The following is a 72,089-nucleotide window of genomic DNA, read 5'->3' on the forward strand; positions in this document are numbered from 1 at the left end:
TTACATTTCACCCTCATTGGACTGGAAGGCGTTTTGTCCATCTCTCAGCCGTTATTATAATACTAATACTACACAATTCTCTGAAATGTTTGCTTTATTAACTGGTTGAATGCTCTTTTATTTAAAGCAGACGTTTAGTGTCGGTGCCAGCCATCGCCTGTTTGCTATTCAGCTCTGATTTACAATTCATTGTGGCTGCCTAAGTCCTGGTACTAGTCTTCCTCAGGCTATTAATTACATGTGAGGGCTGCGGAAAAACCAGGGCCAAAGCCCATCTCTGGCTTAAGTAATGAGATTCTATTTACATATGGGCATAAAACAGCACCTCAGTCCAGCGCGCTGCCTGGTGTATGTTATAAGGTAGTGGTTAGCTGGAGTAATTTATCACTGCCATAAATAAGATTGGTATGTTCACACCTCACCCCGTTATCCTTTTCAACAAAACCAGGCAAGTTACTGCACAGAGCCAAGTTTACTTGCCAAATGACTTTATAGGGAATTTCTGTGCAGAGCTTTGTGCATTGTTGTGGTACAGGATAAAAATTATAGCTCTGAAGAATCCACATTCTCTTAGCCTTTCTATTGTTCTCGTGTCTGCTTTTAGCTGGCATAAACTCAGTAATAAGTCAGCTCCAGAACTTTTGGCACCTTTGTCAAAAATGGGTAAAAACAAGTAAAAAATGTCTTTCTTTTTTTTAGCTTGATCACTATAACAATATAATAAACCAACACTGTATTAGTATGCCTAGTCTAATTTCAACCAAATATGATAGCTCTAAATGAAACCACATGTTATAATTATTTGCACCCCTGTGTAGTATTTGATCCTGTTCTGCTGCACAGAATCTTTTCTTCTAATCTCTGCTGGGACTTGAGAACACAGAGCAAGAAATCTGAGAGCATTCCTCAATGCAGAATCTGTCTTGACTTCTTGAGCCTCTCTTGTAGGCTCTATGTATGGATTCACTTCTATTCATCTGAAGGATTACTAGAGGTCAGGCACTTATGGTAGGCGATGAGGCCTGCTAACCTTTGGCATTTCAATTTACATTGGTAGTGTTGAGGTCAAGCCTCTGTGGAGTGAAATTCTCACCAACCTTTTTTTAAAGCATTGTGATGCTAAAACATAAAACTGCCTTCTAAATTGTTCCCTGGTGATCTTTGGTTCAGGTGTGCTTGCTTAGCTGTAGGTTCTATTCTGTGAGCTGTGTAACCTCCTGCTTCATGGCTAAGCTGTTGTAGCTCCTAAATGTGCTCTCAGATTTCTTGCTTTGTTTTCTTAAAGCAGTTGTAGTCTAGCGGTTGAGGTACTAGTTATCCTTGCTAATATCCTTACGGAACGTTGCTGGTTCAAACTCTGAGAGCAGCCCTGGCCAGACAGTACGTCTCGGGTGCCCCGAAAGCAGCCCTGCGCCACACAGTACGCCTTGGCTGCCCTGAGAGCAGCCCTGCGCTAGACACAGTACTCCTCGGCTGCCCTCAGAGCAGCTCCGCGCCAGACAGTCCGCCTCGGCTGCCCTGAGAGCAACCCTGCGCTAGACAGAACACTGCTCCTGCCCTGAGAGCAGCCCTGCACTAGACAGTACGCCTCGGCTGCCCTGAGAGCAGCCCTGCGCTAGACAGTATGCCTCGGGTGCCCCGAAAGCAGCCCTGCGCCACACAAGTACGCCTTGGCTGCTCTGAGGGCAGCCCTGTGCCACACAGTATGCCTCGGCTGCCCTGAGAGCAGCCCTGTGCTAGACAGTACACTGCTCCTGCCCTGAGAGCAGCCCTGTGCCACACAGTACGCCTCGGCTGCCCTGATAGCAGCCCTGCGCTAGACAAGCAACCTGGCATTTTAAAAATGTAAATGTAAATTTCACAACAAGAAAACAAGAGGGAGGTCCTATGATATATACATTTAAGTATCTAACATGTTATTGTGGTGGCTTCTTTTGACAGTGCTATGTTTAGTCACTAGTTAAACGTGATGTCTACATACATTTGAGTACATGGTTCAATATCAGTACAGGACCGTAAGTTTTAAAGAAAGCATTAAATTCATGCCAGCAATCTGTCTGCTCAGTAAAGGGCGAGTAAGCTGGTTCAAATTTCACAGAATGTAAGAGCTTGCCAACGTTAAGCAGGCTTCTGTTCAAGAATCTGTATCAAAAGCGAGTGGCCTTGATGGGTACTGGCATTATTTTAGACAAACAGGCCTTTCAAATAAAGAATTTTCAGAAAGACGAGCAGGATTGTGTGCTCAGGAAATAAACGCTAATTTAGAGCATGATCATATCATGGTGCGCTATTAATAAATGCCGGTTAGAATTGAAAGATATGTTGATCAGTGAATAAAACTTGTTCTAGATTTATTTCGTTTTTGGCCTTTTTTGATAGGGCATTGTGCCACGGTGGCTTGGTGGGTAGCACTGTTACTTTACAGCAAGAGGGTCCAGGGTTGGATTCCCAGGTTGAACAGTCCAGGTCCCTTATGTGTTAGGTTTGCATGTTTCCCTGTGTTTTCGTGGGTTTCCTCCAGGTGCTCAGTTTTCCTTCCATAATCCAAAAACAGTAAACCAGTAAACTTACATACCCTGCAGCTTAATAAGATTTTAACAACAAACATCTTAAAGGAAGCACATACTAAGCACAACGTCTAATTTACAGCTAATATGATAGGGTAGACTTAGTATTATGCATCATAAATAATCAAGTAACCTATAATATTTGAGAAAAAACTTTTTCAAAATACAATTAGCCCTGTACAGCACTGAAACGTGTGAATCTATGCTCATCGGCTCTCCAGAACCCAGCCACATATACACAGTTGAGTCACATTATCATGACCACCAGCTAATATCCAGAGTAACCACTGTGGGCAACATGGACAGATGCTAGACAGGCTGGGAGTGTCTCAATAGGTTGTCACAGGTGACTGCAGTGCATCCCACAGCTGCTGGAGGGTGCCTGGGGGAGGATCCATAGACCGAACGCGACCATTGAGGTGGTTCCACAGATGCTCTATTGGGTTCAAGTCTGGGGGAATTAGGCGGCCAGGATAGTGCTTGAAAGTCTTGGTCATGCTCTTCCAACCAGTGTCGGACATTTCTAGCCATGTGTCATGTCGCATTGTTTTGCTGGAAGATCCCATCCGCCTCAGGGAAGACAATTTTATCCATGACGGCAACGACAGCCTATTACACACCTTATATACCCACCAAGCCAGCTCACAAACCAAGACTTTCTTCATTAGCTACACACTGCCGCTTAAAGTAGGAAGTGGTCATAATGTGACTTGACTGTGTAAATGAAAGAGGAGTTTGATTCATAACATAAACAACACATCACTCTTTAATAAACAAGTCTTAAAAATGAAAATCTCAGAAATAGGCTCTTCTGTGCTTCTTCTATACACATAAGCTTAGGCTTAAGCTTAGGCTTCCTCCAAAACATGCTGTCTCTGAGGCTTGAGTGCGTCAATGGATAGATGTGTTTAATTTACTGGATGACACCCTGTCCATTGTTTTTCTGCTATGACCAGAAACAGGATGAACCAGTTAGTGATGTATTTTTACTTCTTTACTCAGAAAATGAAAGTTATTAATCAGAAAAGAGTACAAAACTGAGGTCACTATGTGGCTGTAGTACATTTGTCAGGACCTCATCGCTGTTAACACCTACATTGGAAGTCGTGTTTGCGGCAGGGAATTTGCGTAAATGTGCCTGTGCAGCTGCTGTGACGGCTATAATGTAGACATCCTAATACTACTGGCACTCAGCTGCTGTTCAAACACCTTATTAGTGAAGTCGCTGACTGAATAATGAATAAAGCTTTAGGAACAGTGGCTTACCTCGGATAAAAATGGAACATGTGCTGTTGGTTTTGACGTCATTGTTTGCCTTGACTTTTGATTTCTAGGTGAGAACTGACCAGACAGTTGTTTCTTTGAACTAGACGATGACTTCCTGTTTAGGAAACGTTGAGCGTGGTTGAAGAGCAAGCCAGTCACTTTCTTGCTACAAATCAAGTAAGAACAAATATGTGACAAAGGGGGATTTACTGTACTGAAGAAAATCCTTCCGTTGCAGATGGCGCATGCAATCAATCAGATTCGCTTCAATCAATTGCTCAACATCACCGCACCAGATGCAGGGACTGAAGTCTGTAAAACTCTGTAAACTGTAGCATTTTTCTTATGAACTGAATGGAAAAAAATAAACATCATTGTTTTGTTTCTTATCAGCCTTAAGGATAGAATGAAAGTCGAGGTCACAGGTAAAAAGTTTAAACTAGATCCTAGAAAATCCTTTCACCAATAACAACTTTTTACCATAAAAGTGAAAATAATACAGACCGACAGACACTTATAGGAAATTATAGGTCTTATCTGGGAATTACATAAAGGGTTATCAGGTTAGAATCTTAGACTGATATGAAAGAGCCTCTGATCTGGTCATTTTTCTGAATGCTGATTTCTGATCACTATACAAATCACACAAAAAAACTCTCTAAGGTGAATAAAACATTAAAATATGTTTTACAAAATATACTTTATATGAAGATTTCTAACATGTTTCTTAACTGATCTGTTAAGCACATCTTTGGTAATCTGGTTTATCTAACAAAACACAGCTGGGCCTAATTTCTCATTTAGAACCTAATCATTCGATTTTAGATAGTCTGCTTTCTACTGAAACAGACAGATGACACAAACTACAGAAGTTAAAAATGTTGATGAATAGTAGTTGTTGGAATATATCAGTTGGAACAGTTTTTATTATTTAATTATTTTTATGGTTCTAGACTCCACTGAGTCTCCACTGAGTTATTTTCAAGGTTTTAGACTCCACTTCGAAATTTCACTGTACCTGTGTATAGTGACAATAAAGATTCTATTCTATTCTATTCTGAGCCACTTTAAAGATTGGAACAGTGATGAAGCCTCTTAAAACCTCTGTTCTCTTAGTGAAAACTCAACTAAAAGGTCACAAAAGATCCTAGAAAAAGATGCAAAGAACTACATTTGCCTCTGTCCTAAAGTCATTGTTTAACATAGGATTGTACTATTAATATGTTTATATTTATACTTACTGATTTTTATTCCAAAATAGTTAATACAATGCCCAGGTGGTGCAGCGGGATATAGGATTCTGTACTCCTCGAGTTCGAATCTCAGCTCTGCTACCGGTCGGCTGGGCAGTTCCTACAACATACAAAATTGGCCGCTAGTCTGCTGTGTGGAAAAAAAAGACCAAACTAAAAAATGGGGCGGGGTCTTCGACACTGTGTAAGTACCCTGGTTAGTAGACCAAGGCACCTTTACAGAATATGCAGAAATGTGAAGATCAGTGTGTGACTCTCCATGTAAGAGACTGACCTCATATGTGAATCCACCGGAGTATGGGCGAATCAGAAGAGGTTGTGGACTGTGAGTGAATATACCCTCCTTGGATGCCATAGGGGTCCCCAGCTGCGGAAGACTGATTTGCTATGCTAAATTGGGAGAAAATGTGTTACAAAAAAATTTAATAATAAAAGTTAATACTATAATATAACAATACTAAACTATTTATACTGTGAATAAAATATAAATGTTTGAGTATAAACTGGTGGCAGGTACATTGAATTAACTGCATTTATTCTGATTTGTTACAATACAGCTCTTTTTAAACAGAATGGTTAATGATCCAAGGCTCCATCCAAGCAAAATGACATGACAGAAGTTGAACATCTGACTACCCATCTGGCCTAGGTTATGTTTTATTAATTTTATAGTTAAATACATAACTTGAATTGGTTAGTGCTTCATTTAACCTCAATACTCATCAAGCTTAAAGCAAGTCTTCTGCACAACGTTTCATTTAAGCAAGAGCAGAGTGTATGGACCATCTCAGATTTTTTAACCCTTCAACCATCTTTGAAAAGGGAGATGTCAGTGGACGCGTCCTCCATCTGGGATGTGGTCGTAATGTACTGTACATCAGAGTCCAGTGTTCATTTACAACAGCATTTTTGCAAATCCTAGTTACATTTAGGAACTCTACACCACCCCTTTGAACTGATGTATTCAGCCATTTTAGGAACACACATCAAACATATAGATGGGCGATTTGCATAGATAAGTAGTGTGGGGGCAGTAGAATAGGCCATAATGAAGAGCCCAGTAAACTACAGCCAATTTATCAGTTTAAGTGCTGTTATTGTGAAGTGGAAGCTTTTACTATAGAGTTTAAACCTCTGAAAGCACAATAACTGTTTGTGGAAAGTTTAATGGATGGGCAAGCAGATGGACAAAAGCCTTAGATCACCAAGTATATTAGGAACCAAGCTGGGTGGTATAAAGCACAGTGTTATTTATTGACCTCTGGAGCATAAGAAAATTGGAGAGACAAATCACATTTTACCATCTGGCAGTCTGATGGATGAAATGATCAGGAAAACACAAACACATTTGTAAACTATAAACATGGTAGAAAAAAATAGTGGTCTGGTGTTTTTGATGGTTTAGGCTTGGTCTTTTGACATCTTCAGACAGACATCTTCAGATTTTGTGGCCGGATCCAATTAGAAATGGTTTGCTTGATTTGGCAGTTAGGGTACTGGAATACTGATGGATGAATGGATGGATGGATGTTGATGGGTGGATGGATGGATGTGGATGTAGATGATATGGATGTGGATGGATAGATGGATATGAATGTGGATGGATGGAGATGGATGGATGGATGTAGGTGAATATGGATATGGATGGATGGATGTGGATATGGATGGATGGATGTGGATATGGATGGATGTGGATGTGGATATGGATGGATGGATGTGGATATGGATGGATGTGGATGTGGATGTGGATGGGGATGTGGATGGATGGATGGATGTGAGTGGGTGGATGGATGTGGATGGATGCTTTATTAATACTGAAGGAAATTAAGGAGAAAAGAAGAATGAAGCCTGAAGGTTGCTGGTTCAGGCCCCACCACTGTGTAGTTGGTAGTGTTGGGCCCTGACCAAGGCCTTAACCTTCATTTGCTTGCACTGTATTTAGTAACTGGACGTCACTTTAGTTAAATGCATCTGTTATATACCATAAATCTAAATGAAAAATCATTCTGCAGAAGTGCAAACTTAGACTTGTGTGCCTCTTTTCTAAGCCGGCCCGAATGATCCATCAGTGTGTGTTATTCATTTAGACAGAACGTGTTGTCTACTGTTATGACTTGTACAAATGTTAACCCACATTTTGAACTAATTATTGCAGAAATATGGGCAGTTCCCAAACATCACCCACATTCAGAGATGTTAACACGCGGATTAGAAGTTCAGACTTTCACAGCTTTTTGAACTTTGTTTGTTGTTTTATGTGAGAATATAATGTGTCCCAGGTGATGACAGTGATACAGTGAGGTCATGCAGTGTCCAATCAATGAGCCAATACTATTTAATGTGTTCCATATAGCATGACGAATCCTTCTGGAACAAGTTCCCAGAAGAAAAAAGACGTATAGTATTACATGAAACACCTGCACAGTTGGCATGGCAACCGATCTTATATGATACAACACAGTAAAACACTTAGATCAAGACCAAGTGTCATCGGTGGACACGTTACACGGTTGAACGCTCCCACAGTCCCAACAAAATCACTCTACTTCATGAGGGTATAACAACTTAGCACATGATCAAATAAAATCGCTGAATTAGGTAGGACTAGTAAGCCATAATAACATAATGATGAAGCTTATGCGAATAAAATAACAGTGAGTTCAGCTCTTGTTTGACGTGTCCAACAGGCTCGTGTGTGATTTAGCATCGCAATGCAGCAGCTTTCCATAGCTTGAGTCCAGGCTTGTTGTCTTTAGAGATTGTTTCCACATTACTCTTCATAATTCTCTGATTTTCTCATCCCAGGTTTATGTCCCACTCCGCTTCCTTCTGGACATCACACATGTTAAACATCAGATCGTTTTCCATTCAGAACTACTCTTGCATCATTATAATTTAAGGAGGAAGTCTAAAACCTGTCCATAAATCTTTAAACCTGTTTTAAGGTCCAAAAACGTATAGAATTCTGTTCTGAGACAAAACATCACTCATTCTTCTTCTTATTATTATTTTCTTGTACGCTGTTCCAAATGATTAAGTTCAGGTTCAGCTACATCCATTGTGCTTAGAGCCACAGTTACATCCAAATAATTTATATAAAATTAAATATAAGTTTAGGCTTAACTTCTAAGTTTATGGCAACAATTTAGGCAAGGCCCTTTCCTGTACCCCTGTGCACAAAAAATATTAAACTGCAACTGTAGCATCTGCAAGCCAGTCTGTCATTAAATATTAGTGCCCAATGTGACCAATGTTTTGTATAATTTTAATGTGGGGGGATAGGGTCGTGCTGGAACCTAGCCCAGCTTTTCAATGGGCGCAAGGCACACAGTAACACCTTGGACGGGGCATACACACATACACACACATACACACACCCATTCACCTATAGGGCAATTCAGCGTCTCCAATTAACCTGGCTGCATGTTTTTGGACTGTAGGAGGAAACCGGAGCACCCGGCATAAACCCACGCAGACACGGGGAGAACATGCAAACTCCGCACAGGGATCGAACCCAGGACCTTCTTGCTGTGAGGAGGCAGTGCTACCCACCGAGACACCATGCCGCCCCGACCTCAAATTATTACTAAGTAATTGCAGTGGATTCTGTTCTGGTAGGTTCATAAATGTGATTAGTCACTAACTTGCCATCAGAGCTATAGTGACTTGGTGGTGGTGGTGGTGGGGCTTGTACCAGCAACATTCAGATTACAAGGCCAGAACTTCAACCACTGAGCTACCACTGCCCTACGTAATACCTGTCATTACATGTCAAACACATAAATGATCCCACATGACTGTGGGTTCCCTGGAAAGCAGTGAACATTCCATCTGATACAGATTTTTCTTCTGGTTGCCTCATGGAAATAAGATCTGAGGATGACCAAAGCCCATACGTCAAATCCACTATTGGGTGTTATTTAAAACCAGAGCTCTGCTTTGTCTTTTTGAATTTAGAGCTTCTGGTATACCATACAAGTCATAAAAAAGAAAGCATTACAAAGCACAGAGCTGTTTTAAAAGTACCCACTTAAATTTGTTGTCCATGACTTTTGCTTAAATCATTTAAATTACCAATGATACCTGTGTATGAAAGGGTTGTTAAGTCTGCAGAACATTTATGAGGACTCTTGAGGTTAATAGAATTTGTGACTTGATTGAATGTCACTGTGACTCCTTATTATTACAGGTGTGAGGGGAACTCGTTTTTATGGACTTGTTATCTGAAGGTCTTTGTTTAACTCGGGTTTTGCAGCATTATTCAGTCTAAAGTCCTAACTTAAAAAGCTGACTCATTTGTAGGCAACACATAACTAAATTCCATAAAGTTAAAGTTGAAAATAAAAATGGAAATACAGTATTAAAAATAATATGATTATTAGGTTAAAATCCAGCTGGAAATATCAGAACTCTCAAAATGTGAGGATAGCAATAGTCTTATTTCAGTTTTCTGACTACACTGTTTATACACTGCTCAAAATAATTAAGGGAACACCCAATCATCACAATATAACAGTTAGTTAAACTTCAGGGAATTCAATCTGCCCAGTTAAGAAGCATAAGCGATTGTGAATCAAGTTCACCTGCTTTGGTGCGCATCAAACAGCCAACAGCAAGACAACCACCAAAAAGGGTTCTCCAGGTGGCCACAGACAAATACTCTCTCCTTATCCCTCCTGACTGATTCTTCTTTATTTTTGCATTTTGCTAGTGTCCTTGTCAATACTGGTAGCATGAGGTGGTACCTTTCAGGTTGCACAGGTAGTCCAGCTCCCCCAGGATGGCACATCCCTACGTGGTGTCGCAATAAGGTTTGCTGTGTCTCCCAGCACAGTCTCCAAAGCATGGAGGAGATATCAGGACACAGGAGAGAAGGACAGGGCTGTAGAAGGGCATCAGTAGGAACAGGAGGAGCACCTCCAGCGAGCTACTGGTGTGCATGTTCTGAACAAACTGACTCCATGAGGGTGGCATGAGAGCCCGATGTCCTCTAATGAGACCTATACTCACAGCCCAACACCGCGGTTGACCTCGTGCAGCTCGATTGGCATTTTACATTAGTAAAGATTTTCAACTTGAATCTTTCGTTCATCGAGATTCGTGTGATTTAAGTGTTCCCTTAATTTGTTTGAGCAGTGTATAAGCACATAAATCAGATAAATGCAAATAAATGCACTTGTTATAACTCACCATTGATCTATATTTATGTGTCTGTGTGTAGACAGTAAGTGTGTTCAACGCTCTAGGTGACTTAGTTTATCACTTAGCGTTAGATGTGCTGCTGCAGGTGTTTTTGTTTCTTTGGTGTACCATTACACAGCAAACCTGATAATTATTATGTGTTAAAGATTTAACTTGACTTTACTTTCTCAGTTTTAATGTTGAGTCCTGCTAACTACAGAGTCGAGGTGCAGTAAGTACTGGATGTTGCTTTGTGTTTGGAGAAGGCTGTGAAATGTGAGAACTTTGTGGTTACAGTAAACTGGCTCGGGTTTAAAAACAGTTTGAAAATCAGAGAAAGGCTTTAAAAGGTTAACCCGAATTGGGTGGGGTCTTGTTCTCCTCAATTGAGCTTTCTATTAAGATCCAGACGTGTTGCTGATTTACAGTTTTTGGTTGTTTTGCTCTGTTGTTTAAATGAGCACATGTGGGCTACATGGTCCATTTAATACTCATAGTTTATGTGAGATTTTGCAGATGTTTGCTGTAATAAACTAGCAAATCTGTCAAATGTTTAAAATTTGTCTTGTTTTTTTGGCTCAGCTAATCACATGTAATAATTATTCATTCTGCCAGGACAATAGACAATAAATAATAATAAATAATACATATTTTTGGCAATGTAGTGTTGGTATTAGGGTTTTGGCGTGGACGATAAGATCACAAATACTGTAAAGCTTGTGTGTGTGCTGATGTGTTTTGATATTAACTATATGCTGTCCCACACTTTTACACTCCTCCCCCGGGTTTCCCCTCACCCCGTGTCTTGCGTTCTCATTGACCGTAGTTCCACATAGCACTCGCTGCCACTCACAACCTGCTCGCAACGCCTTTCACACTACACGATTTTGACTCTCTTCTTAGTCTGCGAGCGCTCGGATCAAGTCGTTGAGCAGTTCACACACAGCGATCGAGAGCCAAGTTTCGATCCCCGAGTGAACGCCTCCAAGCCGGCACATCTAGCGGTGACCTGTCGGGGAGCAAAAATCATGTAGTGTGAACTAGGCATAAGGTAATTCAGGATGGAGAAGCAGCTTAGAAACAGCTTGTGTTTGTTTGATGTAAAAAATATATATACAGCATGCAGTAACATGGCTGGTTAAAGTCATCTGAAGTACCAGTTTTGGTTGTTATAGTCCACTGTGCTTTTTACTAATCTAAAAGTTCAAATGTTTCCCCGCACCAAAGTAAGTCAAATAAAATTATTTACATTAATTGTTATCTGGTGGTAATAAATTCTGGAGCTGAGAAAATTATATGCACTTTTTCTTTGGCTCAACATGAGAAACTCATGAGTGTCATCACAAATGATGGATCACTTTATTAAGCAATCCTTTTGTTCATTTTAAAATCAAAACTCCAAATGAAGAATTTCCTGTTGGTTTTGTTGGTTTTCAGTAATTATATTGAAAGAGTATATAGAAGAAGCTTATTTGTTTTTTTTCTCTTAGCAGAAACACCCATGTAATAAATGGACTGTCTTTAACTATTGTTCTGTTCCATCACTCACTCTCCTGCTTTTCCTCAGTGGTTTCTTGTTTTGTGGTCTATTCAAAAGTCATAAAGTGAGCAGAGCATTACATTATTAAAACCATGTTTAGATGAGGAACTATCTGCAGACGAGATGATGTGTGGTTTGGCACAGTTGCAGGCTTTATGGTTCCAGTTTGGACCAATCCAGTGTGTGTTTAATTAATGAGGTTATTTTTTCAAAACAATCTGGGTGTATTTACTGTATCTGTTAGTGTTTTATACCCTTAATAAAGAAAACATTCAAATTAGCTAGTGCAAACCAAGGGCAAAATATTTTCAAAATATTGGCATTAATAAACAGAATTTGGGGTTTGGGGACCTTTCTGAAATATATTTGTAATTGCGAGAAACTTAAAATACTATTTTTTACCCTGACGAACTGCATTTGACAGCCGTCAACAAGCTACTGGATTGATTTTTCAGTTGTTGTTCAACCAAATTTGTTGGTTTTCTGATGCAAACTCAACATTTAAATATAGTACTATTTTAAATAGAGGTGCAAGCAAGGCTTGACTATCTTGTTTTGGTCTTGGATCATTTGACTGATAAAATCCTCAAATGTTTGGGTGTTCTGTGATGATTTATTCATTGTTCTGTTTTCTTCTGCGATGCATGAGTTCAATTTGCAGAAAAACAGCCCCAGAAATACTATGACCTCCATTGCAATGTCTCACTATAGCCAGAACTATGTGGACACGTGATCATAAGATTCACCTGATGTCTTATTTAAAAATTATAGACATAAATGCTTTTATTTGTCTCATATACATATACAGGTGTACAGAACAACGAAATTCTTCAAACTTTCTTCAAATATCCCAACTTGTTTGGAAGCTGGGGTCAGAGCACAGTTTTAGCCATTGTACGGCGCCCCTGGAGCAGAGAGGGTTTGCTCAAGGGCCCAACAGTGGCAGCATGGCAGAGCCAGGATTCGAAACTTGCAACCTTTTGATTGATAGCCCAAAGCTCTACCCACTAGGCTCTTACTGTCCCAGCATTAATTTGGAGTTTTTCACCCTTTTTCACCCTCTTTATTTTTTGGAAAGTCTTTAAAGTGTGAAGACATTCAAGTCTGGATCTAAAACTGTACAAGTAAATACAGTACAGTACTTTGTCAAATGTTTGTGGACACCTGGTTCTAATCTGTGCATGAACATGATTATGGAGTTGATCCCTCATTTGCTGATAGGAAGGCTTGCTGCTATGGCACTGATGTACCTGTGGTAACAGTTCCAATTCATCCCGAAGGTGTTAAATGGAGTTGACTTTAGGGAATTTTACAGGCCAGTCATCTTCTTCAACATTATATGCCTTATGGACCATACTTTTTGTGAGTATTGGCATTGCCATGTTGAAAAAAAGAAACGTTCTTCCCCCAGTGGTTTATACAGCATTCCTTTAACACTTTAACCCCTTTAAAGTATATACTGTGGTATTAACTTTAGCATTTTATTCATACATTTCTCCATTATTCAAAGATATCTCCAAGTATTAGCTAAATTAACATCTGTCCATCAGATGGAGAATTCTGCTTCTTCAGAAACCATGTTCCCACTTATTAAGAGTCAAGTAGCAGTGTGATTTAAACCACTCCAGCTGCTGCCTGGCTGTTCACAAATCCATTCAGCTTCTATTAAATAGTTCTCACACATCCATTTTAAACCTGAATCTTTCATCAAAAAAAATCCAATCCAGATGTATTAAATCATTAATTATAATATAAAATGTACATATACATGTTGAAATGCCTTTTATATAGGTTTGTGATATCATTTGGCAGTGGTACACCATAGTTTGGTGGTTAAACACATACTTTGATCCTTCTGACTGTAGGTATTACGTCGGTAATGCTTTGTTCATGACTGATGATGAGCAATGTATTTTCCACGATGTTTTTTATGCATGCAGGGTGGTAAAGCGCTCCAGACTTACATTAACTCAGTCCTCATCTTGATTGATGATGTTCTTAAAAAATCAAACCTCAAAGGCGCTTTTTGGACCACCTAGTGTTAAGTCTTATAATTAGATCATTGCTTTGAGTAAGAATTTCCATAAGTGGTGAAGATTATTGTTTTTCATTGTAAATTATGTACTATTGTCTACAGCTAATCAGTCTTATTCAGTATGTGGAAGCTTATACATTCATCTGTCAGCCTTTTACATCTTCACTTTCTTCTTTAGTTTGTTCTGTTACAACTGAGTTGGCAGACAACTGTAGAGATTATTAATAAGACTGACAAATCTGTTTGTGATGTATTTAAGTGGATTAAGGAGGATGCAGACAGAATAACTGGTGTATTTCTCTATTATACTGAATTATTTTCTATAAGTCTTGTAACTTATTATTATTTTTTTACCTCAAAAATCTCAAATATACACTTTTCAGTGTTATTAGAGTACCAGTGTTTTTACTCAAGTAAAAGTTGAACTGACCAATTGGAAAATTTTAAATCATCTTTTCCTTTTTTGCACTGTTCCAATTTGGACTTACTTTATAGTCAAGTACACTATACAATAGTGTAAAGTCACCGGCCACATCATTACACTGACCAGCAGTTACATCCGTACAAAAGGCTCAGTATGTACAAAGACCAATGCTTCTCTCTCAATATTCTTTCAAACTTAACCAGACAATAAGAGTTGATGTCGTGGCAGCAAAGATGTTTCCATCCAGTGTTCTGCTTGGTCCTGTTAAGCGCCCAGCCTGGCCAGTGCTGGACAAAGCAGCTGCACTTCATGTTTTGGATTAATAATAGTCACAATCGCCCCTCAATACATGAAATTATTTATTTATTAGGATTTTAACGTCATGTTTTACACACTTCCGTTCCGTTCCGTTCCGTTCATGACAGAAACGGTAGTTACTGTTTACACAAGATTTATCAGATCAAGTCTTTTAATGTCAAACACAGTCATGGACAATTTTGTTTTTCCAATTCACCTCACTTGCATGTCTTTAATCTGTGGGAGGAAACCGGAGCTCCCAGAGGACACCCACACAGACAAGGGGAGAACATGCAAACTCCACACAGAAAGGACCCGGACCGGTTCACCTGGGAATCAAAGCCAGGACCTTCTTCTACTCATGCCATCATGCCGTCAACATGAAGTGATCAATGGATTTGTAAACATTGCACAAAATGTATAATGAATATGAAGTAAGAATAACTCTTTCTGATAATAGCACGTGCAGTTTAGCAGCCATGACATAAATAACTTTTTACAAAATAAACCTTAATTAAAAATAATTGCCAAAAAAGGAAATCAAAATTGAGCAAATCGGTAAGCCGCTGCTCATCTGGCAGCAGTAATATCTAGAGTATTAAAATAATGCTATAATTTCTGCAGAGGCACAGTTCTGCTGGAATACATGACTTAACTGTGTTACAGTTGGGGAATACCTATCCCCCTGTTTTTATTCCTCATCAAGATGTCCAGTGAGTAATGAAGGGCTCACCACCCCTAAGCTGCAAAGAAATGATGTAGTTCAGGGGAAAACCCCAAAAACACACGCTTGCAAACTGCCCCAGCTGCAGAATTAGCATATATTCCTCAAGAAGTAACCCTGACTCTGTTACTTTAAACCATGAAACGTTATACAGAATAACTTATTATATAACTTCTAAGACTCGAGAAAGTGTTACTGTCAAGGAACATCCTAATCAATCAAGAATGACCTGATTTATGAGCATGCATTTTGGAAAAATTCCATATCCTTCTACCATACCTGACTCCTACAAGGGTAGTTTATATTTCTTACAGGTGGACATGAGTTAGATTTTTAGTAAAAGACATGTACAGTAGTTTGCATTGTCAAACACCTAGTAAAGCACTTGTAGCCTAGCAGTTAAGGCATTAGACTAATAATGGAAAGGTTGTGGGTTCAAGCCCCACCACTGCCAGGTTGCTTCTGTTGGGCCCTTGAACAAGGCCCTTAACCTTCAGTTTTTTAGACACTATACTGTCACAGTACTGTAAGTCGCTTTGTATAAAAGTGTTTGCTAAATGTCAAATGTAAATGCACATTTTAGATATAAAAGTACTAAAACATACCCCAAGCAAAATTTATTTGTAATATATATATATAGTTTTACTGAAGCCTGGAGTGGGTTAGAAGGTCAAAACCTCAGCCCCTTTCTATTTGTTTTATTTCCTCAATTTTGTTCACGAGTTCAGTGCCAGTTTTTCAAACCTTTTTATTTACATGCACTCTCATCCCCTGAATATTTAAAGCTTTATTTTAAAAATGCAAGATTATCAGTTCCATCTGCTCTGAGATTAACATCAGGTGTCATATATTCATCCATCCTCCTGATTCTCAACAGGTCTGAAATATTGACAGAGCTGACATTATTTTACCTGACATACTGTATGTTCCCTAGTCATGATATAATGTGAGATTTTTGTAATGTAAGTATTTGTTTAGTATATATAAAATTTGTTTCAAAAGGCATACGTTTCATAACTGTGTTTTTAATAAAGTGAATGGCTTTATGACTGAGATCACTGAGAACAGCAAATCTCTGATTAAGTCCTGGTATTATGCTGGATGAACTAAACCGCTCTATGTGATTGTGTGGTCTTTCATTTGTGGTTTTCTCTTTACTAAACACTGTAAAAGTCTACTAGTAAAGTAGTCTTAGTCTCTTCTTTTCTTAAACCCTTTGCTGTTTCAGAAGACGTGGTACAGCAGGTCTTCTTAATGCTGCACAGCTCCAGTCTATGTGGAGTGTGCACATGTCCACGTGGGCTTCCTTAGGGTGCCCTATTTTTCATTCAATTTTTGGTAGGTTAAGTAAGCAAATTATTAAGTCTGTGATTAAATAAAATTCCAATGTAAATACAATTGTTTGCACTACATACAGTCATAATTGTAAGTCATTTTGAATAAAAATCCCTGCCAAATGCCATAAATGTAAATGTAAAGAGGACGGTCTGGTCAGTGGGTTAAGCATCTAAACCTCAAACCTCCTAATAACATCCTAATAAACAAACAACAAAGCTCCTGGTACCATTAGCTAGTCAGCATATCCAACAGTGTGATTTGCATGGCTCAGGTCACTGGTTTAAATTATGTTACCATGCCCCATGAACAGTATATGGCAGGTCCTATAACAAAGACTTTCTGTTAAAACATTTAATTCAATTTACTGTTAAAATCAATAATGCTCATTACAACCATTCTCTCCATTTACAGAGCAGATGTCTGTAAATGTACATTTCTGTTACATATGAAACAGGTTTGAAGTAAAAGCTGTGTAAAAAGCATGTACGAGTACACACGTTCATTAAGTATGACTGTAAAACATGATGTAATGGTTGTACTTATGGATACCCCACACCGCAGATTAAACAGAAGTCAGACAGGACAGAACATGCTGTTGTTCATGAAAAGGAACAGTGTGCAGTGAAACATGGCATTTAATATAATGTTTCACAGACTGTTCTGTTATAATTTGTTCTTAAAAGAGCGCCGTTGGGTTTTGTTGATCCTCTCTCTGTTGATTTATACTTACATTATTTATTCAGTTGACAATGCTACTGTTGTTTTGTGTCTGGTCTGAAAAAAAGCGGACCCTGCGCTCTGACCCCAGCTTCCAAACAAGCTGGGATATGTGAAGAAAGAATTTCGATGTACTGTACATGTGTATATGTATATATGACAAATAAAGACATTCTATTCTATATTCATAAGACAGATCTGTCCATAAGCTGTGAGGTGTTATAAGGTAAAAATACAAAAGTAAGTCAACATCTGACTGACTAAACTGAACCAAGGAGACTAGAAATCTAAAAGATACAGTTGCAGGACCAGAACCTAATAGTTTACACCTAAAATCTTGCAGTGCGTCTGATTTCAATCATTTAATCTAATTATTCTGTCACAGCAAAAGAGTTGCATTATTTAAATCCCCCAGCTGACATCCTGAGTTCTTTTCTTTGTTCATTAATTGTCTGTTTCTACCACCGTGTTATCCTATTTAGGGTTGTGCTGGGTACAAGTCACAAGGTAAAAGATAGAAAACCCCCCCGACAGGTCTATCACAGGGCAAACACACACCTAGGGCAATGTCTAGGTGCCCACTTGGACACTGGGAGAAAAGACCTGGACCACTCCACCTGGGAATCGAACCGAGAACCTTCTTGTTGTGAGGTGACAATGCTACCCAATGAGCCATCATGTCACCCAGGTTTTTTTTGGAAAGTCACCCTTCACCTTCCAAAAACATGCACAGGGTGATTAAATTGCCCCTAAATATTTTAGTGTGTGTTGCTCTGTGATAGATTGGTGTCTTGTTCCGGGTGTTATCCTGCCTTCCACCCAGTGGTCCCCGAAGCATCGGACCTACTGTGCCTCAGGCCAAAATGAAACCTTTGGTTAAAAAATATAGTAGTGTAGTAGTGTTTTATATTAGCCTTTCTTTCAGGCACAAAGTTTCCAACAGATGTTCTCAGAATTCCTGCCTACAGTGAAGACTGTCAAGGTTTTATACAATATGCAGTTCTTTCCATTAACCTGGGAAGTCCTGTTTCCTTCTGTCAGTATTACAGCAAAGTCAAGCTGGCACTTAAAATCCTTCAGTAAACAAACTTAACAGGAAATCTGACAGTGCTAGCTTTGACCTGATGGAGAATGTACAATTCTATATAGTTTTTTTGTTAAAACCGTCTTTATTATTAGTAGCCAGCCTTAACATTCTCTCTTTTTAACATGTTCTCTTTTTTAGTATCACAACATTTTGGAGTGTGTCGGAATAATTGTTAATATATAGTAAAGAAGAGCATTTGTGAGGTTATGTGCTAATGTTTAAGAACTGGTTTGCAATAATTGGGCCTTTCCCCAAACTGCTGCAACAAAATTGGAAGCACCTTATTTGTTTTATGTAATTATCTTCATGCAACTGGGTAGCAAATGGTATGAATGAAATGCTTAAACTTAATAAATGAAAGTGGAGTCCACATAATGTTTACTATATACTCTAACTTTCTTTAATTAGCCATGAATACTCCATGAATGCTCTCTAAACTCCTTTAGGATTCCCAGTATCTGCTTCATTTAACAAAGCAGCAGCCTCATTTCATGTTATGAAATCTTACAATGCAGAACCACAAGCCCATGTGGAAAAAACTAAAGTACAATTTAAAAGAATGTGGTGCAGATATTCTAAACACAACACCCACAGAACAGAAAATAATTATAGGATCAGTCAGCCATAAACCAAGTGGCTCATTGAAACCATGCCTGCCACGTCTAGTGAATGAGAAACACTGGTCACAAACACAAAAGTCGTGTTTGTATGTTTTACCCATACAAATATACAAGGGTTCTTCAAAAAGTTAAACTCCTGTTCACCGTCCGTTGCATTTTTTCCAGCGTCGTACCAACTTTTTAATGCCATCAGCAAAAATGTTTTTGGTCGAACGTGTAGCCACTGATGCAGCACTGCTTTCACATCATCACATGAAAATCTTCTTCCCCTTGAAGCTTCTTAGAGCATCCAAAAAGGTGGAAATCAGATGGTGCTAAATCCAGACTATAAGCTCTCTGTCTCTCAGACACGACCAATTACTGCTCCTCCCACCCTCACCGCTTCCAAACAAAATATAAAATTGCAGAAACTTTTTGAAGATCCCTCGTATAATACCATGCAATATCCGTAGACAGTGATAGTAGAAAGTGTCGTACTGAAAAGCGTATTAACTTTTATTACGGCACCATCACAGTATTCCACCTCCTAACAAGTCAGTTAATCATATGGCTGCCCTGGTTGGCATATAGCTTTCCAATCCCATTAGCACATACATATTGTCTTTTTTGAGTGTGGAACTTACAACAAAGTTCTGGAAACATTACCAAGAACTATCTGGAAGCTTCTTGGATTGAGTTTCTATGGCCGAGCAACTTTACACAAACCTGAGAGCTGGTATAAAGTGGTGTAAGATACTTTTCCATTGGGCTCAAAAGCAGTGAAAGCAGTGGAAGCATGTTATATAGTGATGAATCATGGTCTCAACTGCATTCATTACATTTTCGATAAATTGAAATGCTCAAGCAAGCCAAGCTCATCACCCATCATCAGTGCCCAACATCAACTGTCCTTTTGTGACTCAGTGGAAGTACATTTCCAGTCATGAGGTGGAATGGGGGTCTGCATTTAATACATAGTGAAAAGCTCTTCCAGAAAAGTGTTACATGTGGTAATTTGAACAATACACCTACTTTTTTTTACTGTGATCTAGACCTTAGGCTTTGTCCTGGCAGCAACATAAACATTCTGCCTCCCACCATTTTAAGACCACCTCTGTACTGAGGCACTGAAGGTTTTGAGGCACAATATGAACAGTCCTAAATGTCCTGAATGTTGGGATAGTGACCACTGTGTATTTTGTGTGTTTTTATTGTTTGTTCTGGCTTTGTATTGTTTTCCTTTGTTCATAGACCACACAGTCAGAGGTTTCAAACTGAGGTTAGGACTCACTGCGGAGGGATTTTCCTGCAGGTCAAGCCAGGGGAAACAACTGGAAATCCCTGGAGCGAAGTGCAGGAAAATCTGCGCTAAGGTTTCTTTATTATATCTTTATTAGATTGAAGTCATTCTTGTAGGTTTATTTTTCAAAAACTTCATAAGTGTGCAATTAAATACTGAGGAAACGTATCTTGCTTAGGTTCCTAAGGTGCACATCAAGTCCAATTCAAACTCTGGAGCTTGTTATGCTTGAAACTGTATAAAACATTTGCTCTTAAAAATGAAAGTAGTAGTATTATTAAAGTCAGTGGAAAGACAAATGTAGCCACGGGGGGCTTTAGAATGAGATGTTTAAAAAGATTAAGCTCCAGTCTCCACATACTTCTGGACGTACTGTATGTTGTGTGTAGACGCCTGACCGTGAACTTCTTGGACATTTTATTTAAAAAAAAAAAACATGGGCATTTATATAACAACCTTGGCTTTTCACAGTCTTCTTTTTATTTAGTGTCTTAAAAATTGTGCCATTTCAGTCACTTGTTTGACTTGTTGGCCTGGCTCTCAATCCACATTCAAATTTATCCCAAATGTGTTCAGTTGGGTTAAACTCAGGGCTTTTATTCAGACCAGTGGAGCTCCTCCACACCAAACTCATCAAACCATGTCTGTTTGGCCATTGCTTTGTGCACTGGGACACAATCATTCTGAAATAGAGCAAGTCCTCCACAAACTGCTGCCACAAAGTTGAAAGCATCAATTTTATTTCTATAGTTGAATTGGTGTGGCTAAAACAGATAAACGTAATAATTAGAAGGGGTGTCAACATACTTTTGACTATATAGGGCATTTTAATGTGCAAAAGGTGACTTATCAGGTCATCTGTCTGTAAGCTGTGTTTTGAACATTATGCAGCAGGACAGATATGGAACACAAATGTTATCTGGGTGGCTGCAAATAAATACTGTAGAATGAACATTGTAGTGTGGCAAAAAGTCCTGACCTGAATTATAAATAGATGCTGTAGTTAAACCCCAACCATTTGGGGTGATATAGTGGTTGGATACGTTTGTCCCTTAAGTAAACTTCTATAATTATGGAACTCAGTGCTACTACTTAAGTTATTTATTTATTCATTCACATACTCACTCTCTAAGCCGCTTATCCTAATCAGGATTGTGGAGAGATGCTGAACCCTTTCCCAGCTCTCAATGGGCACAAGGCACACAGAAACACCCTGAACAGGGTGCCAGTCCATTGCAGGGCAGACTCAAACACATTCACAAACAAGGACAATTGTTTTAGTATCTCCAATTTACCTGACTGCATGTCTTTGGACTTGTGGGACCGCTCCACCTGGGAATCGTACCCAGGACCTTCTTACTGTGAGGCAACAGTGATATCCACCAAGCCACTGTGCCCATAATTAATAATTTATTATTTTTTCCTCAGCCTTCTTATCTTGCTGCATAGTTTTTTTATATTCACTGTGAATGTGAGATGAGTTCATATTAAGAACTTTAAAACTGAGAATAATTTGACACCTCAAAATAACCCTTTACATAACGAAGGGTTCTATACCAAATAAAGATTCTCTCTAGAGTAGTTTTTTCAGACCAAACAACTATGAACATTTCATTTTAGAGACAAAATTGTCACTTTTGACACAACTTGATTCTAATTGATTGCCTCTTCTGCTAAAGGCCAAACAGGGACATTTAAAGTTGCCCCTTAAAATAAGGTGAACAGTGTGATATGTAGGTAAAGCAGCTTTACACAGGAAACATTGAAGTGTGGCACAGATGAGCTTGTATTTTCCCATTTTTCTGCTCCACTGATTCTTCTCTTCCTCCACCCCCATTCCATCATGTCATCCTCTGGCAGGCACACTGGCCTTTTTCCCTAGTTTCTCATTGTCTCTGGATATGAGTAACAGGCCAGATCATGAAGAAAGCATAGTTATAGGGTTAGAGATAGAGAAAATCTGACTGCCATACCTTTTTCTTAAGGGAAACCACAAGGGAATCCAAGGATCCAACTGTGCAAAAGGCTACAAGACATCTGATTCTGGGTCACTAGGCTAGACACTGGAAGTGAATGAAGGTTGTGAAATCTTTGTTATATGTGAGTCTCTTTCTGTTTTTTATCTGGCAAATGGAACAGAATAGTGAGTATAGTGAGTATCTTTATGTATGGAGGCAATATGTAAATGTACATGTATATTCTTTTTGATGCCTCTCTGCATCATATGACTGGTCCACGTGCACTTTCTTGAACTTTCCAATGCTCTCCCTTACTCTTTCCATCAAGTCGAGTATTCTTTCAAACCGCCTCAGATTCTAAGGAAAATGATGCGTCCAAAGGACACTACGTCCTACAATGTACCTTAAAGAGGGGAACCACTGATTTTTTTTTCCAGTTTCCATCTTCTGGTGGTGGTGATAAACATACAAAGTCTCAATTGTGTCAAGATGTTAAGCTGATGACTTATTGACTGGGCAGTTCTATTGTAAATGATATTAGATTGTGATTTAGGTGTTTTTATCATTCATTTGATCAATTTTTAGTTTTAGCGTCTTGATTTACGTCTTTATATTCTTACTATAGTAGCCAATAGTAGCCAAAGTTTGTCTAGATGTACCATATTGACTGTGATCTGTACATAAAATTGTAACTACATATATTAGCAATGTTTTTTCTTGGGTAGAAATGAGAACTTTTTCTGTTTGCCTCAAGGATTGACTACATTAGTAGTCAAATGTGAAGTAATACCAAAATTACTGTGGTAATACATTGGTAACATTATCTTACAGCAAACAGACCATGGTCAGCTAGATAGAAGGTCAACAAATTAGCCAGTTTGGAGTCTGGAGTTTATGGGGACCTGTGTCACCGTCTTTAACATGCTTTCAGTTTTTAAGCTAGACATCCAGCAAGCCAATAAACTTGTCAATTGTATTTAGAAGCCAAACATCATTTTTTGTACTGGTAATGTTAGCTGATAGCTAACAAGCGAACTAACAATCTAAAGTACAAATTTCTCTCTTAATTATTAAAGATTTTTTTTTTTTGCAAAAGTACTCGAAAGTCAGTGTTTTCAGTTAATTTAGCCCAAAACCCTAAATCAAAGAAATGTAAATCAACCACCTAAAATAATTCATCTTAAAACATTTTTCCTCAATATAAACGTATTTTCAGTGAGGATGCTTACACAGACAAACCTTCGTTAGTACATGTTTTATTTGGAATAAATACCTTAAAATCATGACGAAATGCCAGCGTAAAAAAATACATACAATAAAAGAGGTATTTACATGACTTATTTGTGCACAGCTAGATGGATGTATACATGGTATACAAGGCAGCCCATGCAGGCCGTTGAACTCTTTTGCTGTACTAAAGTGCAAAAGATAAATAAAAAAAAAAAACATCAAAAATCATTCCAAGTCATACAGGAACCATCTTTTAGATGGACAATATGGTCTCTCCATAGAATCTCACATATGTATATATTTAACTGTATGATGCAGTACAGGAATTTACACTAAGCTCACCAGGTTGGCATCAGACACAAAACCATGGTGAGACTTCTCTTCTCAAAAAAAGAATGTGTTCTTAAAAGTGGCAATAACTTAGTGACTGTACCAGACAGGGCTTGATTATAGCAGCTGCACCTCTGGCTCACTGGAAAGAGACGATACACTAAATAAAAATGCAATAATACGAAGTTTACTGACTAGTTTCAAGATTCAAAATTTATAATCGGTGATGCTTTACTTTGTATTTAAATGCCTGATCATCCACTAGTTGTTTGTGTCACATAACGGCTGCCAATCTAGGATGCCATGGAGTTATGATTTTTTTCCACAGCAGGTAAAGCCAGACAGTTTGTTTGGCTGCACAATTACTACAGGGCAGGTGAGCACACTTGGAGAACTCCAACCACAATTCTGTAGCCAAATCAGGTTCCCAAGAGAAGAGAACAACTCAGACAGTGACCAGAGGAGAGGCTCAAATCAGGTCCCCAAGAGAAGAGAACAACTCCCTTCACAGATGGGGACCTGATTTTAGCCTCTTCTCTGGTCACTAAATGAAAAGAACAGGTCCCTTCACAGACAGTGACCAGAGGAGAGGCTTAAACCAGGTCCCCAATTAAAGAGAACAACTCCCCTCACAGACAGTGACCAGAGGAGAGGCTCAAATCAGGTCTCCAGGTCTCCAAGACCCTGGTGCTATGTTAAACTCACACTACCTGCTCTGCCAAGAGTGCCATGCTTGGAATGAGGGAGAAATTGGTTGCAAATGGCCAGCCTTTGTTCTGCAGATAGAAATGTAGCTATAGTTAGATTTAGCCAAGATACAAAATGCAATTTACATTTCCAAAATTAATTTGGTGAATAATTCAAGTCTTATGTAAACACAAACGTTTGTACATTGGGAGTTTTTTAGCCATTTGCTTTGCTTGGCAGTCTGAGTGTGTCCCAGACTAGCCAAGCAGTCCTAACACTGTTTACATGTATCTAGTCTCTTACCAGCCACTCTCAAACCGTTTGTGACGTCTATACAAACCGGATGTCAAGAGGACTTGCAGTCATTGGGCAGTTTCTGTGCCTTTCTTCTTTCTTTCATTTTTGAAACCTGTGGAATGTTTCTTGACCCTGATGAAAATCTGCATTGATGTTCGCCTATACAGCAAAATATTCCTTTCAAAGTTTTTATTTCTCTCACTTTACCCATCCCTTTTTTTTGTTTATCGTCTCAGTGTCACTTTCCTGTTGCAGACAAGGCGTAAAACAAGATGCACCAGAACAAATGAAGTTCCGGATCGTTTTTTTTCTTTTGTGTTCATTTGTTGTCTGTTTCTTGAGTATACCATTTGACAGTCCACAAAATGAGTTGATATAAGACCTGGAATGTCATTAACAGGGGTTTAACAAACAGAAGTCCAGCTCCTGTGGCTTCTTCATACCTGTACAAAGCTCTCTAGTCAGCAGCTTGCCTGCTTCGGTGACACAGCGCAGGGGGCGCCGCTTAAAGCCTTTGCCACAGCTCTTGGAGCAGGGAGACCACTCTCCCACATGCCACAGTGGACACGGGTCACCACATATCTGTAGTGCGTTGGGCCTTTTGGCAGGATCACAGTCCATTCCAGGAGTGCCATCTCCCTTAAGGCACTGTATCAATCTTCTCTGGAGGCCATTACCACAGGTCACTGAGCACTCCTCCCACCCGGAAGCAGTCCACCTCCCAGGAGCTGGAGCCTCTTTGACATAAGCTGGCATTTTTTCATCGAGGGAATTGTCCTCCTTGCCAGGCCCTCCCTCCTCAGCAAGGACACTGTTTTCAGCCCGAATCCTGCTTTCCTTCTTTAGCGCCTTGTCCTCCTTGCTTTCTCGTTTGATATAGTACGAGTAGCGGATACGTGGAGGAGTCAGCTGACCCACAGACAGCACCTCTACAGTAAGAGTCTCACCAAGTGGCCTGACCAGATGTAATGTCTCTGTTTGGCCACCTGTTCCGCTGTAGCGCAGCAGGCTACCTCGGACCAGGATGTCCCGCTCCACAGCTGACACCACATAGTTACCGTTAAGAAGGTACTCGCCACGGCTGTTTTTGACAGCCAGGTAGTTGTCATCACTCACTTTGCCTTTGTAACCGCGCTGGCGGATGTCGATGTTGGCCGCACCCACTGGAAGCATGACAACAAAGTTGTAGCCATGGCTGTGGAGAGACAGGAATAGAAGTTTAGGAATATACTGTGTACTTATATATTGTGAAAATGTTCTAAGAAACATTTCTGGGGTCGGCTACACCAACAGGGTTTATACCTAGTTGTAATCTAAGTAGGTTGTAATGCCGGGGTATGAATTTAAAACTGTTGCCCCAACCCAACTAGTCATAAACCTGGTGTCAATTTATTTTTAGTAAGAAGCATAAAGTCCAATTCTCCAGTGGTTAATCAACTGAAACATCATCATGCCAGTATATTTACATTGGTTTTGTAAAGAGGCCTGAAACTTTCTTGCAGTTCTTGTTGTCTCCCCCACAGACACCACATTTGTCAAACTTCCTGTTAGAGCCAAGTTTACTGTCGCAGCCCGCCTTGGAGCATTTGCCCTGGACGCAGACTCCTGATGCGTCAGGAGAACATGGAGTTCCATCCACAACCTGAAAAAACAACAGAAAACAGTTTAAAAGTTGCTTCCAATTGCAAAAGAGAACACTGCCATAGTATAAACTAGATATAGTAAGTTAAGAAGGCGCAGCTCAAGAAGGACTTAAATGTGTCTCCAATCTGCACTGTAAAATTCATGTACGATTTACTAAGGATTACAAAGTTAGTGTCTGTGGGGTAGCTATTAAATAGTGTAAATGGTCAACAGCTTAGTCCTATTAAGGTTTGCGGTGGGTCCGATTTACTGAGTGAAAGGCAGGAAACACCACGGACTGCTCGCCAGTCCATTAAAAAGTTTAGTAACAGATAATTCTGTTTAATAAATGAGGACAAACATACAGTAGTTAACGAGTTTGGTGTTACTGAACATGAATTCTTCATGTGAACATGGGATCTAAATTATCCTAAATCCAACTGCTATAACAACTGTGAGGACACTTCCGTAGACGTGATTTGCCTTAGTGATCGGTATGAGCCAGCAATTATGGCCTATGAATAAATATGTAGGGAGTTTCCCCTATGAGGCAGTCATGCTGTCAAAAAGATTGCAATGACATTTAAGTTCAGGGCAGTAGAGCAGGCCTTAAGATAGGAACATCGATTACACATAAGTAATGTATGTTTTTAACAACATATTTTTCTTTTTAAAAAAATTTAAGATTTTTAAAAACAGCTACTTTTTGTCCAGTGTGGCAATTTCTGAAAACATTGTTTTTTTTCGTGTAGACAGGTGAAACACCTTTTCAAAACAACTGCATGCCTGTTACAGTTTAGTAGGTACTAAAAAGGCATTCAGACGAAACAGCAGGAGACCCTGTTCTGTTTTTGTGCCCACTATTAATACATTTCATTTTACGTTTACTTTTTAACATATGTAATAACTGTGTGTTTACACCATCTGGAGAAACCTAATGGATTACAAATTCCACAGTATTTATGTCAAATATGGTGCATTGTTGTAATATATTGCGTTTACATGTTCATGTCAATATTTTAACTTTGTTTCAGAATTTTTGGAATATGTGTTTGGATTAAAACATTTTTGGGAATTCTTGTGTGACTGGGCTTTACAGGAAACTGTGCTTTAAAAGTTGCATTTACTGTTGGTTATAACATCGTCAATGAACCGACAGCTGCTGGTATATTTTTGTACTTATACATTCATTTAAGTAATTACTCTAATTATCTGTTATTTAACTTACTACATTTTTCACCATTGTGCACCAAAACCAAACGCTTTGAGTTGATTGTATACTATGGCACTAAAATTATAAACAAAATACACTTCCACAGTAATCAGTTTTGAGTCATTTGCAGCTCAGTAGCTAATAATTTGTGCCCCCAAATTAAAGGCATAACCAAAACGCACATATGACTTAACGCTATGCCTACTGCTCAGATGTCAGTATGGCACTGGATAAGATGATCTACTGGCATCTGAAAAATTTGGATTGTGTTCCAATTTGCCTCCAAACTGGACGATGCTATGAAACATGAAACACATGGAACACATTTTTTCTTTTCTTTTCCTGAGCTCACATTCGCTGGGGTGTCGACCACAACCTCTTCTAAAGCAGGTATTTAGACTCATCAACTGACACAATCACTGATAGCTGCTGTCAGTAGGCACCGAGTCCCCATGTGCCTTCTTATTCTGTGGAGGCTCATTCCACACCTCACCCAGATTATTTCCCTCTCCATCACTATCTCTTCCCTAATTCTTTTCTTTCCTGTTTTCTCTCTGTTCTCACTGACAGCTGTGGGAAAGCTTAGAACATTGGCTTGCCAGCACATTAACCACCGCCTTCAACCCAGTCCCCAGACCAAGTCCCTGTGGTGCCATTTGTGTACGTTACACATTATTAATTGTTTTTTTCTCTTTATGTCTTACACACTATATGGCTAAAAGTATCTGGACACCCTTCACTAGCCTTGGCTAATAGGTGTAAAAAACATATATGCTTCCAACTGTGAGGAACACTTTGGGAAGGCCTGTTTCAGTATGTGTGTAGGAATTCGATAGGACTGCACAGAGCCTTGTCTTCAACCCTACTAATGAATTACAACATAGATTGCAAGTCAGGCCTTCTCGTTTAACATTAGTACCCACGTTCACATGATTTTAAAGATGGAAGTGCCATTGAGACAAAAGAACATTTCTGAAAAGCCTATTTAGAATAACGGAGGCCACAGGGAAGGGGGTCGAGTTTTTGTAATGGGATTTCCAACAAGCTTATGGTCAAGTGTCAACATAAGTTTGGCTGTATAGTGTATGGATCTGTGTTGGGAGAGTTATACAGAAAACAGGTGTGTAGTATTTTCTCATAAATCACTAAAACCTTAATCACAAGAGAGATAAACTAGTGATTCATGAGTCATGAACTGTTTGCAATGACGAATACGTGATTCCTCTTTTTTCCACCCACACACTCACGATACATGTTTTCTGTAAAACTGACCAATTCATGTGAATATATTTTCTTCTTAGTAATCTGAATTATTAGAAATACTTATAAATATTAACGCATGTGTTTCTCACTGAATAGCTGCACATGAATGTCACTTTATATAATGATTACAAATGAGAGCTTTGAAAACCATTTCAACACTTAAAAGTTTCAAATATTTCCTTATCATGATTTTGGAAGAAGAAAACAGGACCATATGATTAGCATGTGAAGGCAGCATTATTTCATTGTGAAAATTGGCAAGAAATGTGAATTCCCTTTGAAGAATGTTACACAATGTGCAGTGTGATTTATACTAAAAAATCATACAAAAATGACTATAAAATATAAAAAACCAAATAAAATAGTTTTAAACCAATTTAAAAAGAAGAAAAACCAACGACAAGCTGCACAATAATCCTAAAACTAAGTAAACATGTATAATGCTTTATGAGCAGAGGATTAAGTTCAAATGAATCCTCACCTTGGGAGCAAGGACGTAGAAGTAGCCAGTTCCATTTGCTCTGCAAATCAGCTTGCACTGGTCTTTAGCAGAGACACCCGAATACTTGGGCACCCACACCACAGAGGGCGTGAGCCGGTTGGTGTTTAGGCTGACACCGTTGAAAGCCTCACACTGCTCCTCTCTGTAACTCTTTCCTTTGGAAGAAAAAGTAAAGTAGTATTAGAGAAGCTTCCTTCAGGTAACATATTAAGCACTTTATTACTTTTGTCATATTTGTGTCCTTTGGTGCAGACAGTAACCTGACAGGGCAGCATATATACTCATGCATATTCACAACTGTGACAATTTCTATATAGGTTAAGATTGCTCATATAGAATTAACTTTCCTATTATAAGGGTAGAAATAATTGACAGACTGTAAGGATTTTAACCGATTTTAGTTCATTTAAAGAAATCATAAAATCCAGGGAAATCTCAGTGTGTAAAAAGCAATACAGTAGTTAATAATGTTGATTAGTTGAAACATTATATCTTATCTTTGTGCCATTTTTAATTATGTAATGATTCAATGTCTGTTTTTATTACACTTGTACACTTGGCTTTATTTTGGTTTTTTATTTATTTATTTATTAGGATTTTAACGTCATGTTTTACACACTTTGGTTGCATTCATGGCAGAATCGGTTGTTACTCATTACACAGGATTCATCAGTTCACAAGTTTAATGTCAAACACAGTAATGTCAAAAAAAGTAAAAATATAATCAACTAGGCATGAACCTGAAAAAACTGATTCAGTCCACAATACTGGCAATAAACCTCAGTTATACCACTAAGATGTGCCTGCATCTTGCCAAAAAAAATAGAACCCAGTATCTTTTCTTCTCAATGGGGGTTTCTAAATACAAGCTATGGTTTCTAATAGGTTTCAGTGCTGCAGGTCATAAACATACTGTATAAGAACTTCAAATGTAATTAGGTACAAGATACACAAGCGATATCTTTATTACTCACACTGGAGGCTCTAATAGGGTTTTAATTACATACTGTATTACTACGTTACAGTAAAGGTATTTGGATGGCTTGATTATTAAAGATGCTTACCAGTATCAGGGCATGGTGTGAGGTTGCATGAGCGGTATTTAACTCTCATACCCTGGCAGTACTTCCCGCCATTCTCTGGCACTGGATTATTGCACTCTCTTTTTGCCGACTGCACCCCTCCACCACAGGTCCTAGAGCAAGGTCCAAATGAATCCCATTTACCCCACTTTCCATCCACCTAGAGAGTAAAAGTAAGAGAGAAAGCAACAGATACAAAGGTGAATTTGTGAAATTTACAATACAGCAGTTCATTTAGTATCAATAACTGATAGGAAGGTGGAAGATACTAAGATGTCAAGCTTGAATAACTGTAGGTTTGATCTTGAACTTTAAAATAGGGTCAAAGCAACCGTTTGGATATGATTAGATTGGGAATTTCTGACACCAGTATAGTACTACAACAATTTTATTATCTATTAATGACATGTCAGCATAGTATGAATTTCTCTTCCTATTTAGTATCGAATACCTTTGAGAACCACTCTTTCCCATATTTTTAAAGTGTTTATTATAGCTTGGTATCGTTTTTGGGTTAAAACTTCAACTGAAGCAACACCACGTTCATATGCAATGCTAACTCTAAATTCATTTCCAGGTAATTAAGCAACTGCCTTGTTGCCTGTTTCATTTACATGATTGTTAACATGATCAACTGCTTACTGAGTATCTCATGTAAACTAAAAGCTTTCTCATAATCTAATTACTGAAGTGCAAGTAAATGCAATTATTGGATTATTGTTATAATCTGATTTATTGTTGTAATTGGACTATGGTGTTCATGTAACACAGTCAGTGTGAAAACAAACTCCTGCTAGTGTTGCTTAAATCAAACAATCAAGGTTCTCTTTAATCTAAAGAACCCTGCTAACAGCCTAAAATTATCCTGATTACAGACGGGGACAGGTGTGAAAATGTCTATATATTTTAATGTGCAGGTAGCTCTCAGTGTTGATTATAAACTAAGCTGTACTATGGTTTCACAACAGTATATTTAATAAGACTGCACTGCTATGGCAGATTCTGTTAAATTATGAATATGATTCTGTTAAATTATGAATATGTCTTCATTTATCATTAATCTTTAATAACTGCTTCATCCTAATCAGTGTAGCGGTTAAGTCTGCTGCCTGGACATTCATTTTCTGGGCAATTTAAATCAGCCAGTTCACTGTTTGCTTGTATTTGGTACATGTAAAGAAACCCTCATGGACTTGTTCACAATATGCCAAATCTAAGTTATTAAAGGCAAGTTTTTCCAGGACCCAGGTACTATGCGGCATGTATATTACCTGTCACAAATCTAACAAATATGATCCTACAGTTGATTTAAACATTCAACAACTCCTTAGATTAGAACCTTGTGTAAAGTATAACAGTCCTAGCAATACTTTGCCCTTTATTATTTTTGCTTTACAGCTCTCAGTGACTTTATACCCATCATTCTATTACTGGACTCCATTTAGATAAAACCTGGCAACCTTAGAGATGTTACCTGAGCACAGGTAATTTCACTAATCACAATCTTCTGTCTATAAATGGACTCTAAGTCTGAGGATTAACTCTCCCCATGTATTGATTATTGTTTTTACTATTTATACATTAAAAGTCATTAGTTTTTAAGACTAATTTAAAGTACCACTTAGTATTCATAGTTAGCCTGCCTATGATCCACATGCTTAAAGCAGTGTGTGCATGTAGATGTCTGTATACATGTAACATGACCCTCACTCACCTTTTTGCTTGGTACCTCCTGCTTCTCTGAGCAAACTCCACGCATACACAGCATGCCCTCCCCACAGCTGGTACCATCCGCCCAGGGGAAGTGGCGTGTCTGGCAGACAGGTTGGCCTTGGGTCTTGCCCGTACACCACAGACGCTGACACGGTATCTGCTTGAGTGGACACGGCTTTGAGCCAGTTCCGAACGCCAGCTCACACTGCCTCTCAAGATCATACGATACTCCAGGGAAAACGTCGGGTAGTGCCAAGGGCTTCTCGGGCTGATCCAAAAGACAGTCACCTGCAGGGATAAACAAGAGCAGATAAATATCATGTTTCAGTCCAGGAAATATTTAGGTTACAAGTTTTTGGATTGCGTTCTCTTAGCTGTTCAACAATGGATGTACTATTGACACAGGCTGTCCAGAATTATAGCCAATCAACAGCAAGTTTACATTAGCTATTTGAAAAAAGCACTTGATATACAAGTTCTGAAAGCAACAGGGAACCAAATAATGAGAACCTAAATTGCTGGCACATATGTCACACATGGACAAACAGTATAAGCAAAAAGGAACAGTGGTATCAAGTTGAAGCCCTCACAAGGATGTATGATAATTTCTTCCATATTTCCTACTTCTGTATGGATTTCTGTTTAGAGGGAGCCAAAATGCCCAACTGTTGTGTATCCAGAATGGCATGGGCAACTCTCTATATATATTAACTTTATATATAAGAAATAAGATGTTTTAAATTGGTTTACATTTTGTCCAGCACCATATATGTCACATAATTAGATTAACAAAGAAGGTCAGAACAATAAAACTTTGGTCTACTTTCTATTAAAAGCATTTTGTATTAGAGAAAAATAATCTTTAATAACATCTACAGTTACTTATGCCATAAATAAATACACCATAAACTTGACCAGATGTCTGTGTTGTATTTGTTTACCTTACATCTGTATTGTTTATTTGGGGCACTGGGGACAAATCTGAATTACAGCTGTAAAAATTCGAGGTACAACAAATAAACTAGACCCTTATACAAGCATTTTAGCACGAGTCTTTAATTTTATATAACACAGGTTCCGAAATGCCCTAAAAAATAAAGCAGTCACTTTGAGCTATATGAGACCAAATAAGCATAATTTGGTTGGCACTGGTTGGAATTATGGGATTCCTCTCTCCTTTGTTAATCAGATCCTATATATACAGTACTTTGTAATGCAGTTAGCACCCGGCTCTAAGTGCATTGATCTGCGTAAAATTAGCCCTCCTCTGTCCAAGACTGGTGTTGTGTAATATGAGAGACCCAGCCTGCAGATAGGCAACTTGACCAGATAGTCTAGAATTAACCTGTCAGTGGCCAAACATTTCTACTAGCATTGTTAGTGACAATACGTAAAAAGACAGATGCCTAACATTACCACCATGACTGAGAAATCTGAGTTTCTGTTTAAACCGGCATGTAGAAATCTTCGTGGTACCACTAAAATCTACTGACAGCCACACCACAACGTTATGATGTCTGGATTCTTGCCCGCAAATCACCAGAATTAGTTGTGAACCAGCAATTGCAATTTAACTAAAGGCAGACATTGTGGTTGGCATAATCTGAACACAGTAACTGCATCCTTTGATATTACCCAGTACCCAGTTTAAATTGTCTTTGAGTCACCAAATTATGTAAGAATGAGAATTAAATAAGGGTTAATGGAGCTGTGCAGCACCAACACTACCTGCTAAGCATTTATGTCTTTAATCATCAGTGTAATAACTGTAGAAAAATGATGAAGGGGCAATTGAAAGAAAGGAATACACCCAAATAATGACAGCCGTCCATCCAACTCACTTATTTACAATCATCCACAACTAGAGGTAATTTTAAACATCAAATCCACCCACTGACGTGTGAATGAATATGGTGTGAAAGAAAACCAAAGTTCCAAGGACGATCCATGAAACTGGGCCTCTGGGGTGCCATTTAAGCAGTTAGTAGTTGGATTGGGAATTAGCAACAACAAAATTACCAAGAAAAACAGTCACCCCCTCCAACTCCCCCAAAAAATATTAAACTTTTAGACTTACCATGCCCACTGTCCAAGAAATCAGTAATAATTGCTGCACTGCATGGAGACCAGGGGCTGGTGCGGTTTATCCGGATCAAGGTTGGCGACATCATGTGATTGTCCTGCAGCTTCCCAAATACATCCTCACATGCTTTAACGTTATCGTGCGGCATGTTGAAAACATGACCTGTGTAAAACAGACAAAAAAAGAATCATCATTTAGCCATGACTTGTGTTTCAATTACATCAAACCCACCAGTGAACAAAGTTCTAATGCTTTGTTTATGAAATCGCCAACACAGCTCATCTTAGCTAATTATCATCTCGGCATTGGAGCCACAGCTATGTAAATTGCGCCTTCGACACCTCCAGTCGCTCCGCCGCATTTCCTTCCGTTGGTTTGTAAATTGTAAATGTGCTTTATCAAAAGCAGGGATGAGACTTCCCACATGGAAATACTCCACTGCAAATGGGTACGATCTTACATCAGCTCGTGCTCAAATCCCTTCATCAGAGCCTGAAGTGGCTCCCACACTGTACTCTGGGAATGGTTTGTTTTCAACCCAATCGTCAAGGGCTGCCAGCCACATAAAACATGAAACCTAATCTGTTATTTCATGCTACTGTTGACACATGTGGTTTAGTGTGTATACTCACCGAGCTCATGAGCGGTGGTGAATGCAGACGGCAAACCATCATCCTCGATTACTGAGCAGCTCCTCTTGGGGTCGCACATAGTGCCGACGTCAGCCATGCCCAAAGTATCACAGGTAGAGGATCCACACAGATCCTGGATCAGATAGAAATTGTCAAGTTAAGGTCTGTGTATGAGACTCAGAATCAAAAGAAATACCCTAATTCCCTGAATGAGGAAATGTTCCTACAGAGTAGAGTACTAGAGAACCATGTTTATCACAGTGATGCTAAACAGGACAACGATGTTACAGTATCTCTGCTTGCAAAACTCCTTAAGCTCATTGCTAGGAATTTACTTACACACATACTTACAGTTAGTAGAACAGCTTTAGTCATAAGAGTATTCCACTGAAATCTCTATAAATCTGATGGCACAGGGCTTTAATTTGGGTAATTTTTATTAAAATAGTGGCAACAAAGTCCCCCAATTACCTTTGTGGTGCGGGATACAAGGTCTGTGGCTTATTCACAAATTTAAAAAATGTACTTTTGCAATTTCAGTAAGAATTAGACTTACTCAATTTAAAATCATGTATAACTGCATGCTGTGAAAATTAAACAATATATTTTAATCTGTTACTCATCAGTAGTAACTGCTTTATTCTGATTGGCATAATTTTTTTTGCATTTTTCCCAATTTTCCTCCCAATCTAGTCGTATCCAATAACCCGATTGCATTATGCATCCTCTCTGCTGATGCTGATTCCCACTTCTGATTAAAGTGAGGCGAGTTCATATGCGGACCAGCCTTGTGTTCCGAGAGCCACACCCTGTCTACATTATCCCTGGACTCGATTGGCGCCATCAACCAGCCAGCAGAGGTCGTAATTGCATCAGTTATGAGGTCTCTATCCTGCTACCCGCCCTGTATGATTAACAAGCTGATCGTTGTTCATATAGCCGCCCAGACTGTCGGATGGCAGAGCTGAGTTTCGAACATACGAGTTTGAAATGTCAGCTCTGGTGTGCTAGCATGTTTTACCACTGCACAACCTAAGCGGCGCGAGGCTAGGATTTTATCACAAAAAAGGGTTACAAGGTTACAGGGCTGACATACTACAAGGGGGTCAATTAGAGTCCACATACTAGAATAATCCACATACAGGAATAAATTAGTTGAAGTGAGGAAAAGTGGAGGTAAAGCTCCAGCACCAATAATGCCTGTTCCGCTACAATTTAGTATACACAGTATGATGGCTGTTATATTGTAAATGTGCATTGTATTTGCTCTGCCATGTCAGAGAAGAAAAAAGTCACCTAAATAAATAAAATAAACTATTTCAAGTAAATGTTTAACAAACAGCTCTTTAATTCTGGACAATTTACCTCCATGTTTTTAACCAACCTCCATCAAGCAGTTAGGTGTAATTGAATAAGTACAACCACATGAAAAAATGACCTGAGAAGACTGATTTAGTATTCCCTGCTGCAAAATGGTCCCATTCATCCAGGTCTGTAAACAACATTACCAAAACCTTTAACTGTTAATGCAGTGACTAAAAGTAATCATGGGAAATTAATAATCCATTGAAGGAATCGTCCCTTAAGTGCTTTTGTTTTATCTAGAGATATTTTACATGTCTGGTTAATACTTCTCCTGTGTTTCTGTGCTACATTAGGTAATAGCTGCTGTAAAATGCAGAATCTTGGGCCAAGAGAACAAAGTTTCCAGCTGACCTATATTTTAAAACCAAATGTCTTCAAATAAGTTTAATTGAAATATTTACCAAACCACACTTAGTACATATAATAATAACAGAGGTTTCGTCAGTGCTGTTACTGTGTAAAACTGATCAACCTGTTAAAGGATTTAAACTGGCTTGTGACAGTCAAGATGTGAGCTGGTAAAAGTTCAGTGTTCGGTGCTTTATTAACAAAGCAGCTTCAAGCTTTACAGCACGGGCTAAATTAAAGCAGAACAGAAATGTGTCAAAATGATAATGTGTTCCCATCTCAACATCCCTGAGATCTTTCAAAAACAGACCAATAGTATTTGTTTACAAATCTGGAAGGAAATCACACTCATTCCAGACTGCAATTCTAATACAGATGCACTGACAGCTTTGTTCAGATGTTAATGTGTGTTATATAAGCTGAGGTTCCAAATCATTATGACAGATTTGTTTGTGCGCTGCAGTCGTCCACCGCTGCAAACCCAAACCAGATGTGGAAGGATAGCTAATCCAAGATAGCTCAAGTTTAAAAGATAACAGTAAGAAAATGTGTTTTTCTCTTTTTTGTTCGTTAAATGTGACGTAGATCTTACATGCTATGCCTCACTTGGTGCGTCACAAGAAATCACACTGGTACATGTTGGCACTCATTGGTCATTTTTTCCTAGCAGAAACATTTACATGATTAAGGGGAAATCTACCAAAACGTCCTGCCCTATTTGGGAATTAGTGATTAATAGTTGTAAAGCAGATGTTGTTCAGTGCTGCTCATTACATTAAATTAAAGCATCTGTAAACCAACTCACTCAAACATGCATGTTTCTTAATATAAGGATGATTCCTTTTGTGTTTTTGTTGTTTTTTTGTTAAACCAGTAGCAAAAGGCTAAAAATCAGCTGATATTAAACAATAACAGACATTTCACAGTAATAGTACTGACACTGCACAGTCATGGTGTTAAATACAATAATTAACAATAAAGGAAATGTCATCTCTCTGGAGAACTCAAGTCACCTGTTAGTAGGTTTAGACTACCGACTATCATCCCCTGCTGTCCTGGTTGGCAACATAGGTTTGTCAATAACATCAAGAGGTTTTTTTCAGCCATTAAAGCCTCTTAGCATTTAGTCCAGTGGTGCCCACCACTGCTGAGCAGTGCTATCAGCTGGGCAGGCATATTAACATACATGATTGGCTATGTCTGACATATAGCTGCCTCTTAATGATGTCTCATACAAAGCCAAACTGCCCCAGCTAATAGCACTGGTTAAACCCCACTTTGTTCCTTGTACCCTAAAAATTACAAGCATAGCTGGACTTGACTTGACCTGCCTCGCAAAACACAAGGAAGACAAGCACTAAGATTTTACAGTACTGAATCCAGATGTTAGAATGATTTTTATCTGGCTTTGTGAAAAACAGACACTAAACCCCATATCTGAACTAAGCACCTTCATCCAGTCCTTCAACATCCTTTGACTTGTCCTTTCTGTGCCGGTGCTAAAATACTGGATTTTATCTTAATGTCATTCTTGGATTGTAGCCCATTTGTACTAGCATGAGAATAAATCTACCAAGGATACCACTTGGTCTGGACAGTATCCTGTTGCTCTGGAGAGTAGCACATGCTAGATCCTGTGAATGAAAATGTTGTGTTTTCCTGATGACCAAGCCTGAGCCTTGCCAGTCACAAGGTTTTTACATCATCAGTTTCAAAATTTGGCCCAAATGAGTCACTTATGAGTCACAAGCCTAGTAACAAGAATATACAAAACAAATCAAAGAGAGAACTTGACCTAATAAGATTTTAGAGCATATGAAGCATGGTGGTCTTGTGTGGTTAGAATAGCTGTCAAATGTGATATATATCTTTCAAACTGGCTGACCAGCCATGCAAAATTCATCATGGTCACCTCTTTAGACAAGTGCCTGTTAAGATATCACACCTATAAAAGTATCTACTGACCGCTCTATTTAGCAGTAGGTGTTAGTCTAGTTTTAACAGGGTGTCACAAAGTTTGACTTAAGGTTCTTAAAGCAGGTTGTGGGTAAATGTTCCCTTAATGTAAGTGATTAGTATCAAATGGCCAGCACCACAGTAAGGTCATTTTAAACATCTCATGCATAAGCCCACCATTTCTAGGAAAAATGCTTAAGCAACACTTTTACATAAACTTTCGCTGCAAGTATGACATAATTATGTCCTCTGAGATCACCTCCATGCAGTTATACAGGATGTAGAGCTCAGTAAAACTGGAGTTAGTCACCAACGTAATGGTAAAATTACATATTTCATACAGCCTTCGCATGCTTGGTTCAACACGTACTAAAGGGCCTCTCAGAATTACTATGGAAGTCCCCCCAACGGCTGGTTGCCTAGTGACTGTAAATATTCTGTTTTTCTATTTTAAAAACAGGTCACAAGATATTATGACACCAAGTGTAATAAACTTTACAAAATACTGGCAACAGTTCGGAGAATGTATACCAATCTAAGAGGTAGTGAGCTCTAGTCTGGACATTCTTAGTAGGTCAATTACAGTGTATCACAAAAGTGAGTACACCCCTCACATTTCTGCAAATATTTTATTATATCTTTTCATGGGACAACACTATAGAAATGAAACTTGGATATAACTTAGAGTAGTCAGTGTACAACTTGTATAGCAGTGTAGATTTACTGTCTTCTGAAAATAACTCAACACACAGCCATTAATGTCTAAATGGCTGGCAACATAAGTGAGTACACCCCACAGTGAACATGTCCAAATTGTGCCCAAAGTGTCAATATTTTGTGTGACCACCATTATTTTCCAGCACTGCCTTAACCCTCCTGGGCATGGAATTCACCAGAGCTGCACAGGTTGCTACTGGAATCCTCTTCCACTCCTCCATGATGTCATCACGGAGCTGGTGGATGTTAGACACCTTGAACTCCTCCACCTTCCACTTGAGGATGCGCCACAGGTGCTCAATTGGGTTTAGTCCATCACCTTTACCTTCAGCTTCCTCAGCAAGGCAGTTGTCATCTTGGAGGTTGTGTTTGGGGTCGTTATCCTGTTGGAAAACTGCCATGAGGCCCAGTTTTCGAAGGGAGGGGATCATGCTCTGTTTCAGAATGTCACAGTACATGTTGGAATTCATGTTTCCCTCAATGAACTGCAGCTCCCCAGTGCCAGCAACACTCATGCAGCCCAAGACCATGATGCTACCACCACCATGCTTGACTGTAGGCAAGATACAGTTGTCTTGGTACTTCTCACCAGGGCGCCGCCACACATGCTGGACACCATCTGAGCCAAACAAGTTTATCTTGGTCTCGTCAGACCACAGGGCATTCCAGTAATCCATGTTCTTGGACTGCTTGTCTTCAGCAAACTGTTTGCGGGCTTTCTTGTGCGTCAGCTTCCTTCTGGGATGACGACCATGCAGACCGAGTTGATGCAGTGTGCGGCGTATGGTCTGAGCACTGACAGGCTGACCTCCCACGTCTTCAACCTCTGCAGCAATGCTGGCAGCACTCATGTGTCTATTTTTTAAAGCCAACCTCTGGATATGACGCCGAACACGTGAACTCAACTTCTTTGGTCGACCCTGGCGAAGCCTGTTCCGAGTGGAACCTGTCCTGGAAAACCGCTGTATGACCTTGGCCACCATGCTGTAGCTCAGTTTCAGGGTGTTAGCAATCTTCTTATAGCCCAGGCCATCTTTGTGGAGAGCAAGAATTCTATTTCTCACATCCTCAGAGAGTTCTTTGCCATGAGGTGCCATGTTGAATATCCAGTGGCCAGTATGAGAGAATTGTACCCAAAACACCAAATTTAACAGCCCTGCTCCCCATTTACACCTGGGACCTTGACACATGACACCAGGGAGGGACAACGACACATTTGGGCACAATTTGGACATGTTCACTGTGGGGTGTACTCACTTATGTTGCCAGCTATTTAGACATTAATGGCTGTGTGTTGAGTTATTTTCAGAAGACAGTAAATCTACACTGCTATACAAGCTGTACACTGACTACTCTAAGTTATATCCAAGTTTCATGTCTATAGTGTTGTCCCATGAAAAGATATAATGAAATATTTGCAGAAATGTGAGGGGTGTACTCACTTTTGTGATACACTGTATAAAGATGTGTCATTATACCAAAGTGTCCTATACTTGGTTTCCAATGTGCTCATTACTTTATATAATAAAGTTACTTCACTATTAATGGAAAAGTTGGGTACAATTTGAAGGACCACACAAAATTAGATGGCCAAGGAGACATGCTGAATGAAAAACCTCAGGATCCAGTGGGTTAACCTATGGGTTAACCAAGTTTCACACATAGTAGCTATGGTTCCTAACCCTAGTGGCATGATGGTGCAGCAGGTAGACCTGGAGATACTAGTGACAAAGAGTATCAGGACAGAGGTGGTGCTGAGAAGTGAACTAGGCTGGAGCCAGTTGGCAATCACTTTGTACAGCAGGTCAGTTAGGGGTTCGTCTCTCTAACTCTTTCTCTCTGGTAATGGAAAACAGGCTTGTTCTAAAGACATGGGTGGGATTCTAGGATATGAGATCCTATACCCAGAGTTTAGAGTGGTTGGAAGAAGGTCCCCTAGAAACCAGACACCTTGTATCATATGTGATTGGTACAGATGCACAAACGATCTTTCTATACCATTTTTTTTACTGTATTTGATGAGAACTTGATGATAAGCTTCAGTGTGACAACCTTTTCTTTTACATTATTGGAATGACACAGGACTTCAGCTGCTGAAAAGTGTAGAATATCAGGTTGCATGTTGAGAGTTCTCAGAGGAGGTGAAGCTGGGTTTTCTGTTTAACGAGTCTGTTTAACTCGTTTACGAAGTAATGTGGAAAAGTTACAAACATTTACTAACAAGTGTTCGCAAAATTCAAATGTATATGTAATTGACTTGGTTGTTTATTTTTTCCTGGTTAAGATTGCATAGATTGGAATGTTGGACAGGGAACTCATCCTGGATAATAGCTGGCAGCTATGACAGCTTTAACTTTCCTAGAAAGGCTCTCCACATAATGTTGTAGTAGGGAAGAGTTGGAATTTGAGCCCATTTAGTCACAAAAAAGCATTTATTAGTTCAGGCACTAATGTTAAACAAGAGGCCCTGTTTATATATGATGTTTAAATTCATGACAAAGATGTTTAATGTTTAAAAGAGGTCAGGGGCTCTGTGCAGGTCAGTACAGTTTGCCTACGTCAAACACTCTAAACCATGTCTGTATGGACCTTGCACAGGGGCACTGTCTAGCAATGGGTTTTAGCAATGGGTGTTGCTAATTATTAAAAGTGGTGCCAAAATTCTACTGTCAATCTGTTTAACTAAGACTAGATGTTAGTCAGCTCTGGATTGAGTTTTGGATCCAAGTTTGTGTATGTAGCCTTACACTCCTGGCTCTCCCAACCCCCTCCCATCTCTGGCCTCGAGAGGATATCTGCACTCCAAAAACGTCAAAGCATCTCTCCATCTTTAAGGAGTAAAGACTGCACTAACTGCAGGAATGCAGAGAAGAACACTCTGCACTTTGGCTCCCACACTTTGCTGTCTCTCTGTGGAGAATCAGAGCTAAATCTCTGAGATCACCAGCTCAGGCCACATGTGACTCTGAGGTGCTCTGCTGAAGGAAAAAGAGTTTTGCTCGTTTTGGCGTGTGAAGGGCTGGCCGAGCGCCTGCACATATGGGCGTTGCTGCACAACAGCTGACAGCGAATGCTGACTTCAGTTTAAGTGTCTTAGGGGTGAATCGGTGCAAAGCATGGCATTTCAAACTGTGTTTGCTCAAACACATGAACTATAGATGTTGAACATTTGAATTCTGGGCTTTAGGTTTACCACCCAGCTTCTGAGATAACTTACAGACAATATGCATTAAATTTACTAATGTGCAATTTACTAAATAGACTCTGAGTATGCACTTAACATGCCAGAATCAGTAACCACACCAGATGTGTAAACTGTCTGTTCTGCTTTTATACCAGAACAAATGTGTTTTACCCTGTTATCATCCTTATATTTTACTCTTGTCCTGGGTTTTCTCTTCCTTCACAGACTGACAGCATAGATAAGCTCAGTCTAGTCTGTTTGAAGTGAAACTTAAGAAAAACACAAGCTGCATGGATAATTTGTGAGTTTTCTTCGGTGCATACAGACTCACACGCAGTTGCTATCAGAGGGCAGGAGCCTACAGTCATAGCTGACCTTTGACAAATAACATGTCGTAAAGCAACGGTGATACCCTGGGGGACCGAGAATTAACTGAAGTGGATGCTCTTGTTGCAGCCTGTTCATTTTGCAGCAGAGACACATTTCACACTGATTAGTTCAGAATTAGGTCAGAATTTTGAATTTAAAATAAGTTCAGCAAGTTGCTACAAAGTGTGAACTATATATCAGCCATTTTAAATGTATTTATAAAAGTTATAATTTTTCATTACTGTAATACTGTAATAAATTTTTTTACAGTGCTTTATAGAGGGTTGCCAGATACCACTGTACAATTACAGCTTGTCCAGTGTACCACTTGATTTAATAAGTGAGCTGGCCAATCAACCAATTTACCTAATTTGTTGCAAAAAAATAGATTCAGTATAAAAATCTGATTTAGGGGACTGAAGGGGGTTTCATTAATAATATTGTAATTTGCCCATTTTAAATATTTCACTATTTTATTAATTTAAGTGAATAAAAAATTAAGATAGGTATTCTGACATATGTACTAAGGCTGATTTATCATTCTGATATGATTTATGGTAGCTGACATCTACATGCCACAAAAAGGGGACAAGCTGACCAATTAATATGGCAAACTGAAGTTGCACTAGTTCCCATTCCATGTTGGCAACTCCAGCATTTTTATTGATCCAGCCAATTGTTATTACGTCACGTGTCTTTTCCTCACCTGCTTGGTGAACAGGATGGCCGTGTCCCAATACTCCGGGTGCTTGTCGCTGTTCTTGTTCAGCTTTTTTTGCCAAGTGCAGAAGTTGCGCAGGGTCATGGCTGCGTTGCCGGTCACCTTGGGCCCCTTATCCTCCTCGTCGATCACCACGAACTTGACCACTACTATATTGATGGGGTTCATTATGCTAGGATGCTTGTAAAGACGCGCAGCCACCGCCAACAGCGTGAGCACGTAGTGTTTCAGGTCGTCCCCGTGGAACTTAGCCATGGACTCATCGGCCACCACGAGAGTCTCCACATACCGAGGCACCGAGGCGAATCGCTTGAGGCGACTCTTCCCGGCGGGCAAATCGCCCTCGTTCGTTTCTTCTAAGTGTTTAAACTTCTCCAGGGAGCGTGTAGCATCCGGAGTCGGACCACCATCCACTCCGCATCGCGACGTGCCATTGCCATACAGCTCGGCGTTGGCGCGCCGCCGGAGAAGGTGTGCGCTTTCTGCGCTCCGGTGCGCGCTTAAAGATGATGACTCGTCCTGTACAGGCTTGATAAAATACTCCCATCCATTGTAACCAAATGCACCTTGCAGACCGTTGCACAAACTAAGCGCCACGTATGAAAGAGGGTCCTTGTTAACGATGCCTGCGTAAAAACAGCGGTGAAGGTCCGTGCGCTCGGACCAACCGCCCATGTCCTGGTCTATATTCGTGGACAGCGCTGGTGTCATGAAGCTAGAATCCGCTTGCAAATCGAGCACAAAATCCTCACCGAATGCACTGATTTTGAAAGCCACTTTTTCCTGCGATGCTTTTTTTTCAGAGCCGACCACATTGTTCTGCGCAAATCTGTGATGATCCAATCTGACCGGTTCGCACAGCTGACTCTGCATGGAACGCGCAACTTGGAATTTAATACATAATACATTCACAAAAAGCAAAGCTCTTGTGAATAAAAACATGACTGCTATAGCCTACTCACCGAGGTGATCAGGACTAAAAGCTTATTCTAAATGTTATATAGTCAGTTCAATGTATCAGTAATCTGAGGATAATCCAGATGGCGCGTCCGAGCTCCACCAGAGCGCGATGCATTCCCGTCCTGCACCAGGATACTCTAGCGTCCCTCCACGTCTGCCGGCTTTATGAAAGCGCGTCATGTGTAAACAGCGCGCGCCTGTCATTTTTTGGAGGGGGGGTTCCGGTGCGCTGATTGGCTAATGTCTCGCGGTTTGCACCATCACTCTGGCGCGCGCTGAGTTAGAGTGGGGTTTCCTCCCACACTGCGTGTCCGGCCGATTCTGCAGCCACAGACAGATGATAGAAAAAGTTACCATACATTTATTTTTTAAACATTTGCATCGTCCAAAAGGGGTGGCACGATGGCTCAGTGGGTAGCACTGTCGCCTCACAGCAAGAAGGTTCGGTCCCCAACCTGGGTTCGGTCACCTGGGCGGTCTGGGTCCTTACTATGTGGAGTTTGCATGTTCTCCCCGTGTCTGTGTGGGTTTCCTCCAGGACCTCCAGTTTCCACCCAAAGATCTGCAAGTGAGGTCAATTAAAGATACAAAATTGTCCATGACTGTGTTTGACATTGAACTTGTGTAACCAGGGTGTGTAAAACATTATTAAATAAATGCAGTGGCGTAACTAGGAGCTCATGGGCCCCAGTATATATATGCTGCATGCTGATAGCTGATCAGAATGAATTAAAGGTGGGTGAAATTAAATTAAAGTGAAGTGAGTTCATGTCGGCCCCCTCCCTGCCATGGGCCCCAGTGCACTTGTCCCCCCTAGTTACGCCCCTGAATAAATGAACATTGTCCAAAAACTACACCCAAGAGGAGTGGTGGCCGGTGAGGCGTGTCACAAGGGTCATTTATATTACATTTACATTAATCATCACGAACGTGTTTTGTAGGCAGCGCAGTAATCCTGGAACCTGGATTCCATCATTGTCTCTTTCACTGTTTATGGAAACACTAACAGTGTTTGTGTGGGCTTCCTATGTGTAGGCCCACTCTGGCTTTCATTCACCTCCCAAAAACAGGCAGTAGATGTATTGCCATTATAAGTAAATAAATGTTAGTTTTTTCTGTTTTCTGCACCAGGATCAAAACGAATCACTGAGCATGATTTGTGTAACCTGAATAATAATTAAATCACACTGAAAGGAAACCACAGAGGAAAATCATTCATTATGTCCAGTAACTGCTTCGTCCTAATTAGGGACACAATGCGTCCAGTGCCTACTCCAGCAATACCCTATATAGACAAAAGAAAATGGACAAAAGTACTATCAGTTTGGTGGTAACAAAAACATGGCGGTAGGTATGTTGGCTACTCTGAAAAAAGCCTGGGTGTAAATGTAAATAAGTGAGTACATTTCTGATGGCCCGCACACGACAGTGGTCTTGTTTAAGTCTTATTTTTGCCTTGTGCACAGTATTCCCAGGTTAGGCTTCAGAACTACTTCCACCCTGAACTGGATAAAGCAGCCACTGAAACTTAATTAAATGAGTAAATGGAAAATATATTTTTGGAAGCATTAGCACAGGTTTGGCCAGTGGCAGAGAAGTACAGTGCCTAAGATTTATAACGGCTTATGAAAGTTTTGTGGTCGTGATACACTAAAGTCATTATTTATTGTTCTCGAGTTTGTCACTGTATGGGATCACTGTCTTTCAAGCTCGAATTCAGCTGTCCAGTGGTCAATGCATTGTAAGCCATTTTGGCTTATACAGTTATGTAACATTGCTCTTACTTTGTGACTGCAAACCACAGTAAAGGAAAAAAAACTGAGAACTTCATTTGAAGTACTTGGTGGCTTCTCCCTTATACTAAATGAACATTGACAAGAGCATAGGACCAAAGACCACAAGGACAATTTGTATCATATTATTATTAAAATCTGGTGGATATTAAAACTTTAAAATGGGTATAAACAGAGAATGCTTACTATATATAACAAAGAGGGGCAGTTGTAGCCTAGCGGTTAAGGTACTGGACTAGTAGTCAAAAGGTCGCTGGATTTAAGCCTCACCATTGCCAGATTGTCACTGTTGGGCCCTTGAGCAAGGCGCTTAACCCTCAATTGCTTAGATAGTATACTGTCACAGTACTGTAAGTCCCTTTGGATAAAAGCATCTGCTAAATGCTGAAAATGTAAAGAGAGCCAGTGGCCAACTTTGACAAAGTAGGACTATTGTTAGATGTGGCCTTTATTCCAAAGTGGTGCTTGGCAATGGACTAGAACCTTGTCCACAGTATATGTATCCCACCTTGCACTTAGTGTTTCAAACAGTCACACAACTACAGTGAGCATTCCACTTTACTGTAACGATCCTGTCAAAATCACTAATAAGGTCCTGATTAATCACAATACTGTAGTTTTTGAGAAAAATATTAATAGTGAAAAAATATAGTTCGTTTATAACATGTTGACTATGTTGATAAAATTATTCAGAATGATGCATGATTTAGATCTACTGTTTACACTCACCTGTAGTGTCATCAAATTACAGAACACCTCAGCTGGTGCATGTGCTGCTTATAAAATACAAGTGCGCCATCTGGTGGTACAGAAAACAAAGTAAGAACATGAACTGAGCGCTTTTGCATAATCAGCAATCGACTGTAAAATAGAATTGTCTGTTTTAACTTTTTCTTTAAATGTATTATTTTTTTTTTTTCTTGAAAAATAGTAAAAGGATGATGTGTATTTTATTTATTTGAAAAGTAACACACTAAAACACCACAGTAAAGCTAATACAACCGCGCTACCCAGTGGAGCTTCTGGTGAGTCTGGTGAGTAACTGGACGGTAATGACCACCTCAGAACTTCCTTAGAATGGTTCATTTTTGTATCCACTAAAATAATCAGCTTTAAATGAGGCGTAATTTTACTGAAACCTTTTTCATTATTAGTTTTGTTATATTGGACAAAGCTGTCATGATGATCTATGTAGAGCATTTCACATTCCAACTGTGAATGAATTATACACACAATGTTCTTCAAGAAATATCATTTTAAATAAACAAAACCAAAATGATTACTGTACATGCTAGTAATGATCTAAAATAAACTAAAAATAAACATAATTAACAATTTATCCCATGCCGCTTTTTAAACACTGATTATTCTTGTCATATAATAGTCATATTTAAAAAAATAACAAATAAGGTAAAAACTTAAAAACTGGGCTACAGCTATTGTTTACAGTATTTGCTCTCAGCATCTCACAGATAATAATGCTTTCCCAGCCTCACCTTCAGCACACACTGTTTCTACTTTAACTGGTACCCTTATGTAATATAAAACAGCACAGTTTTGATTTAGATAAGTATCATATTGTGCTGTTGGGCAGTTGTAGCCTAGTACTGAACTAGTAACCAGAAGGTTGCTGGTTCAAACCCCACCACTGCTAGGTTGCCACTGTTGGGCCCTTGAGCAAGGCCCTTAACCCACACCCTCGATTTGAATAAAAGCATCTGCTCAATGTTGAAAATGTAAATGCTGTAGGGTACCGTGCAAGAGACAATGAAGCAGAAGAAGCTAAAATAAAAAAGAGACGTATGCTGGGATGTACACCGATGTTTTGGAGGGGTAAGATTTTAAGCCTAAAGTTAATTCCAAATCCTAAATGCATGGATACAAAGAATATACTGCTCTTGGGGGGTGTATACACTGTCCATGAATATCTATCTTATATATTATTGAAAAGTGACAGTTTTACTTTACTAGTTTGACAAGACACAAAATATAATCAGTTTGGACAAACTGGTCCAATCTGTTTAATACTGTCACATTTGCTTATTGGAACAGTACATGTTACATTAAAAAGTGCACAGAATCAAAGACAGCAACCTTTGATTGGGAGACTCCAGGTTTCCCATGTCAGTAAGTGGATTGCCCACTCTAAGTTCACCTAAAGTATAAGTGAGTGAGTGAGTGAATGGATTAATGTACTCTTTAATTGATTTGTGAACTATTTGAGGTGTGTTACTGCCTCACTGCCAGTGTTAGGCTTTCAGAAAATATTGTTGGGACAAAGCAATGCATTAATGTGAAAATTACCTTTGAATTTCAAACATAAATGTGAGAAATCACTTTTAAAGCTGATTAAGGTTAAATGAGCCTGGCTCACCTAAAGTAACCCCACTTACAGACATATCAAATAGCAATTAAATGGTAGTAATTCCTGATGGTATTAATTTTAGTAGCCAACTTGAGAAGAGAGAACTTATGACACTGAAATAGTAAATGGCACAGCATCAAAGGCAGTCTGTGGACAAAATAGAATTAGATCTACTACGACTTGAGTTCAATGAATTTAAAAATACCTCCTTTTTGGATGTTTCTTGCTAATGTGAAATTAACATGTCTAACATGTCTACAGTGCATCTGACTATTTAATATCCATCCATTAATGCTCTATGCGTTTAACCTTTGAACCCTGGAAACAAATGACAAAGGGATAAAGTCCAGTTTAAGATGGAATTTTTATGCTGCCAGCAGATTTTTTATTTACTTGTTTTATTTTCCTCAATATTTAAATTCTAATCTTTATGCAGATCAAGTCCGATCCACAAGTTTTCTCAGTAGTTAAAACACATCCCGTGTTTTGGTGCCTCTAGTAGTCATTGTAAAATCTATTTCTATTTAAACCACGATGAGTTCACGGATACATAGTTAAAGGTTAAAAATGAACAACAAAATTTTACCTTCCCTTTAGTTTTTACTCCAAAATATGCTCAAACACACGTGTGCAAACTGCTTAGAACACTTGAATGCTGATGGAAACATGTTTGACAGGGAAATACTGATTGGTTAGTTTTGTTAATTGCTTGAATGATGTCTGCCTGTATTGTTTTGTTCTAGCCTCTCAGAGACTGGATTTTCTTATCCCTCCTTTGTTGCTCCCTCTATTAAATGTTTGATATTCTTCAATTGTTTAAGGAATGTGTGACTGCAAATTCAGACAGTTTGAAGTAATAATCCCAGTAATGCATAGAAAAGGTCAAATTTGCTTTGTTTGTTTTATACAGTCAGGACAAGCCAATTCCATAGTGTTTTGCATAAAAGTTACATACAAGAGAATTGGTTGTTGATCACAAACAAGTCAGGCATTGACTCCCACTTTTCCACAGTGATGCATAAAACAAGAATGTATAAAACATTTCACTTTATTCCAAAGTCCTGGTCAAGGGTTCCTCTATCCCAGACATGTCATGCATTTTCAGCACACCCACAACTTTTTATCAAATGAACAGTTGATGTAGGTGTGCTGGAGGGAGGGGGCACTCCATGACCACAGTTGTGAAACGGTGCTTTAGGTTTTTAAGACTCAATCTTATTAACGAAGAGAGATGTTCATAGTAACCTTGTATGAGCTGCACCACTAATGAAGGATCAGATGTAGCTTGATCCTAGTTTGCCGGGACATCATCGCTCACTGAGTTAATACCAGGACTATTAGGACAGACTCATGAAGCATGATCTGCCACTCTGTTTATGTCATTGCACATCTCTGGACATTTAATGCCCAAGACACTTTTGTAATTTTTCTATTATATAACATATTGCATATATATTTATTCCTACCAACATTGTACTGCAATACTTACTTAATATTTCGTATGCACCTTTAGCCTATTTAATTAATAATTTTTAACTGAGTCTTTTATTTACTTAATACTTTTTTCTATTGTACCTTGAGCTGTTGTAATACTTGACTCCCTCTGGGATTAATAAAGTGGTCTGTCTGTCTGTCTGTCTGTTCTGTATGTATCTATCTATCTATCTATCTATCTATCTATCTGTCTGTCTGTCTGTCTGTATCTGTCTATCTATCTATCTACTTGCACACATGCAGCCACACCGCCACTTTGTGGATAACATCAAGTACCAGTGCTTAAGAGTGTTATCAGTACTGTCACAAGAAACCTATTCCTTCCCGAATACACACCACATTGTTGTTTAAACAGTTGTTAAAACCATCCTGAGCTGTAACTTTGCCAGCATATATAAACAAGGCCAAGGCCAATCACTTGTGAATAAAAATAGATGAATTTGCGGGAAGCAACACAATCTGGCAGCACCAGCACCGGGTTCAAAAGCTTCCACGCGCCGGAGCACGTGTCTAGTCTGTACGTGCGCCGTCCAGTCAGTTAATAATAGGCAGACTTGCGCCGTTTAGAATGGGGAGTGGCCTGGAGCCCCCATTGGATCGGAAACCGCGAAGCTGCGCGAAGTAAGGGAGGAGAAATAGGAGGAGGAGGAGGACGCCCGGTCGGCTGAAGTATCGGAAATAAATCTCGCAAGTTAGAAGATCGCAAGTGTATAAATACCGCAGACCGGGGGCGCGCACACACAGTACAGTCGGCTGGAACGTGTTGTGCAGATCTCTGCTTTTAAAATAAAGCAGGTGTGACTTTGAGCTTTACTGTGAATGAATAACGAACCTGTTTCACCTCGAGCTGGAGATTTCATCCCACATCTGCAAGTTTGTAGTGTTCGGTGTAAGTAGCCAGTAAGGTCATTTTTTCATTCACCTGAAAACCTGAACATCAGCGGTTACCATGAGGCGTCACGTTTATAGTATTTTAGTCACAGCTTTGTTCGCCTGGCTTGTAAAATGCGAGTATTTGGAGTCGGAGGTGACGGTACCTGTCAAACTTTCATTAAGGAGCAGTAAGGAGAAACTTGTTTTCCAAATAAAGGCTTTCGGTGATGTTTTCACTCTTCACCTGACACCGGACGACAGCTTTATGTCCCCGACGTTACACGTTCAGCGCATCAAAGCGAATCAACTCCAGTCAGTCCTGAACGGCTCTGGACACGAGCGCGTCCTCGAGGATGTCCTGACCACGCTCGAGGGCGGACAGGATCTCAGGGACTGTTTCCACACCGGTACCGTGAACAGTGATGAGAAATCGCTGGTCTCCATCAGTCTCTGTCAAGGCATCCAGGGAACGTTTGTGACTCGTGGTAACGAGTACTTCATTCAGCCGGTCCGAGTGCGCACTGGAGGAGCAGGTGAGACTGTCTCTCAGGCGCACGTCGTCAAGAGGAGAGTTTTCACCAGAGGTACCAGCACTGAAGGAGAGACTGAGGATGAGGATGAGGATGTCCTGAAGCAGGTCATTGATGAACCTACCAAACTTGAGGAAAGGGAACCGAGGCGGGAAAGAAGGTTCGTGTCATCCGCGAGGTACATCGAGACCTTGGTAGTGGCGGACACCTCCATGACGCGTTTCTATGGAGATGACATCAAGGTATTTTTTCATCTTGCACAAAGAGTGTAAAACTGTCTAATTACTGAAAATTGAACAGATGGTAGTAGATACCCAGCAAACATCAGTCTTACAACCGCCAGCATAGTTGTGTTGGATGTATTTAGAAAGTTGACATAAAACATTTAAGGATGTAACAAGATTGTTCTGCAATGCTATTGCATTGTAGTAATCCAAAAACTCGATTGCAATATTCCAGTCTGCATCTACCATAGCATTTTAAAATTCTTAAACCTAAAGTTGATTACTACTTCCCTTTAATTAACATACATATAGTCTTACTTAGCTGTCACCACCTCTAGTTAACCTAATCTCCAGAAAGCTTCAGACAGGTGAACACCAAGTTAAAGGTTGGTGAAGGTTGTCAGAACATAATTACATAATCTGTTGTATATGTTGGCATCTACCAGTTAAGGAGTAGGTTAAAACAGAAAGCCACCTTATATAACCTACTTTACAACTGACCCTAAAGTTATGCCCCAAACCACACACCAGCATACCATAAAGCATGCCAGAAATAATACACTATTATTTTAAGGTAGCCTACTCTGCAGGTAAAGGTTTTGCACATGGCCTAAAACCGTGCACCTTGCACTTGTCTTTTGCAAACTTTCATTCTCACAGAGCTATTTTCTCAAAGGCTTCTTGAAGGCTGACTTGTCAAGAGGCAGATGGTTATGCAAGGATGTTTAGTACATCTCTCCAGAACTATTTACGGCATGCACTTTTTTATTGCTTTTCTGCACATAAACTAGACCGCACAGTCCTGCTATGTTGACTGCCTTGCTCACAAAAGCTGTGGCCACAAATGTTTACCACAGCTCCACATTTTGTTGATCAGGCATTCCCTACAGCAAGTTCCTGTCTAAATAAAAGCTGGAGAGAGTTCATTTACACTACCCTTACTTGGCTTGTTTAATTTGTAATCATTTTTTGTTTCATTAGGAACAAGTACTGTTAAGTACCGGCTGTAGCAGTGATGAATATAAATATATTTAATTATAATCACTTTTTGATGTCAAGTGCACCATTGATTTTGGTTTCAGATTGTGAATGAATAACAAGAGGCCATAAATTTTGTCCCCTTTACTTTTTCCCCTACTATTAAAAAAAACAAAAAAAAAACTGGCATTATGGAATGTGAAAGATCTTATTTCAGCACTAGTTCTGATACAGTGTGTAAGCCTCAAACAGTGAACAACATTTACTGGCACCAAGCTTTATGAAACTGTTTGGCACGAAATCTGAGATCACACTGACTGACAGCATTTAAGAAATGGTGTTTGAGGGGTTGACGTTTTAAATCATTGCTAGATTAAAGCAAAAATAAAATTTTTCTATTACACATAAAATCCTGATCTGCTGTTATATACTGTACATTGATGTCTTATTAATATGACTTGATTTGACTGTGCCTTGGTGGGATTGCAATAGATATATAGCAAAAGACAGGAAAAGATTTAATTAAGCTGTTGGCATTAAGTGTGACTTAGCACCATCTCGACTAGAGATTAAGATAAGAAAGCGACTTTTTTCTGGTTAATTGCCAGATTTAAATTTTAGATGTAGATCTCTAGACAGCATGAATGAGTATTGCAGTGGAAGAAGACATTATATATCTGACCTTTCCTCCCTCAGACACAACCATTGATGTTTGTTGAGCACTTTCTGGGCACCAGCAACCATGCTTTTACAAATTCTGACACATTTTAAAGTTTACCTGAAGCACTGAGAGTTGAGAAAATATAGTTTTCAGGTTGAGTATATTCTAAAAGTAACTTGCTTTTAGCATTTAGGGTAAAGGCATTGCTTAATGTCTGCACATTGGGTGTTATACCTTTGATTAGTAGCAACCTACTGGCTGTACAGCATGGTATATTTAAACTTTTAAATATTTGAATGTTAAACAATCTCTTACAGTCTCTTATTTCTTTGTTTGTTTTTTTTGGATTATTTCATGCAGCATTACCTACTGACTATAATGGGAATGGCTGCACAGCTCTTTGCCCATCCCAGCCTGAAGAATGCTGTGAGCCTGGTGGTGGTGAAGATGTTGATGGTGGAGGATGAGGATGTGGGACCTGAAGTGTCCAAAAATGGACATGTGTTTCTACGAAATTTCTGTGCCTGGCAACAGGACTTCAATCCATTGAGTTCACGCCACCCCGAGCATTACGACACTGCCATCCTGTTCACCAGAGAGGTAAACCTGAAAACAAAAAGCATGTCTGTTTTTCCAAGCAGGTGCTTGACTGGTTTGATAGTAATAATTGGCCTTTTTGAACATTTACTTTATTTTTTAAATAATGATAACACTACACTGGTGTTTACATTTCCTATGTTGCTTTTGATTTAAGTCTGGCTATAGGCTAATGATAATGTTAGGGTCGACCTAATCCATTGTTGACTATTGAAAGTATCTGGGTCATTAAATTAAACAATTGAAAGGGACACTTACTTGACACTTGGCAAAATTTGTAAGAATTCAACACATTTGTTATGAAAAAGGTTATAGCATAAAGGTTAGAGCAGTTAAAGGGTTGAGCACAGTCTGATGTTTTTAGGAAACCTGTGGATTTGTTAAGAGGCCATGGTGACTTCTTGTCTCCAAGTGATACTTTGGAACCACCCTCACTAAGCAAGGTCACACAAGCTGGGACCAGCATACATAGGAGAAAATATTTGGCTTTGAAAGTAAACTGTGCAGATCAGCCGTTACAAAGTTAAAGGCTCTCTCACTTTTTATTCTGCCATGTATCTGCTTCGTTTTATGATGGAAACACTGACAAATATGTTTTGCTGGCAAGAGCCTACTTGGGGGGAAAAAAGTCTGTCTGGAATTAATGGAGAGACGTCTGGATATCAGTGTCTAAAACATGCCCCCCTTACTATCCTCTACTTACCAACCTTTTATTTTAATCTTTGTATCTTTATCTTACTCCAAAAACCTCACTACTATCTTTTTTCTTGTTTCTTTCCTCCTCCAGGACATTTGTGGACATAAGCATTGTGACACCCTTGGTGTAGCTGATGTAGGAACCATGTGTGACCCCAAAAGAAGCTGTTCAGTCATAGAGGACAACGGCCTCCAGGCAGCCTTCACTGTGTCACATGAGCTTGGTACAGTTCACACACATGCAGACACACACACACATGCACACTTAAATGCCATCAGATTCCACTCTGTGCCTCTGTCTGACATCTAATGCCCGCAGAGTGTCGGGAGCAGTGTGGACAACCCAAATTTAGAGTGAGCCATTCATTAATGTGTATTCAATCATCTCAGCTTTGCTGGAGCAGTTTCCACGATCAAATTTATGTCATTATGAATCTGTGATTTGTTAATTCTTCCAAACCTTTATTTAACAAATACAATTTTTTGATGTTTTCACTGACCAACATAATTGTATTTTGTATGAATATTAAAGTAACTTTTTTTAAACATTCCACAATAAACTGGTACATTTCTTACAGGTGAGGGCATCATGAGTATAAAAGATACAAATATTTCTGTTTGCAGGATTGCAAGTAGAGAAGGTCTTTCACCATATCTGTGACTTTCAAGCCCTCAGATGGCATTGCATAAGAAACTGTTACACTGATAATTGTGATAAATATAGCCACATGTGAACAGCCGTTACACAGTCTGCTGCTGCATTAAGAAATGCAAGCTGACATTAGCAAGTTTTTCGCAAAGAAGATATCATACATCAGTTCTATCCACCGAGGTCTCTGGGTTGAGCTCATCGCAAAAGGAACAAAAGAAAGTGGAACTTTAATCAAATGAGTCCACATTTCACCTGTTTTTGGAAAACACATGCCCATGGCATAGGGGACTTGCACATGTGTGAAAGTACCATTGACACTAAGGCATTTATTAGAATCTTAAAGAGATGTATGTTCTCCTGAAAAGTCCTTGGTTATAAAATGTCGGTCCTCTTTTTACAGGCCCTAAAACAGCGTGGCTCTGTAGACACAGAGTGCATGTGCTTGACTGGCCTGCCATCCAGATCTGTTGCCTATCACAAAAAAATATATGGCAAATCATGAAAAGAAGAATTGAGTCTTAAACCAAGCAATAACAGACAAATATTCACTTGCAAAACTGCAACAATTAGTGTTCTCACTTCCCAAACGAATAAAAAGTTTAACTTATAGGAAAAGGAATGTGTTTATGGTAAACATGCATTTGTCCCAACTTCTTTGAGGTTGCTACAGGCATCAACTTCTACATTTGTTATTTACAAAATACAAGTAAACTGTTCAGTGAAAACATTGAAGTTACTTCTACTTTTGTCAAATACAGGATGGAGATTTAACCAATAACAGAGTTTTGTCACATTTTACAAAACATCCCAACTTTTTTGGGAAATGGGATTTGTATACATATAGTGCAGCTGGAGATATTCGAACATTTTGTCCAGAGCCATTAACAATCAAAGGAACCAAAAGAATTTGGATAGGCCTGCAGAGGTCTGGGGTTGATGCAATAAGTCAAGTCTAAATACAGAGGGGTCATATGTCTGAGAACACTTGTGAAAATGCTTCTATTTTACATCTTTGTTATAATTAATACAATAAGTTTTTTTTTATCTCATTACAAATCATAAAATCATCAAAATAGTTTTTTAATTAAGTGATTTCAGGAATTCTTAGTATTTTTTCCTTTGTGTCATAATAATACCATGCACTCCAGCTGGCATGAAAAAGTTGGAAAATCTGTTAATTAATGTTAGTTCCAATATGGTCACAACATTCTTTGGAATATAACAACATTCTTTGTAGCATCTTGTGAATGCTTGGCCTTCTCTGCTTTTAACTGCCCCTGTAAATGATTAATGGGGTTTAGGTAAAGCAATTGTGGAATATAACACATCTATATGAATTTATAGAGAGAGGTAGAATCTGGGAAATAAAGCGAGAGTGCAAAGTATACAAATGTCAATAATTTTTCTTTCTCTGTTGTATCTCTTTTTTTTTTTTTATCCAAGGCCACATACTTAGCATGCCACATGACGATTCCATCAACTGTGAGAAGTTGTTCGGGCAAATCGATGAACACCATCTAATGGCTCCTCTCTTTGTCCATCTCAACAAGACGCTTCCCTGGTCTCCATGCAGCGCCATGTACATCACAGAGTTCTTCGACAGTGGGCATGGTAATGCCTGGGTCACCATATTGATCCCATCATGTTTGCATAAGGCTTCTCATAGAGAACACCAGGTAGTGTAGAAGAATGTTGAGAAAACAGTTATTTCTTACATATTTTGTTTGTATTAGTCAGTTTATCTAGCTCAGTGGACAGATTTTTATTTAAGACAACGTTATAAGTTGTCTTACTGATTTACTTCTGAAAGACTAAGGCCCAAATGTAATATAATTTAATAACCTATTCTAGACAGTTATGTTAAATCTCTAAGCTGTCATTATATAGTTAGTGGAAACTTGCCACAAAACCAAACTGTATAATTTTGTACTTACAGTGAAGTGGAAATCTATCTATAACACTCACACTTTTTTTCACAGTATACATACTCTGCCTTTACTTGCTGCCTAACCACTAATAATAGACCTGAAAAACCACACAATGTAATTTTGCTGAAATTGTCAAATACTAACCACCTATGTACACCATGAATCTCTTTCTTTCTCTGGGTTGTTTTGTGCCCCAACTATAGCGTAATGTAGTCAGGATGCCGTAACTTGGCAGGAATGTCAGAGATTGCTACAGGAATTCATCAAAGGTTTTCCAAGATTAAATCTCTACTGTCTCCTAAAGGGTACCTCACACTTCAGTAGAGGATTCCCCTAAAAACAAAAATAGAGAAAAACCTGACTGTGCAAGTAAAATCAGCACTGAAAAATAGCAGACATATTTTCGCCAGGGCTTGATTTATCTCAGGCAATATTTTAGTCTAAGCTCTCCTGTTCTTGCTCTTCCTATGTGTCATCTTTAGTGACTAACACATTCCATCTTTAACAACTGTTTTCCTTCTCCTGTGTTGTGGTTGCCAAGCACATGTTGTCTTTACTAGACTTGCTGTTGCTACAGATAGACAAGAGTACTGATAAAGCCCAGTTATTATCTTGTTGAAAACTTGGAGATTTTACATATGAGCTATAAAATCAACAGTGAATTGTCTGAGTACTTAATAATCTCCCATGTAGTTTATTTTTCCCTTCTAACTGATCAGTTTTGTTTCTAAAGTACAAAAAAGCATATTAGACTGTGTCCAGTGGTGTCCAAATTTGAGATAAAGTAAAGGGATCAGGACTTGTGTTTAAGAGGATTCAGTTTTTAGGTGTTTAAGATTAGGATCTTTGAGCCAAAGTGAGTTCAGGTGGAGCTAGAACATTTTAGATTACATAATGGAAATCCTTAGATGAGACTGTTCAGACTAACACACATTATGGAAATACTTCCCTCAAGCTACAGATGTGCATACCAGTTTTAGTAAATATTACTGTCAGCAGCACTGCTAGCGTGTATAAACTTCAGGCAAACCAGACTGTATACTGAAATTGGTAGCATTCTTTCTTAATAGTACAGTATGTATAATTAAATAAAAAGCAGTGGTCTTAACATTACTATAACAAAGCCTTAATTCATTCTTTTGTGCTAATTCTGTTTTAGGTGACTGTCTGATGGACATGCCGGAACAGACTATTCCTTTGCAGAATGAGCTTCCAGGCCACACATTTGGCCTGGACCGCCAGTGTCAGCAGGCATTTGGAGAGGAATATGTCCACTGCTCAGATGCCCCAATAGACCAAACATGCACTCAGCTATGGTGCCGTGAAGATGGCACGCTGCAGTGTACCACTCGTAATGGGAGCCTGCACTGGGCAGACGGCACACCCTGCGGTGAGGACATAAGCTGCCGTAACGGTGTGTGTGTGTTAAACACACTGGCGGAGATGGAAGAGGAGCAGGTATGTGTAACATTGGATGTTGACAAGCCTGAATGATTCCTGTTTGTATATGGCTAAAGTTTTGAAAAGATTCATGATAAAGTCTAGATATTTTTGCATTGTTCTCTTGACTGGTTTACCACTGTTCTGTGTGTTTTGTAACAGTTGCTCCTGCCATGCTCCTACATTTCATTTTCCACTTTTTGTTTGCTGGCACATATTCAGACAGATTAGGTGTCTAGGCAAGTCATCTTTGCATTGTGTCAGACACTTTATTAACCTTTTGAAATCTAGTCCTGCAGGACATGGATCAGGCACACTCACATAGATGCTGTAAATTAATCTGCCCCAATCAATGCTCTTAAATGCCTCCTCCAGCAACCAGAAATAAAAAAGCCACAGTAAAATAGAGAGCAAGCAACAATGTGAAACCGACACATTTAGTGTTTATTTGCACTAAAACGAAACTTATGATTTTTTAATCTTTCATTTAGGTCACATTGTATTTAGTAAAGCCATCTAAATAAAGCAAATTATATTTGGGGCTGCCACTTTAGAAAAGTGAGCCTCAGATGCCGGACATCCTGGCTGTAAGAAGGGGTCTCTTAGCCAGCATATATTAGTGGAATAAATGAAATGTTACAAGCACCATGCTTGGAAAACGGTCAATGTCTGTCTGACCGTAACATGTCTGGTTAGAGCAGGGGTCATGAAGTGCCATCAACAGCTCTAAAGACAATGCTAAAAATAACACAATACAGAAATAGCTTACTATATTTAATGGCATGATCTAGTTCGTTGGAGAACGCAACGTCTATTTTTTCCCAATAAGCTGAAACGTGGACTTATCTGACCTCAGCACATGTTTTCACTGTCATTTGGTCAATATTATAAAAGCTCAGGCCTATTTCTGCAAAAAAATATGTGTGGCTTTGTTTTCACATATGAGACTTTCATATATTGATGCCGGGGTAGACTGTGTTGAGTGACACTAGTTTTCTGAAGTACTCCTGAGCCCATGTGGCTATATTTATAACAGTAGACTTTTCAGAATTCCCAAAATATTCTTACATTATTATGCATGGTAGACAGTGAAAGACCTAAATTATTTGCATTAGGAAAAGTGGTGAGCAACGACCCATCTATGCATGAAAAGACTCATATAATATTATATACAATTTTGATGCATATCATATATTATTATAGACTTTATTGATACTTATACTAGAATTTGTTCATGCATTGTAGTTACCAGTAAATGGTGGCTGGGGTGCATGGAGCCCCTGGGGTGTATGCTCTAGAACCTGCGGTGGTGGTGTCGAGTTCTCTTATCGGGAATGCACAGATCCGGTGCCACAAAATGGAGGATCTTACTGCTTGGGCCAGAGGGTCAAATACCAGTCCTGCAACATTCAGACATGTCCGGGAAATGACGGTAACAACTGTGCCTTCTCTTGTCTACTTATTAGAAAATTAGCAACAATGTCATTAATCTGTGGTAATCATGAAGTGGTTAACTAGTGACTATTTTGTGATCTACAGGTGAGAGCTTTAGAGAGAAACAATGTGAAAAATACAATAGTGACCGCTACTTGGATGTACACGGGAACATAAAGCAATGGATTCCAAAGTATGCTGGTGTTTCACCCAGGGATCGGTGCAAGCTTTTCTGCAGAGCAAAGAACAGCAATGAATTTAAAGTCTTTGAAGCCAAGGTAATATTTCAGTAGTCTTCGAACAACTCTTACATCTTTGTGTAAATTTCACTGTCCTTTGATTTGTGTCCTTTACGCTAGTGAGCTTACTATTAAAATTTCTCCTGTATTCCCTCTTTCCACAGCACTGATGACATCTTTACATTTTCCACTAAATTCAAAAGCATGAAATGTTTTCTCTGTAGCTAAATGTAAAATCTGAATCTCATCAAGCCCTGTTACTCTCTTGTAACCTCATTACATTGCTCTCTTGCCTTGCTTCTTTGTGTTAATACTGAACAATATTATCCCATTTACTGAATGTGTTTTCATTTAATAACACTTCAAAACTTCCAGGCCATTAAGTCATGTTGTCACTTTCTTTTGCATCGAGTTAAGCCTTCTTTTTTAATTACCAGGTTGTGGATGGTACAACATGTGGTCCAGATACCACATCCATCTGTGTCCAGGGCCAGTGCATAAAGGCTGGATGTGACCAAATCATAGGTTCCAATGTTAGGCTGGACAAATGTGGTGTCTGTGGTGGAGATGGGACAAGCTGCAAAAAAATTTGTGGCTCTCTGAACAAAGCTTAGTAAGTAGGAAAAAAACATCAATTATAACAACATTGCTTAGTTGGAACAGACACATTGCTGGACTACTTATTTTTAACGTTCTATTAATATAACTATTTGCTATAAATCTTTATATGCTTACGAACAATATTCCAAAAAATCTTTTTTTCTACAGCTTTGGCTACAATGACATTGTTACCATTCCTGCTGGGGCCACCAACATTGACATCAAGCAGCGAAGCCATCGTGGCATCAAACATGATGGCAACTACTTGGCAGTAAAAGCAGAGGATGAAACCTACATCCTAAATGGGAACTTTTCAGTATCCACAGCTGAACAGGACATTCCAGTACGAGGTGCTGTCCTTCGATACAGTGGCTCATCCACCACCCTGGAGCGACTAATCAGCTTTCAAGTGCTTCAACAAAGTATCACAATCCAGCTCTTGTCCACAGCTGGTGAAGCCTCACCACCCAGGATCAAATACACATTCTACTTGCCCAGAGATATGCCATTCAGCAAGCCAAGGGCAGAGAACAGCATCTCCCCACATTTAACCTTGACATTTGGAGGAGCTGAATGGGTCTTAGGCAAGTGGTCAGAGTGCTCCAAAAGCTGTGGTGCTGGCTGGTCCAGGAGAAGTGTTGAGTGTCAGGATAGGTCAGGAGCCCCGTCTTACTCCTGTGACATTGACCTGCGGCCAGCTGATATTCAGCCATGTGGTGACCTGCCCTGCCCTGTCTGGCAGATGGGTCCATGGTCAGCCTGCTCTCGGACTTGTGGTCCAGGAGAGCGCCGGCGCAGTGTGCTGTGCATGGACTACACCGGCAAGGCTGTGGAGCCAGAGAAGTGCAATCCAGATAGGCAGCCAGTGTCTGTTTCCACAGAATGCTTTTATCAGGACTGTTAAAACTGAGCTTTTTCCACACATCAAAGAACAGGGTGAAGTGGTGACAAGGTTTGCCACTTATATGGTAGGTAGTGGATAGGAGAGCTATATTTCAATAGCAAACCAAAAATTCTTTAGAAACAAGCAAACAAAATCCAACTTAAAACATTTAATCAGCCTAATCAGGACATTATGTATAAGGTTTGAGCTATGAGATTATTAATCAGTGTTTCTCATATTCTTCTATATTGCCTTAAAATCATGTAATCACTATTGAGGATGTTTTCCTGCCCCACTAATATCTACCTCAAAACATAATACATTGTAATGGTTTAGAGGAGGATTCTGTTTTGAAGTGTTACTGCCTTTGCACAAACCTGAAATTTGATTCCCAATTTAACTGGCCAAATACCTCCATTTGCAGTGCATAAAGGTCACAACAGACAGAGAGTGTAACAAAATATTAGTCAAAATTGAAAACCTACCTTAGTTGTGCAAACATTAGCCTTAAAAGTAGGTGTGTTAGTCTCTGTTGACTGAATTTTATTGCCTTTTTGAAGCTAATTCTTCATACAGACTAATATGTTTAATGTCACATGATTAATTTATTTGCTAGTTTGCTGGTTAGTATACTAGGGAATTTTTCAGATTACATATTTCAACACTGGATTTTTAGTCACACAGGAATGTGTGACAACATACGCAGACATCACCTAAACCAATGTGAGAGCTATTGGATAAAGTGAGGGCATTCAACTTCATGTTATCAGCTATTAAAATTTGTCTGCTTATGATAATCAAGCTGTTTTCTGTTATGAAGCATTGCAGTGGATGTTAGACACTGCTTTAAGGCATAGCTAAGCAATTATAGTATTTTTGAATATCAGTGTCTAAATGTTATTCTGAAGAACACCATGCCTGTTGATTACATTACATTAATACTATAAGGGACAGTGTGTATAAATGACTTTGGCTCTGATTGTTGGCTTAATGATGGCTATTTATCTGGTTAAAGATATAATGGTTATTCCTATATAAATATATAATGTTTATTTAAAAAAACATTACATTATTAAAATAAAAGTACTGATTGTTATAGTATTACATTTGATATTTTTTTGTGATGTACAAACTGCATTTCCCGGGAAAAGTTTTAATAAGTGCAATAACCCCAAGAATCTGTGATTTGTTCATACTTTTAAACCTTGATTTAACTGACAAAAGTAGAAAGATGTTTTCACTGACCAAATTTTTAAATATAAAGAAGTATAGAATTTGTTTTTACACTGTGTGACATCACATTCATGGTAATTACACTTTTTAATCCTTTGGGTCAACTTTTGCAGTTTTGTGGGAAAATATGGCACCCCGATGGCAGCTCATTCATTCATTCATTGTCTGTGTTTGGCCACTGCTGTATCCTGGTCAGGGTTGTGGTGGGTCTGATTTATGTCTCTCTAAATTCCCAATACACGTCTTTGCGTCAATGCTACCTTCAAACATATGCAGGTCACCCATGCCGTGGGCACTAATGCACCCACTTACCATGACAGATGATGGCTTTCAATAATAACAGTCTGGCTGGTCTTTTCATCTTTGTCACAAATAACAAATATTCTAAAAAACTTTTTACTCATTTTTTGCCCGTCCCAACTTTTTTTGAGTGTGTTGAATACAATCAAGTTGGTCAGTGACACATTGGAAATAATTTCTTTGTACTATTGTCAGTCAAATAAATGTTTTAGAAAAACAAATCATAGATTCTTGATTCCATAGCATTTTACAATGGGCAATGTGGTTTGTATATTATGCTGTAGATTAATGTGAACACAGATTCTGTTACATTTAAGACATACAGCAGACACTTTTATTTAAAGCAACTTACAAATGAACAGAGTACAATGTAAGTCCTTAAAAGTATGGGGCCTTGCTAAGGTAAGGTAATGTTGTCAAGCAGCTGGCTACAGTACTTATTTTCATATTAATGAATAAAGATTATATCAGTAGAAATGTAGGTAATATTTGCCCATGAACTTTCTCAGACCCAATAAAACAACAAAAAAGTCAAATTGATGATTTTAGTCTAAGGGTTTGCATTCCTTTTGAATGAAAATTTGTTGTATGAGTTGTGAAAGTTGTAAAACATGTAGATCTGAAACCTAAGCATTCTATCCCTTCAATGAAGGTTTGTATGATGCTATTTTATAGCTTCCTTTTAATGATATTTATTGTTTGTTTCTACCTTTATTTGTTTTTTTTTCTTGTTGCTGCTGTCTGTCCTACAAAACTGTTATGAACTGTTATGATTATTAATTAAATATGACTGAATACTTTTATTTGGTGTGATATTTGCTATGGTCAGATGATTCGGATTGAAATGTAAGCAAGTAGGATGGATTTAAACCAATAAAACAAGACCAATTTAAATAGCTCAACACAACTAATATAACAGGTGATTTCTCCAAATTCAACACAAAATGCCACTTTTACTGACTACTGCAACTGTGTGTGTGTGTGTGTGTGTGTGCGCGCACCTAGCCGGCTCCCTTTTGTAAAATATTTGTGAAAGAATGGGTTGTTCAAAAGAGCACACTGAATTCAAGTGAAAGAGTAGCAGCTGTTATAGCTGCAAATGAGGGGGTAACTCAATAATAATGCCTATGTATTTAGAATGGGATGTCATAAAAACTCCTGGAGGTGTAATGTGTAGATATCCCAATACTATTGTCCATATAGTGTGTGTGTGTGTGTGTTTATTAATACGGCTTGTAGACCAATAAAAATTAGTTGGTGTCTCTGTATATTAAAGCGATATATATATATATATATATACAGTATATATATATATATAAAAGATGGATAGAGAGATATACATATATAAATGGATATATACTACAACTACAATCTCACTTATTCTATTGTCTCTTCCTTTTTGTCCAACAATCTTACTTAAAAATAAAGATGTTATGTAAAATTTATGTATATATAATCACAGCACTGTTTAGTGACCCGTTGCAGCACAGATCTAACTATCTAGCCATACTGTGGCATAAACAGTATAGCATAATCTGTAACTGTAAAAACATTTATATTTCAATTTAAATTTATAAATGTATACATTTTTATATGGTCTGATTTATATTGTAGGGGCAGCAATATCTTTCTTTATTTATTTATTATTTTAATTCATTTATGGATTGCTTTATCTTGTTTAGAGTCATCATAGGTCCAGCATCACCAGAAGATGCTGAACACTGCACAGAAGGTGGAAAGACACTCTAGAGAGTGACACTTGTGCATTTACTCACTAACTTGAGGCCAATTTAAAGCAGTCAATTAAAAAAAGAGAAAAAACAGGTCCTTAAAATTCACGTTGCATCACAGCAGCTTTGCCACCAGTATCTTTATGACTATTTAGAAAGCACTGATACTTTGATACTATAATTTAAAGGGGGGATTCGGACACCCCTAGATTTGCATTCTGTTAGTAATTTTTTTTTACATTCTGATGTAAAATACTTGTTACACCCCTGAAAACGTGTTGTATAAATAATGTTTAATAGTAGTAGTATGTGTGCACATTATATGTTGGGGGGGATGCAGTCTGTAATCTACCGAAGCCTCTTGTGCTCGTCAGTCAAAGTCAGAAATCCTGAGAGGCGCGACGCGAACGGCATGCTGGGATTGAACATGTAAACATCAACTGGCTGGGAAAAAGCAATGTAGCTACGAAACGACACGACTTTTAAATATCATCTGTATTTTGACAGACTTTACCCGGACCACGCAAGGGGTATACAGGACAGTTAAGGATCTACAGTAATGTGACGGTATATTTCAGAAGAAAGGGAGGGAACTCCTGGTGAGACGCCAGCAACAGCTATGATACTACTGTTGCCAAGTTAGCCAGAGCGCGCTAATATGGAGAGCTAGCTGGCTAGCTTTGTGCTGACGCGTATTTTGGAGTAATTTATGGATTTATTCGCCTTTCGTTTGAACCGGTAGGTAAACAAACACTAATTCATCTTGTTGTTAAGCTGTCTGTGTTCGGACATTCGTTTCAAACATCGGCGTCACATATCATCCAGCGGGCTAGCGAGTTAGCCTGCCAACAAGCTAGCCTTATAGGGTTCGAGTCTGCCGCTGTTTAATCACTTTTATAAAGACTTACCTGCGCTCTAACTACACATTCCTGTCAATATCACGCTATCTAACACATTTGTAGCAGTTACGTTGACAAGAACGGGGTTTAAATTTGATCCGCGCCTCACACACGTAGCTAACGACAAACAAACACGTCGCGCTCGAGCTACGTGAACTAATGAACGTTATAAACCGTGCACGCGGAATTTATACACACAGCACAGAGCAGCTCGCGCCGTTTTCACTGAGGGAGAGCTGCTAAGATTAGCACGTAAACAACAGCAGAGCCACGCCCCTTCAACTTCACCTCAGCAGCCTGTCTCACCACAATCCACAAGTTATTTGTGGGAGTCACAAGAAAGCACTTTCGGCCCACGTACCATCAGCTATACAGGTCACAATTCACTCTCCACTTCTAATAAACTCGAAATCCATTCGTTTTCTCTAACCGATTTTTTTGTGGTCAGGGTTGAAGTGGGTCCGGAGGCACCCGGTAGGGTTGCCAACTTTCAGAACTGGAAATAAGGAACACCCTGGGCTGGCGGGTTGGCGAAAGGCATAGGGTGGGGACTGAGATGGTGGGTGTTCACCTGTGCGGGTGAGGTTATGGTTAAGGTTATGGTTACACAGTCATAGGAACATTATCAAAGTGTTTTATTTAGGCTGTTTAACATTTATTATTTTCATTCTTTATAATAATAAATCAGAACCATATTTTAGGCAAAACAACATGCATAAAGAACATCATGTAACATTTTTCCTCAATAGTGCAAACAACATGTTTACATAATCCATCTTCACACTGACATGGGCGGCACGGTGGCTAAGTGGGGTAGCACTGTCGCCTCACAGCAAGAAGGTCCTGGGTTCGATCCCCAGGTGGGGCGGTCCGGGTCCTTTCTGTGTGGAGTTTGCATGTTCTCCCTGTGTCTGTGTGGGTTTCCTCTGGGAGCTCCGGTTTCCTCCCACAGTCCAAAAACATGCAAGTGAGGTGAACTGGAGAAATTGTTCACTACTGTGTTTGACATTAAACTTGTGAACTGATGAATCTTGTGTAACAAGTAACTACTGTTTCTGTCATGAATGTAACCAAAGTGTAAAACATGATGTTAAAATCGTAATATATAAAATAAAATAACAAACTTTTATTTTTATATTAGCTTACAGTAACCAGTCCACACACTACATGTTTTTGGGAGGTGAAAGGAAACTGAGGTACTCCGAGGTAGATTTGTAGTACTTAAAAATGAAGGTAAGGATCCAACCCAGGTCCTCATGACTTTTTTGCTGTGTGGTTTTCACTGTTCTAGTGGCAACATTATGTTTTCCTGCATTTACTAGCTATATATCTGGTTAACATTTCCATATGGCAGTTTTACATTTTCATCTTTTAAAAGATGATGAGACTTGTCTTTGCAGCTCACCTTTTAGATTTCCGTTGGGGTCACTGGGTTTAGGGATGGTCATGTCCTAAGCTTGACGCATCAAAGTAATTTTTAGTTTATTTGAATGTATGTTTTGGATTGTTGGATTCAGGTTTAGGTTCTTGGCAGAGACAGGCAGGTTTTTATTTAAAATCTCCTGGTACTTGTTGAAGTCCATTATGCCGTGGGTCCTGGCAAGGTTTCTAAAATAATTGGAAATAAAGCAGGCACACCACAGGTCTTTCACAATACTTAATGGTGGGAATTAGGGTCTTGTTTGTATAACCATCATTTTTTGACATTAAACATTTGTTGGCAAAAAGCTCTATTTTTGTGTCATCTGACTGGATCGTAAAACCCAGATGTCTCCAGATTCTCAGATAGTGTGTTGTGAAAATCTTAATGTAGATTTTCATGTCATTAGTTAAAATCACCAATATTTACAGTCTAAAGTCCAGCAGCGTGTTTGAATAGAAAATATTTCAAATCCAATTCAAGTCCAAATAAGGTTATTTTATTGTTTTTGTTTTTTTCCTAGTGCAGATTAATATATTTTCTCAAAACATTTTATTAGGGATATGTTCTACTTGTTTTCTTTTTATATGTATGTTTTTAAAAGTTTTTGCCAAGAATAAATATTTTCCTTCAAATGTTGAAATATTGAATCCACAAAATATTGGGGGAGGGGGAGGATTGATAATTACCGCTTTTAGCAAGAACTGGGACTGTGAGTACGTTTGCTGCTTAACAGGCCTTAATCTGTCTTAGCATCTGTCGTCTGTATCTGAGAAATGGTGACAGTTTTATAAAGTATTGAATTTGTGATAGTGTTTTATAATTCATTTGGGCTTTATAAAAGAACAGAACGTCTGTCTCCACATTCCACAGCACTTACATTTTTTCCATGATATTGGTGTAATAAGGATTCGAAATTTAAACTGAGTCATAGGGATCGGTTGAAGAAATATCCCTTAGGTAAGAGTAGTCATAAATCATCTTCCTGTTTATCTGTCGTGGTCTGTTTGGAACTGATTGGACTTAAATATTGATTCGGGTTTGGTTCATTTGTTGGGGTTGGGTACTGTTCATTCAGGGTGCATGGAGTTTAGCACAGCTTGGTAACTTTACTGCTCAAATACACCAATACCTGCTAAGCTTTCTTATGTGTTACGAGCTAGGAAACAACCTAGCTTTGCTGGACTTTGGCAAATCAGACTTAATATGATTTTGGTCTGCATTTACCCTACTAGTTCTTAAATGAACAAGTGACAAAATGTTCTTAACATTTTAAAAAGTGAGTTCATGTGTTTGCTAGGTTATGAAATGGTCATTGCTTTTCAACACTGATTAATGAATTACCTGTCGAATAATAATACAACCATTTTTTCCTTGACAGGAAATCTATCCATCAGCACCAAAAATGGGAGTGAAGACATTTACCCACAACTCACCCAATCACAGCCAAGAGTTGTTGGACAAGCTTAATGCCCTTCGTAGTGAAGGGCACTTTTGTGATGTCACTATTCGTGTCCAGGGTCAACTTTTCACTGCCCACAAGGTGGTGCTTGCTTGCTGCAGTGACTTTCTGAAGGCTAAGCTCTCTGGGAAACCTATTGAGGATGAGGGTGGTTCAGAAGACAATAAGGTGGTACTAGATCTTCATCATGTCACTGTGGCTGGCTTTGCTCCCCTGCTGGAGTATGCCTACACGTCTACATTGTCGATCAGCACAGAGAATATTATTGACGTATTGGCTGCCGCCAGCTATATGCAAATGTTTGCTGTAGCCAACACCTGCTCAGAATTCATGAAGTCCAGCATTCTGTGGAACTCCTCTTCAGCTTCAAACAATTCCGTGAATGTCCATCGGCCACAGGAAACCCCAGAAAGTGCAACCACATGTACTCTAACCCCTTTGGATGCCCTGTCTCCTTCACCAGTGTCATCAGAATGCAGCGCTCCTGAGCGGCCTGTACCTGTATGTCGTGAATCACGTCGCAAGCGCAAAGGCTTTGCCAGCCCGCAGCCAGCTTCGTCTTCCTCACCACAAGTCCCAAACCCTTCCCCTTCATCATCCTCTTTTCCAGAGAGTTCTGCACCAAATCTGGAGCCTTCACTGGCTTTCTCTTGGACTTATCCGTTTGGGGTAGACCGGCGCTTTACCTCAGAGAAAGCCAAACTTCCTGAGGGGCTGCTGGAGTCGAGCGCAACATCCGGGCAGGACGGAGGCAGTCGGACACTTGTGGAGTACCTGTCCTGTGAGGGCCCTAGGGGGATGGGTGTAAGTGGGACTGCTGTGGTGGAGGAGGAAGAAGAGGATGTGCAGGTGAAAGTGGAGAGGCTAAGTGATGAAGAGGCGCATGAGGAGGTCTCACAGCCAGTGAGTGCCTCACATAGCTCACTGACTGACCAGCAGACTGTACCTTGCAGCGAGCACACACAGGAGGATCTGCTTATCAGCCCTCAGTCTTCATCCATAGGTGTGCTGGGTTTGTTTCGATATCAGTAAACACCTAACTAATAGATTGGCCCCTTACCTTACCCTCCATACACATCATTTTTACCTATTGTTAGAAAGTTTTACATTTAAAAAGGAACTTTGTATTTGGAATTCACTTCAGTTAATTTAAATTAATTCAATTAAATAAATTAACAGACATGTTTTCACGTAAATGTGCAAAATTTGACAATTTTAAGCAGTAAGTGACTTATTAATTGGTGAATAATTTGTAGCTGACATGCTTATACAGATAACAATCTTTTTTTTTTCTTTTTTAGGCTCTGTGGATGAGGGCGTCACTGAGGGCCTTCAGTCCATCCAGGGCACTCCGAACACCACAGCTCACATGGAAGAGGACGAAAGGTACAGCTGTTTGCTGTCTCCAGTGTTTTTACAGAGTAGTCTTTTACAAAGTCTTACTTTTGCAATTTTACTAACAGGTCCCCAAGGGAAGGTCATACTTTTTGTATCTCCATCTTTCTTTACTTATTCTATTTTATAAATTGGGATAGCTTATGCTGTATTGTCATTGCTATTAAGGCTACGTTTTATTGCCAGGTGTCCAGAAGCTAGTTGGCTGGCTTTCTGGAAAGTTCTTGGCTCCTGGAGTATGTTGGAATAGCGAGGAAAAAGTGTCATGATGGAAAACAAAAGAAAAAGACACATCTGTGTACATCTTTGAATCATAGTTTCTTATTTTTATTTGACAAATCTGTTTGAACCTGTAATTTGTTGGTTTCAAACATTTGGACTGCTCTTTGTGGCTCTTTGGTAGCAGACAGAGTTGATATGAAAACATGTCAAGAGGGATTTCTTAGTTGTCAGTTTACAGATGGCTCAATAAGTTCAGGCCAAGGTGTACTAGAAAGTCACTTTAGGATCATGAGAGACGAATAAATAAAGAGGACTTATTATAGCTTATTCAGCTTTTTGGCTGTGTATCCTGCAGTTTTTATTTGTTGGTTTTTTAAGGTGGATTAATAATAATAAAAATGTAGACAAAACAACAAAGAATATCATTTGAATTATTGTCTTTCAATAATCTCCACTTTCTTTTAGATTGGAGAATGTTCAGTATCCGTATCACCTGTACATCAGCCCCTCCACACGGCCTGGACACAACGGGCCGGAGCGTCCCTTCCAGTGTCCCACGTGTGGAGTACGCTTCACTCGAATCCAGAACCTCAAGCAGCACATGCTCATCCATTCCGGTGGGTTTAAGAGCCTCTGCTCTTACATAACCTCAGTTTATTGATAAGTTCTGTTTTTAACAGCAGCTTCAATCCTAGTGTATCACACGTGTTTACAATTGTTAATAATCTGGGTTTTTTCCCAGTCAATGAGGGGTGGACAAATCATAAATCCAGAAAATTCTTCAGTATTCTTGCTCAAGTGGAGGTTGCCCTGAAGCCCTACAATTAATCACTCTTAAATGTGGAAAAGTTCACAGCAGGACTGCAAATTTCACGAGTCCACAATGCTACATCTAGATTCAAATTTGAGAATTTTAGTCTGCTGCAGCAAGGAGTAAACAATAAAAATAAATGTAGGATGTGAAAATATATTAGTAAACAACTCTGCTGGTGGCACATTTGACTCAATACTACTCAATACTACCTCAAATGATCACATTCACCTTGTCTTATTAACAGTCATTAAATTCAGAAAAAAGGTTGGTGAGTTAAGTTAATGCTCTAATTTTAGTTTTTAAATCTGGTTAGCTAAAGTTGCCTTAAAATTATTAACATCACTCTGTGTACATGTGGAAAAAGTCTAATACTAACCCCAATTTTCTGCCAAATATTTTTAATAGCTGGTCCATTTGAATGCATTTCATAAGAGTTTCATAAGAGTTTCATAAGAGTTTCATAAGTTCATAAATATGTACTAGCTCAGCAGCCCAGACACTCTCTAGCATAGATTATGACATACAGTGTTTCTTGCTGCAAAGTTTAGAATTTGGCTTACTGTAGCAGTGATATGGGCCAGTGATAGCTCAGTGGTTAAGGTACTGGACTAGTAAACAGAAAGTTGCCGGTTCAAGCCCCGCCACCACCAAGTTGCCACTGTTGGG

The 72,089-nt window shown here is 39.2% G+C and overlaps 3 protein-coding genes across 5 annotated transcripts in view; 2 read left to right on the plus strand and 1 right to left on the minus strand.

Annotated features, from left to right (window-relative positions):
- Positions 1-23,526: 23,526 nt before the first annotated feature.
- adamts15a (ADAM metallopeptidase with thrombospondin type 1 motif, 15a) lies at positions 23,527-44,678 on the minus strand. The gene is made up of 8 exons (XM_062988291.1): positions 43,587-44,678; positions 34,942-35,074; positions 34,304-34,471; positions 32,228-32,514; positions 30,496-30,673; positions 29,411-29,586; positions 26,297-26,472; positions 23,527-26,025 (listed from the first exon to the last, which is right to left on the minus strand). Exons 1-8 carry the CDS (start codon positions 44,541-44,543, stop codon positions 25,224-25,226), a joined length of 2,877 nt encoding a protein of 958 aa, XP_062844361.1. The 5' UTR covers positions 44,544-44,678; the 3' UTR covers positions 23,527-25,223.
- Positions 44,679-51,162: 6,484 nt separating this feature from the next.
- On the plus strand, positions 51,163-62,861 carry adamts8a (ADAM metallopeptidase with thrombospondin type 1 motif, 8a). Its single transcript, XM_062989204.1, has 9 exons — positions 51,163-51,858; positions 53,840-54,079; positions 54,864-54,996; positions 56,868-57,035; positions 58,512-58,810; positions 60,038-60,224; positions 60,332-60,504; positions 60,903-61,078; positions 61,234-62,861. The coding sequence occupies exons 1-9, from the start codon at positions 51,163-51,165 to the stop codon at positions 61,967-61,969; spliced, it is 2,808 nt and encodes a 935-aa protein (XP_062845274.1). The 3' UTR covers positions 61,970-62,861.
- A 2,782-nt stretch (positions 62,862-65,643) lies between these two features.
- The window catches only part of zbtb44 (zinc finger and BTB domain containing 44), a 12,427-nt gene continuing 5,981 nt past the window's right edge, over positions 65,644-72,089 (plus strand). For 2 of the 3 annotated variants that reach the window (XM_062988475.1, XM_062988478.1), the window contains exons 1-5: positions 65,644-65,949; positions 67,252-67,343; positions 68,912-69,995; positions 70,294-70,378; positions 71,075-71,226. In XM_062988475.1, the coding sequence (XP_062844545.1) occupies positions 67,338-67,343; positions 68,912-69,995; positions 70,294-70,378; positions 71,075-71,226 (1,327 nt within the window). In that variant the 5' untranslated portion in view covers positions 65,644-65,949; positions 67,252-67,337. The remainder of the gene's footprint in view (positions 65,950-67,251; positions 67,344-68,911; positions 69,996-70,293; positions 70,379-71,074; positions 71,227-72,089) is intronic. The other variant, XM_062988476.1, reaches the window with a different exon arrangement.

Source organism: Trichomycterus rosablanca, chromosome 26 (assembly GCF_030014385.1).
Source record: "Trichomycterus rosablanca isolate fTriRos1 chromosome 26, fTriRos1.hap1, whole genome shotgun sequence".
Classification (NCBI taxonomy): Eukaryota; Metazoa; Chordata; class Actinopteri; order Siluriformes; family Trichomycteridae; genus Trichomycterus; species Trichomycterus rosablanca.

What these genes read in the sequence shown, in the direction of transcription:
- adamts15a (XM_062988291.1), bottom strand. Translation starts at nt 44,543, where the DNA reads ATGTTTTTATTCACAAGAGCTTTGCTTTTTGTGAATGTATTATGTATT. An exon ending in CCATCCTGTTCACCAAGCAG is followed by an intron (nt 35,075 to 43,586) that starts GTGAGGAAAAGA and finishes TATCTGATCCAG; the next exon opens with GATCTGTGTGGATCCTCTAC. An exon ending in GGCCTCTTTACAAAACCAAT is followed by an intron (nt 26,026 to 26,296) that starts GTAAATATACTG and finishes GTCTCTCCACAG; the next exon opens with CCATGGCTACAACTTTGTTG.
- adamts8a (XM_062989204.1), top strand. Translation starts at nt 51,163, where the DNA reads ATGAGGCGTCACGTTTATAGTATTTTAGTCACAGCTTTGTTCGCCTGG. An exon ending in CCATCCTGTTCACCAGAGAG is followed by an intron (nt 54,080 to 54,863) that starts GTAAACCTGAAA and finishes TTCCTCCTCCAG; the next exon opens with GACATTTGTGGACATAAGCA. An exon ending in CGGAGATGGAAGAGGAGCAG is followed by an intron (nt 58,811 to 60,037) that starts GTATGTGTAACA and finishes CATGCATTGTAG; the next exon opens with TTACCAGTAAATGGTGGCTG.